This window comes from Brienomyrus brachyistius, chromosome 9 (genome assembly GCF_023856365.1).
Source record: "Brienomyrus brachyistius isolate T26 chromosome 9, BBRACH_0.4, whole genome shotgun sequence".
In the NCBI taxonomy this organism is placed as follows: domain Eukaryota; kingdom Metazoa; phylum Chordata; class Actinopteri; order Osteoglossiformes; family Mormyridae; genus Brienomyrus; species Brienomyrus brachyistius.
In genome coordinates this window covers 13,894,692-13,954,391 of record NC_064541.1, presented here as the reverse complement: position 1 = coordinate 13,954,391, position 59,700 = coordinate 13,894,692, and the positions used below count along the sequence as shown (strand labels likewise).

The 59,700-nt window shown below is 46.8% G+C and overlaps 4 protein-coding genes across 15 annotated transcripts; 2 read left to right on the top strand and 2 right to left on the bottom strand.

Annotated features, from left to right (window-relative positions):
* Positions 1-1,336: 1,336 nt before the first annotated feature.
* On the bottom strand, positions 1,337-7,668 carry si:dkeyp-97a10.3 (sialic acid-binding Ig-like lectin 13). 4 transcript variants are annotated; one of them, XM_049026641.1, is made up of 9 exons: positions 6,717-7,666; positions 6,444-6,489; positions 5,472-5,819; positions 5,115-5,381; positions 4,341-4,628; positions 4,141-4,245; positions 3,993-4,042; positions 2,240-3,691; positions 1,337-2,027 (listed from the first exon to the last, which is right to left on the bottom strand). In XM_049026641.1, exons 1-9 carry the CDS (start codon positions 6,726-6,728, stop codon positions 2,001-2,003), a joined length of 2,595 nt encoding a protein of 864 aa, XP_048882598.1. In that variant the 5' UTR covers positions 6,729-7,666; the 3' UTR covers positions 1,337-2,000. The 4 variants fall into 4 exon arrangements, with proteins under 4 accessions (XP_048882598.1, XP_048882597.1, XP_048882600.1 ...); XM_049026640.1 differs by having other exon boundaries at positions 5,472-5,823; positions 6,445-6,489; XM_049026643.1 differs by having other exon boundaries at positions 2,240-2,548; positions 5,472-5,823; positions 6,445-6,489; positions 6,717-7,663.
* Positions 7,669-11,145: 3,477 nt separating this feature from the next.
* On the top strand, positions 11,146-13,581 carry LOC125749400 (uncharacterized). 6 transcript variants are annotated; one of them, XR_007399871.1, is made up of 5 exons: positions 11,146-11,348; positions 11,674-12,300; positions 12,732-12,953; positions 13,033-13,120; positions 13,316-13,581. XR_007399871.1 is itself a non-coding variant. In XM_049026635.1 (5 exons), exons 1-4 carry the CDS (start codon positions 11,737-11,739, stop codon positions 13,116-13,118), a joined length of 696 nt encoding a protein of 231 aa, XP_048882592.1. In that variant the 5' UTR covers positions 11,157-11,736; the 3' UTR covers positions 13,119-13,120; positions 13,316-13,581. The 6 variants fall into 6 exon arrangements, 1 of the variants encoding a protein (XP_048882592.1); XR_007399872.1 differs by having other exon boundaries at positions 11,149-11,348; positions 11,830-12,300; XR_007399870.1 differs by having other exon boundaries at positions 11,150-11,348; positions 11,646-11,791; positions 11,968-12,300; positions 12,732-13,120.
* Positions 13,582-19,455: 5,874 nt separating this feature from the next.
* Positions 19,456-21,800, top strand: si:dkeyp-97a10.2 (T-lymphocyte surface antigen Ly-9). 3 transcript variants are annotated; one of them, XM_049026927.1, is made up of 5 exons: positions 19,456-19,825; positions 20,084-20,428; positions 20,523-20,753; positions 20,928-21,024; positions 21,281-21,800. In XM_049026927.1, the coding sequence occupies exons 1-5, from the start codon at positions 19,735-19,737 to the stop codon at positions 21,333-21,335; spliced, it is 819 nt and encodes a 272-aa protein (XP_048882884.1). In that variant the 5' UTR covers positions 19,456-19,734; the 3' UTR covers positions 21,336-21,800. The 3 variants fall into 3 exon arrangements, with proteins under 3 accessions (XP_048882884.1, XP_048882885.1, XP_048882883.1); XM_049026926.1 differs by having other exon boundaries at positions 19,468-19,825; positions 20,520-20,753; XM_049026928.1 differs by having other exon boundaries at positions 19,465-20,428; positions 20,520-20,753.
* An 11,693-nt stretch (positions 21,801-33,493) lies between these two features.
* On the bottom strand, positions 33,494-57,750 carry LOC125748245 (protein argonaute-3). 2 transcript variants are annotated; one of them, XM_049024158.1, is made up of 19 exons: positions 57,173-57,750; positions 48,054-48,225; positions 46,871-46,991; positions 46,267-46,475; positions 46,013-46,149; positions 44,571-44,705; positions 44,292-44,379; positions 43,605-43,752; positions 43,395-43,514; positions 40,899-41,042; positions 39,688-39,821; positions 38,735-38,919; positions 38,235-38,394; positions 37,952-38,042; positions 37,647-37,841; positions 37,230-37,364; positions 34,651-34,752; positions 34,029-34,228; positions 33,494-33,872 (listed from the first exon to the last, which is right to left on the bottom strand). In XM_049024158.1, the coding sequence occupies exons 1-19, from the start codon at positions 57,189-57,191 to the stop codon at positions 33,764-33,766; spliced, it is 2,604 nt and encodes an 867-aa protein (XP_048880115.1). In that variant the 5' UTR covers positions 57,192-57,750; the 3' UTR covers positions 33,494-33,763. The 2 variants fall into 2 exon arrangements, with proteins under 2 accessions (XP_048880115.1, XP_048880116.1); XM_049024159.1 differs by having other exon boundaries at positions 40,920-41,042.
* Positions 57,751-59,700: the final 1,950 nt, after the last annotated feature.

The following is a 59,700-nucleotide window of genomic DNA, read 5'->3' as shown; positions in this document are numbered from 1 at the left end:
ACTGTGGGGGGCCCCGAAATTGAAGTTATGTCTTGAGTTATAAGTTATATAATACAGATGTTTTAGGGGTCTGTACTTCTGTTACATCATCTGTTTTTGTGTTTCGCCTTAATAATAAATTAATAAAACATTAATAAAAAATCTTAATAAAATTATTAAAAAAAAAACCTCAGCTGCCAAAATCTACCAAAGGGGCTCAAGGTTTGTCAGATTACGTCCCTGGCAGTGAGATGATAGCTGGAAAGCCTGTACAATTCTGGGCTTAACTGGAACAGAACAGGGCAGGCAGTGACCCTCAGATGGGCGGAAACGGACACAAATGGAATCTAATAGACTATTCATAATGCAAACCACAATAAACAAAGGAAGGAAACCGCGAAGGAAACAAGGGTTCACCAGGGGTGGCTGTTATTCGAGTCGTAACAAAGAGCCCCCTCACATTTCTGCATAGAAAGACTTCAGATGCTCCTGCCATATATAAATGCAGTAGACAAGCCAGTGACGGACAGGCCGACGGGCCAATCGAAATGCAGGGAGAGTCCTCCCTTCTGAGAGGAAATCAACCAGAGCGCTTCCAGGCAAAGGCAGATTCACATGGTCAGAGGCTCCTGGGGTATTTGAGTTTCTACACTGGTGTAGTTGGGTTTGTGGGGGGGGGGGGTCCCAATGATAAGACTGGGAATCAGTCTGAATGCGAAAATAATCGTATTCTATTCCACCAATAGGAGGCAATCCCGTAAAATATGGGACAGATGGCAAGACCAGGTATAAACTTTTATAAACAGAGTTAGATGAGGCCCCTTTATATAGCAGAGGCCATACATACATACATACATGCACACATATATACATACACACATATATACATACATACATACATACATACACACATATATACATACATACATTTTATTTGTAAACACGTCCAATGTGCTACAGTTAAAAATAAAAAAATCTGTTAAAACGTTAGTAGGACTTAAATGGGCATGAGATTAAGATAAGATAAGATATTACATTCATATTTATTCTGGATACTGTGCTTCTCCCTGTCTCTAAGTAGAGACAATTAGTAACAAAGATACGCTTGACTATTCTAAGAAATCCTTTCACACTATTTTGTTAGTGCTCTTTTTTGTTATTATTATATGTGCCTTTTCACTCCAGACATGAGCTTCCTGGCCTTCATTTCTGTTTCATTTCTGTTCTTATGTGTTTTGGCAGGTTGCTACGATTTTTTTCTCAGTGTCAGCCAGCAGGGGGTGCTGTGTCCAGTTTAAGTTTAAGATATTTAAATGTCAGACCCACTGCCAAATGTCCAAGAATTAGCAAAAAGGCATTTTCACATAGCTTAACGCCTTTATTCCCAGCATAAAAAGCAGGCTTCACATCCAGGAATGAGAAAATATATGTATTTTTCCCTGAGAAATTTCACAGACTTGGAGTATAAATCCCAACGGAAACATTAATGGGAGATAGTGATACCACAAGGTTATAAACAGCCTATAAATACTCCTGAATACACACACAGTCAAACACAGGCCAGTAAAAGGCAGCAGTAACCATTCTGCTCGTCCACAAATCACTGTCCTTCAGCCTTCACAATCATATGATTTGTTGAGTCGTTAAATAGATCCAGCTAATTAATCTGTGCTCGTCATTCAGCCGGGCGAGCAACTCCCCGTGAAGACACTGAGCGGAGTCCTCTTAGCTGAGCAGAGGGCCCACCGGCAGATTCTGCCGAATTACTCTTGCCACGGAAATTGAGTCCCTCTACGGGCCCAGCACTCTTGGGAATTGCCTGGAGGAGTCAGGGTCCAGCAGCTGGATTACTTTAGCTGTACTTCTCTCCCGGCTGTTGTGGGTTTCTATGACGTCAGAAGGGCCAGTGTCATGGGGCCAGTCCATGCTTCCATGGTGAAGACACCAGTCTGAATGATGGCGTCGTTTGCTGACGGTAATGTGGGCCCATCAGCCAACCCCGGAGTCTCCTGTCACCTTGCCTAGTACCGCATCCTGCTGCGAAAGACCTGTGGAGGGGGGTTGGTTTGTTACGATCGTGTCACAAACATGCGCTGTGCGGCTCTGGGGTTGGGGGAGGGGCAGCACCCAGCCCAAGGCGCGTAATACATTTACCATCAGCATCGCAGACGTCATCTCTGACACAAGGAGGTAAACTAGGCTAATAAACACATTAGACACAGAACCCTAAGGCTTCCTACACAGACAGCGAGTCCCTCACCTGTTTTTGCATGTGAGAGTGGTGCTGGCTGAGTGTGTGGGCGGGGCCCTGCATGTGGGCGGGGCCCTGCATGTGGGCGGGGCCATGCACAGCATTCCAGTGAGGGCTGGGCTGGACGATACCTATGCTCCTCTTGGGTTGTGGTTTACGCTCGGGGCGTAGCTGCTGGACTGGCCGTTTCTCTGGGAGGTGCTGGCGAGGAAGGGCTTTGAACTGGGAGAGAGGCAAAACTGGTGGGGGCGTGGGGGGCCGCCGGGCCGGTGGTTGGGTCTTCTGTGCCTGAACAGTCTGCTTCGGCTGGTTCTGGGTCTGGAAGGGATCACGGGGCTTAGCAGTGTGTGCTGGCAGCGCGGCCTGTGTTTGTGTGACTGGGTTCTGCGTGGCTGCGTGGATCAGGGGAGTCGGAACCCATGTCATTTTGAAAACCTGTGGCTCTGGGTTGTTTGTCTGGGTGTTGACGCTAACTTGGGTCTGGCTGTGACTCCGAGGTACTGTTTGACTCTGAAGTCCTTGGACAGTGGGGGTGGTGTTGTTTTGGGGGCCATTTCCTAGCTGAACTGCCCTCGGCACCGTTTGACTCTGAGGTCCTCGGGCAGTGGGAGTGGTATCATTTTGGGGGGCGTTTCCTGACTGAGCTGCAATCGGCTCGGGGCTGGATTGGGTGCAGCTGGACAAGCTACTGTGATTGGCCACAACGTGATTTGGATAAGCGGGGGTGCTACGCAGCCAGTCCCAGGGCCGCCGGGGGTGACTGGGGAGCATAGCCTCAGACGAGTAGGTCTGCGTCCTGGCGTCCTGCTGTCCAGTTCTGCCAAAGTTAACGACATGTGTATAGTTCGTCTGGATGACAGCATCGCGGGTGGGGGCCTGGCTTTCCACACTACTAGTACTGATAAGAGGGGCATTATGTGCCCCCCCACTTTGCTGTACAGGAGGGGTCTGAGACAGGCCGCTTTCCGCAGTGTGACGGTTAGGCTGCTGAGGTGTGTTACCACCAATCGTGTTTAAGTGTAACGCGTCCCTGTTCTGAAGTGGGTCTGGCTGGACCGGATATGGGTAGGCGTTCAGGTTCACGTGGACGGCTTGCGGCTGGCTGTCGCTCCTGATGTGCTCTGTGGGCTGCATCGTGTTCAGGGTCAGATGGATCAGGGGGGGCACTGAACCTGGGGGAGCGTGTCCGGTCTGCGTCCGGTTCCGCAGGCTCTCTGGGGCATACGACTTTCCGGGTGGCAGCCCACCCCCATCCGGATGCCCATGGTTTGAGACGGGGCCTGAAGGGTTTCCTTGGAGCCCACATGTATCAGGGCCGTTTGGTTGGGGGGGCCGGGATGTATGGCCGTACTGCTGACGGGCATCAGGGAGCATGTTGGGAGAATGCAAGGGGGGATCTGAGTAACCGGCAGGCGCCCTGTTCCAGAACGAGCTCTGTGGGGCAGGCTGGAGTGGGTCGGTCTGGGTGAGAGAGATCATAAACCCCAAAGAGAGGTGAGATACCCCAGGCCGGAGAACACTGAGGAGACCAAAGAAAAGTCACACGGGAATAGACACACATCTCTGTCTCCGGGGGGCAGCCCTCGTTAGGCGTTAATTAGCAAACTTTACTTCAAAACAGCTGCAGAAAAAAAAATCCGCAATTAGCAAAACTAAGATTTGCTGTGTAAATTATCAAAGATTTCCTGGTGAGGGCTGGAAGGAAAAGGCAGACTGTCGAAGACCCAGAGGCTGCACAACGATAGAGAGCGAGTCATCTTACCGCAGGCGCTGAGCTCGGGTTTGGCTTGTCTCCCCTGAGCCTTGAGTCCCCTAAAGTACAGTGTAAACGTGGTGTAAACATGGTGTTAATACAATATAAACAGGCCGCAAAGACATGCAGACGTGAACTCGCAGATATACACACGCACTGTTCCTGCAGCACAGCAGCAGGATGATGCCGATGATGATGAAGATGACAGCCAGAGCACAGGCCACCACAATCCCAGCCACGGCACCGACACTAAGGCATGTTTCTGGAAGGGGGCGGCAGACAAATGTGGTAAAGAATGAGAGGCGGAGGTAAAGAGGAGAGAGCATAAGGGAGAGGAGCCGGCATGATGGAACTCACTGACGATGGTGATGCCAATGCTCTGCTTCGCTGTCTGCGTTGTCACTACGTTCCTGGCCATGCAGACGTATTGGCCACTCTGATTGGTGGTGATGGCCTGGAGGGTGAGGACGCCGCCGTTGACCTGATCTGCCGCCACAGATTGGCCGTTTTGTTGCCATGAGAACAAGGCAGGGGGCAACGAGACGGAAGTGCAGGCGAGTTGCAATGTCTGCCCCACCACTGCCTGCCCCCCTCCTACGCAGTTAGCCTGCGAATTCTGCTGCAGGACTGGGGCATCTGGGCCATCTGCAGAGAATGGGAAGAAAGTGAAAACAGACACTTTGTTGCCTGTCTTCATGAGTCAGTAAAAAAGACCTGTTGCAGAACAGTTTGCTGTAAATCACGGTAGATAGCTAGACTAGTTATAGAAAGTGTATACAGAGCAGACTTGCTGTGACTCACAGTAGACAGAGACTAGTTATAGAAAGTGTATACAGAGCAGACTTGCTGTGACTCACAGTAGACAGACTAGTTATAGAAAGTGTAAACAGAGCAGACTTGCTGTGACTCACAGTAGACAGAGACTAGTTATAGAAAGTGTATACAGAGCAGACTTGCTGTGACTCACAGTAGACAGACTAGTTATAGAAAGTGTATACAGAGCAGACTTGCTGTGACTCACAGTAGACAGACTAGTTATAGAAAGTGTATACAGAGCAGACTTGCTGTGACTCACAGTAGACAGATACTAGTTATAGAAAGTGTATACAGAGCAGACTTGCTGTGACTCACAGTAGACAGTGAGGCTGGCTGTGGCAGTTGTAGCACTGACAAGATTGTAGACCATACAGCTATAGCCCCCTGCGTCACTTCTGTTGCCTGGGTTGATAACCAGAGAATTGCCCGTAACCGTAATTCGGTAGTCAGGAGAGATGGTGGTCCCCCCCTTCGTCCAGCTCATGCTCGTCTCCGTTCCCATGGTCCAAGTGCAGGTGAGGGAGATGTTGCTGCCTTCAAGAGCAACAGGGGGGACGGACAGCTTCACCCCGGCAACCGCATCTGTCAACCGGAGAGGGAATTTCAAATAGTGAACTCTCAGATATTCATGTATGAGAAGTGAGGCAGTGTGCCACTGCTTTGTCGCCTCACCGAACACGTGTAGCAGCACGGAGCCTGAGCTTTTCCTCATGCCGACGATGCTGCCTGGGTCCACGATGACGGTGTAGTTTCCGGTGTCCGTCAGAAGGACGGGGCTGATCTGCAGCTGAGTGGCTGTGATGGTGATCCGGCCCGTGTACTGGACCGCGTTGTTCAGCACTGCCTGTCCCCCCACCCACAGTCCCAGCGTGATCCCCGACGGCGACACCCAGCTTATCGACAGGGCACTTGACACGGTGATCACGTCCAGCACTGCCGCAGCCCCGGTCCTCACCAGCACCGGAGATGTTTGGAACTGGATCGGGACCGGATTCTGGCACAGGGCGGCTGGCCAGGCTGCTGCCAGCAGGAATATCACAAGATCATTCCTTCATTTTACAAGCTTTGTGTGTCTAATAAACATTTCAGTCTGTTAACCTGCATATTGTAGCATATCAAGCAACAATGATCAGCATTAATCATCAGTCATAAGAAGACCATAGATACATAAAGAATGATCAAGATACACTGATAAATATCCCTTTTTGCCCTGGGGAGGGGTCAGTTTCACTAGCTGAACCTGGCTGAAACTTCGCTCTCTCTATCTTTCTCTCTGCTATTTGGTTTCTTGGAGCGACAGAAACCTCACTATTACTGACTTACCGACCGGCTCGCATTTTTTGCGTGCACATTCCTGACATGCTACATGTTTACACTCCCATGCGGTCGGGCTGACGGCTCCATGCACGCACCACTAAGCTCTGGTCAAACACACGATCCTGTCCCCAGCTATCACGTTTCAGAAGCCTGCTAGTAACCCCTCATGTGATTGGCGGGACTGGCTGACAACGAGTTAAGCAGACGAGGCGATTTGCAGGCGACAGCATTGGCTGCTGATGGGCAGAATTGTGGCAAAGTGGATAGATTTCCATTCAATCAGAAAGTACACAACAGGAAGCCTGGTCGCAGCAGGAGGTACCCTACCTGCCAGTAGACAAAGGACGACAGGGGCGTAGTGCATTTCCTCAGACTGGACAATACATTGGAAGGAAAACATATTAATTCAGGACACTTGATCCAAAATTCAGAACAGGTGTTGTATAAGTTCCCTGAAGTTCGATTGTACAGATAAATACTAAGCGGCATTTAAAAGCCAAGAAGGCAGAGAAGTTCTTCCGAGTGTATTCACCATTTTATTGTCGGTAATTGAAGATGAACAAACAGCACAGAAAACAAACACCAGGCACAATCACTCACCAGGGTCTTCATCCCCACTGTTCACATCTCCAGCCCACATACTGGTGAGATCATGTCTTCCTTCGAGACACCTTCACTGTTTCTATACTATGCCCGGAGACACTCAACCAGACAATCCAGTCTTCCCCCCAGGGCTGGGTGAAAGCCACGCCCCACCTTAACTTGTTTGACGTGAAGTATGCCATCATTCTTTTTGAGGAGTAACTAGTTAGTTAGCTGTCTCAGACCTAGAACATAAGAAATTTACAAACGAGAGGAAGCCATTTGGCCCATCAAGCTCGTTTTGGGAGAATTTAACTAATAGCTCAGAGTTGTTAAAATCTTATCCAGCTCTGATTTATAGGAACCCAGGGTTTTAGCTTGTGCTACACAAGCAGGAAGACTATTCCATACTCTAACTACACGCTGTGTAAAGAAGTGCTTCCTCAAATTCGTTTTTTAATGTTCTTCCGCTGATATCCACTTGTGGCCATGAGTTCTAGTATTTAAACTAAAATTGAAGGAGCCATTTGGCTGAACAGCATCCAGACCTGTTAGAATCTTATATACCTGGATCATGTCCCCCCTTAGTCTCCTTTGCTCGAGGCTAAACAGATTCAGCTCTCTCCTCATAAGACATTCCTCCAAGACCAGGAATCATTCTCATTGCACTACATTGCATCCTTTCCAAGACAGCAATGACTTTCTTAAGGTATGGTGACCAAAACTGGACACAATATTCTAGGTAGGGTCTTACCAAGGAATTATATAATCGTAGCATCACCTCCCTTGACTTAAACTCCACACACCTAGAGATGTAACCCAACATCCTATTGGCCTTTTTTATTGCTTCCTCACACTGGCAAGAGTCGGACATGGAAGCATTAACATACACACCGAGGTCTTTCTCATAATCAGCTACATTTATTTCAGTCAAGCCCATAAAATATCTGTACTTTATATTTCTGTTGCCTGCATGGATTACCTTACATTTATCTACGTTAAATTTCATCTGCCAGGTATCAGCCCAGTCGCTAATTAAATCCAGATCCCATAGTAGCCTCTCCGGTGCTACAATGGTATCTGCTACACCACCCACCTTGGTGTCATCTTCAAATTTAACCAGTTTACTGCATGTATTGGTGTCAATATTAATAATGTAAATCTATAATGGTCCTAAAATTGAACCCTGCAGTACCCCACTATGAACGCAGGTCCACTGTGACATTGTGCCTCTAATAACTACTCGCTGCATCCTGTCTGTTAACCAGTTTTCAATCCAAACTGCTACAGTTCCTAAAATCCTTGCTGCTTTCAGCTTAAACAAGAGCCATTTGTGGGGGACATCAAAGGCCTTCTTGAAATCTAAGTAGATCACATCGTAGGCCTTTTTGTAATAAATTTCTCTTGTAGCTTCCTCAAAGAACTCAAGTAGATTAGTTAAACAGGATCTACCTCTCCTAAATCCACGTTGGCTATCCCTCAGAATGTTATTTGAATCCAGGTAATCTACCATTTTCACTTGGATTATAGCTTCCATTACTTTTCCACTTATGCAGGTTAAACTGATTGGATTATAGTTGGCTGGATTACTTCTATTCTTTTTGAATATGGGTTTGAATATATTAGCATACATCCAATCAGAAGGTACCACATCAGCAGATAAGGATTTCTGCAGTAGTAAAGTTAAAGGTTGCCTAATAATATCCCTCATCTCTTTTAAAACTATAGGTAAGATGCCATCAGGGCCCTGTGATTTATTTATGTTGAACTTAGCTAGGCTTTGTTCTACATCAGCCTCAGTTATACAGTCTTGGCCGAAATTATCAGCACTATTGTAATTTTTCCAGAAAATGCACATTTCTCCCAGAAGATTGCTGCAATTAGAAATATTTTGGTTTATTTCCTTTATGTGCTTTGGATCAACACAAAAAACAGAGAAAAAAAGTTTGACAGCATTTCACACAGAATTCCAAAAATGGGCCGGACAAAATCATTTTATTTCAAGCATATGATGCTCCTTCAAACTCACCTGTGGCAAGAAACAGGTGGCTGGCGATATAGCAGTCACACTTGAAGCCAGTTAAAATGGAGAAAAGTTGACTCAACCTCTCTGTTGTGTGTCTGTGTGCCACACTAAGCATGGAGAACAGAAAGAAGAGCAGAGAATTGCCTGAGGACTTCAGAACAAAAATTGTGGGAAAATATTAACAATCTCAAGGCTACAAGTCCATCTCCAGAGATCTTCGTGTTCCCTTGTCCACTGTGCGCAACATAATCAAAAAGTTCACAACTCATGGCACTGTAGCTAATCCCCCTGGATGTGGATGGAAGAGAGAAATTGATAAAAGACTGCAACGAGGGATAGTCTGAATGGTGAATAAACAGCCCCAATCAACTTCTAAGCAAATTCAAGCTGTTCTGCAGACTCGGGGTGCAACTGTCAGCTTGGACTATCCGTCGGCATCTCAGCGAAATGAAACACTACGGCAGGAGACCCAGAGGGACCCACTGCTGACACAGAAACATAAAAAAGCCAGACTGGAGTCCAAAATGTACTTGAGGAAGCCAAAATTCTTCTGGGAGAACGTCTTGTGGACAGATGAGACCAAGGTAGAGCTTTTTGGTAAAGCTCATCATTCTACTGTTTACAGAAAACGGAATGAGGTCTACGCTCGTACGAAGAAAAGAACACAGTACCTACAGTCAAACATGGTGGAGGTTCTAAGATGTTTTGGGGATGTTCTGCTGCCTCTGGCGCTGGATGCCTTGACTGTGTGCAAGGCATCATGAAATCAGAAGGCTACCAAAGGATTTTGGGGCGCAATGTAGGGCTCAGTGTCAGAAAGCTTCCAAATATCTGGAAAGATTCCAGGGGTGCCAGCAATTTTGGCCATGATTGTACATATAATGGTCATAGATGAAGTTGTATTTGTACTAAATGCTGGTAAGTTACTAATGTTCTCTACTGTGAACACCCATGTAAAATAATCATTAAACTCATTTACTATATCAGTTTCATTTTCAGTTATAAGGCCCTTACTATCCTACAAATGAGTGATTTCAGCTTTTAGAGTGTAAAATATTGGAAGACACTGTTAATGTCATCTTTAGCCGTCAATGCAATCTTCCTTTCTACATTCCTCTTAGCGAGTCTAATGTTATTTTTTTAACTCAACTTAGACTTAGATACTCCTGCTTTATTTTGAAATCGTTTGTTGTTTTCCATTTGTGGAACAGAGCCCTTTTCCTCCTGACTTTATTCTTAATTTCCTCAGTAAACCACCCAGGTTGCAGTTTCCTAGATTTAGTTTCGCTGTAAACAGGTATGAAGTCCTCTTGCACTTGCAACTATGTGCTTTTAAACAACCCCATGCCTCTTCAACAGTTTTGCTGTTTAACTCCATCCAGTTTCTAGTTTCTAGTTTCAGTCTCATACCTTTGAAGTTTTCCTTCCTAACGCTGTATATTTTTGTTTGGGACCTTGCTCTTCGGACACTAAAATTAACCTCAAATTTAACCTTTAAATAATGGCAGGATGTACGTTCCCTCCAACCACTGAAAACAGCCAGACAACAGAAATGTATTTCCATCAAAAGCAGCAAGTACCATGTACACTCACGCATGCCACTGTCTATTTTCTTCATACACAAGATGGGTTGTTTTATGGAATCATTTACAAACATAATTGGACCAGTAAATAAGCCGTCAAATGATGATTTTCCAACTCTCTGCAAAAACATCTAACCAAGGTGACGTGCACCCAACCTCATTCATGTGTCAGACTCTTCTGCGTACATTTTTTTTGTAAAAACAGGAAATTCTCAGCCAGCAACTGTTTATGGAACAAACTGAGCCCTTCGGCTGTTCACCTGAGAGGGGGTGAACTGTAATGTTAATCTTTTCCAAAGAGCCACCCTAACGAACAAATATCATCCAGCGAAGCTAGAAAGCTGAGGTTTGCCAGGCAATGTGATATTGGTCACTAAGAAAATTACAGTCAAATCATGTTATGGGAGCAGCTTTTGAACCAGGTGACCTAAATCCTCCACATATCAGCTTGTATCACTTTCCGCAGAATTCATGTGGGCTGTGGAATTTACTGTATGATAGTCACCCAGCTTAAGGCATCGTTTTTGCATAATGGTTTTATGTTTAGGCTAATCATACCAGTTTATAAAGGTCATTCTAGCTGATTTAGCTCTCCATACCACTAAGACCAAATAGAACAATGAAAGATAAAAAAAAATAATCAAAAAGCAGCAAGGGATAGAACGTAAACATCTAAGACCATTTAAAACCCCATAGAACAGCAAACACCAGCTACCAGCATAAGCTGGTTCTTAGCGGGTTTTTTTTTTCACCAGGGAGGGGCGGCATAATGTAACACAGCTGGAGGCGCTAGAGTTCAAAGCCCTTCTGCCTTTCAGGTCCCAGTAGGGACAGCAGATGGATGTCATTGAATCATATAAATTCTACACGGGAAAAGACAATTACGCACTCTAAAAAAAACCGCAAAGTCGGCCCCCTTAGCCACTCCTCCACACGTCAGTGTTTTTGTTCTCTCTCTCTCCATGTTTATCGGTCTTTCGGTTTTATTATAGCTGCCCTCGGCTCACTGTGACTGCTTTGTAAAGACAGCGTAAGGCTGAGGTAAGACTAACTCCTCTTTAAACCTCGTTCACTTTTAGACTGTAGTTTCGCAGGGCTAGTGAGCAGTGACTGAATACAGGACGTTTTGGTAAATGTGACGTAAAGCCGAGCTGGTTTGCAACAAATGTGCCGCGAATGATCTTCTACAATTTAAAAATATGATACGAAGGGAAGCAGTCCTAACATCTATTAATTATGTTAAAAGCACGCTGTCTATATTTTATCGTTTAAAATACCTTTATATGCTCACACTGCACTGACCCGGAAAAATGTGGGGCTGATGTTTATGTCTCTCAGCCCCATGTGGCTCCCCTCTGTTCTCCAGGACGCGCGATATTTCTGTGACAGGACCCCAGCATCCTGACCATTAGTAGTGAAGCCTCATTGCATGATGGGAGTCCACCCAGTATATTTAGTGTTTATGATTAGTGTCACCTCGCTGGGTGAGTCCCACTCTCTTTCTCTCTCATTCCGCATTTAGGGTGCCTGCACTTTTGCGAATGATGTAAGATGGAACCTTGCTAATGGTTCAGATTCACTGGATGTTTGAACTTGGAGCTCTGATGTTCAGCCGGTTTCAGTGCATTTTGCAGTTATGACTTGCAGTGCTTCCTTCCAGTGCCAGGTCTGCACCACTGCATGTCTGTCCTCTTGCTAAATGGGGACCCCGTCCTTGTTGCCCTGGGTCAAACACTGGTTCTGGAAGCTCAAGTCAACAAAACCCCAGGACATGAGGTTTCAATGGTGACGTGGGAGAGGCAGAGAGGGAACCTTAGAGACAAGATAGCCGAATATCCCAAGAGGAACCTCAAGCCGCATGTGACCCTGGACCAGCAGGGAACGCTACTGAGAGTTACTGAACTGAACAAGGAAGGCTACGGAATCTATACTGTGACTGTGACTGACAAAAACGGGAAAGAATACATTGATAGACGGACCGTAAAAGAAGCTGGTGAGTTGGACAGATCACTCTGGTGGTTGCGTTTGATGAGCACATACCTAGTTAGTTAGCTCCTGCAATAATCATATTACTATGAGAAGTCACCTGACATGTGCATTTGGGGTCAATTTGACCCCAGGGTAGGCGTGAGAGTTAGTTAAGACCTTGTTTCTCTAATAACGACGTGCAACCTATGCTACGACTCTATGTTACAACAGCCATGCGCATAAATGTCAACAGAGCAGCATTTCAATTATAGCCCGTCGTGGCTCCTCCACCGTACCAACGGTTAGCTAATTAAACGATTAATTGAGGAGCGGTGAGTCATGTGTGTGAACAGTGGGTTACAGTGTCCCCCCTTCAGCCTAAGGCTGTAATGAGCTGGTAGGAGGCACCAAAGCAGGAGATCTGGTGCCCATCTCTCGTTTGCCTTCCCCTCTCAGTTACGCCACCAGAAGCGTCCATCTCGCTCTACTGCGACGTGCCCCTCACGCGGTGGGACATGCCTGGGTTCGTGTGGCTAGTGGACGGGGTGGACGTGTCCAACAACGCTAGTGTCCTCTCTGCGGACGGCAGGAGACTCTTTCTGTCCAGACAGAAAGGGTCAAACTACACCTGTATAGTGAACAGCAGCCAGGGTTCCAGTGTAACCCAGTACATCACAGGTGAGCCCCCAGATCCACCATCACCTGGATCGCAGGGCTTTGTTAATGATCTGATTTTACCATATCTACTGGAGCCTAGGTGTCATCTCAGCATCCTGTGACGGGCTTACCTGCAGCGGCTGGATCTGGGTCCTGGTGGCCCTGTCCTTTGCTATCTGCCTCTAGCGGTAAATATTTTTTTAATGATATCTATATACACTTCATCTCTTCTGTTGCTAATGTGGTACAACCATAGATCAAACTGCCAATCTCTTTTTAAATACCCTTCGTTGCATTATAGCCATACTTTTATTATGAAACAGATTACCACCACAGGAAACTCAGAATTGCAGATGTATTTATTTTTCTTTTCCAATTTGCAGGCTATTTAAATTGAGGCAACAGGGTGTCCCTCCCAGCCAATCATCTAGCTCTATTAATTGACACTCACAGGGTCATGTGCCAAATGATAGCGTCCATCAGCACAGTGCCATTGGGACCATGCAGACGATGACCACAACCTAACAACTGAGGTCTCTGTCACAGTAATGCAGAAACTGTTATCTTAATATTAATTGTGACATTTTTACTACCATGGTGTAATAAAGATGTATTTTGCCTGTGTTTATAAAAAATATTTTCATAATTACACGAGACATTTGTATCTATCTTTGTAGGTCCTGATTTTTCCAGTAATATAATCCAAAAACACTCTTTTTTTGTTCTGAAGTGTGTTTTTAATAGAGAAATTATTTTCATTTCAGTTCCTGAGAATATTCTTCTGGTTCTGTGAGTACAGCCCATATCACGGTTAGGCATGTGTGAAGGAAATCCTTAAAAAACACTGCAAAAACACTTGTACTTGCAGATTTCGCTTCCTGCCACCCGACAATGAAAACCCCCAGGTGCACCTAAAGCAAAAGTAAAAATGAGAATCGCATTTCATCGCTGACAGCTAGACTCTCTGCTCCTCTTTCTATCATGCCGTTACCTTGTTATGCCAAGACATCAGCCAATTAGGATGCAGCTTCGCATTTAGCTTTCCGAAGCACAATCAGTGAAAACTGAGAATCTCTCTAAAAGTCCCTGTACTCACAGTCGACTGGGACTTGTTTACCTAAATAAGGTTACTGGCTTCTGACTATCAAGAGGCAGAGGAGTGCGAGAGAATGATCTAGAATAAGGAGGGAGCAAAAATGTGGACTGCTGGTAAGGAACTGGGATGGAGTAAAAACATTGATGCTCTGGGGTATCCCCCCAAGACCAGGTTGAGAAACAGGTGTTGTATGCACAGATTTTTGCTGCCACACCCTAATTAGATTGCTAATCAAAGGACTGATTGGCTGAAGAATCCTCACATCTGGATTTGATCAGCTCAGCTAAAAGATCCCAAAAATCTGCATACACACTGGTCCTTCCTGAAGAAGACTGGCCACCCCTGGTCTAGAAGGTCGTCCTGGAAGGGCTCCACTTATTTCTAGGTGGATAATCTATCCTGAGCAACAGACCGTGCACAAAGTTTGAGCTAACAGGAACAGCATTATGCAGCAGAGAACCCCACAAGAAAGGGCTTTAAACTGAGCCTGCTTCCTGCACAAGATATTCTCATAACCCTAATCAGTCTTATCAGACAACTCCGACGGCACTGAGCTGTGTTACCGCCCCATTTTCGGAATGTGTGAGATCCGGGCAGATTCGTTGCGAGAGCGTGGCATGGTGCAGGCAGATAGGAAGGTGGACGACCCACTGGCAGTTGCACAGGACAACAAAGGTTTAACTGAAACAAAAACTGAAAACATTAAGAAACGAAAACAGACCTCAAGGGGTCAAAAAAAACTAAAAGGATAACAAGGTAGACAACAAAGGATCAGGGACCAGGAGCAGATTGGCAAAGAACTATATACAAGTAACATACAGACATCCAACAATCAACGAACCACTGGGGAACTGAACAGAGGCAGGGCCTTAAATACTAAGGGCTAACGAGACTAACACAGGACAGGTGAGACTAATTAACAAGGGTTGGGGAAAACAGGCCATAGATGAAACTAATAATTAATCAGAAACTAAACAGGGAAACTAGGAACTGAAAATGAAATAAGGAAAACAGAACCTAACACAGGGGAATAAGGAAGAGGAGGGAGGATTCGAACACATATAGTAACAGAGTGGTTAACAGGCAGTTGCATGTTCAGTTCATTGAGCCATGCAGCTGACGGGAAGCAGAGGAAATACTTCAGACTGACAACAGGGGAAGACAGGAACGACTGGGACACCCGGGTGCCGACCCTGACACGGACAGGATGAGCCTGTTGGCTGATTCCTACATGATGCATCAAGCCAGTTCGGTCTTGACCATTGGCTACTTGTCACTCGGTGGCTCGGTATCCACACCCATAGTAGCGTAGGTGTTGAAAATCCTCACCCTCAGCCACTAAGACTGAAAAGTCATCTGACTACATGTGAATTACCGAAACCCCGTTCAATATGCCCTCAACCCCCACACTATGCAAACACGTGCAGAGATCAACCTCTGTTTAGCGCACCCCCGCATACCACACGCTCTCTTTGACGTAAAGGTTCAGGCATGGCAGGCTGTTTGGGAAACATATCAAAACGAAACAAATCAAATTCAATTCCCAGGTGGGTGTCTCGCCAGCCCCAGCACATGCCCCTACTCTGTTTCCTCTCTCCCTCCCGATATGTCACAGGCCGTGTTCTTCCTAAATTACACTGAACAGTGACAGAAGATTTGTGTGAAGATCTGGTTACTGCAGGGCTGGGCGCCAAGTAAAGTGGACAGATTCATCTGCAGAGTGTCAGGTGGTCCAGCCTGTGACATGAAAAATGAGCGTCACGGCCCGGGGATCATTAGGGGCGGAGACAAAAAATAACTAACACCTGCCAGCATGCCTGTTAACCTCAGCTTCCTGAGTTTGCTTCTGCTTCGATATTAGCAGATTTCCTTCAGATGGTTGAGTTTGGCCCACAGTTACTGCACCCTGGGTGGTAGGTTGAGATCTGACTCTGTCCCATGTGTCTTGTACCCCGTTTGGCCAGCAGGTGTCACTGGCCAGCCCGTTTCCCTCCTCTCTTGTAGCCCTTAGTCCCTAGTGTGTTTTTCTGCACCCTGTGCTGCTGTGTAGTTTAATGAGCTAATTGAGTGGTTAGCCACTGTTTCAGACTCCCTTTTGTTATGGGTTCGAGGCTGGCCTGATGTCAACCTCAGCTAGTTGTTAACCAGTGGCATTTGGGTCAGAGCACCTTTCCCCGAATGTTCCACACCCTCTGCATCCTCATCAGACTGGCACTATTTCAATTTGAGTAATCAGAGATTTCCCCCCCCCCCCCATACTCTTATTGATCCCCCTGGGAAAGTTCTCTTGTCACCAGCCCCACTTTGCTCCCTCTCTGCAGGCGAGAGCAAAGCTTGGCAGCAAACGTCAGCTGCCTGAAGCAGCACCCAGGGAGCTGGGGGTTAAGAACCTTGCTCAAGGGCCCACAGGTGTGCCACGGCTGGGGCTCAAACCAGTGACCTTCGGATCCCAGCCACATGCTGCCCTCAGATGTAATAAGGGTCAGCTGTGCCTATCGCTTACAGTCACGAATATTGGCGCAACCTTCTTCATCTTGTCTTTTCCGACAATTTTCCGAGTCCTTCATCAACCACAGTCACATTTCTTCCTTGGAGATGAATGGGTGTGTCAGTGGCTGGATTACATTTCTCTGGTCTCTGCTATTGTGTTTCCATAACGCTAGAGTCGATTGATTTTCTTTTTCCAAAAGTCCTGCTTGTACACGACTAACTATGCGAATGACTTGCTGCACCTTATCTTGCAGAGATGCCACAGAAAATCTCCTTTGGGTGACTAGAAACACACAGCAGTGAGGGCAGATCAGTTACAGTAAGAAAGCACACAAATAGATTCCCATGAAAGGCTTTTGCATCAAAAATCATCAAACGAACAAAACACCAGTGTGAGGCTGGCATATTGATGGTTGTATAAGAGAAAACAGGGAGACTCGATGGAAAGGCTTCCGGTTATTTGAGAGCCAAGCTGGCTATTTTATATTTAAACATGGCGTTTTTGTGAGCAATGGCTTTCTCTCTCAGTATCTCTGGAGTGTCTCTGCTTAATAGTTTACATCCAGACTCTGCAACCTCTGCACGTGATTCTGGGTGGTAGCCTGGTGCCGATGGCCCAGATTTCCAAGAAGACTGGAGAGCAGATAAAAGTGATGTGGGAGTGAGATCCATAAAACCGGGCGGGTCTAGCGAAGGTCAGGTGGCGGAGTTCCCAGGTCAGAATGCAGACCCACGCATGAGCGTGACGTTGACCATGAAAGACGTCAGGGAGGAGGACTGTGGTGTTTACACCATCTCAGTGATGAACCAGACCAATAAGCTACACAACGCCAGCTGCCTCGTGAGAGAGTACAGTAAGCTAAATGTCAGTAGTGCTTAGACTACAAATATCAGGTCAGAGGAAATGATTCGCGAACACAAGAAGATCTGCTGCTTTACTGCATATATATGCTTAATCGGACAACCTTTTGCTGTGCAAAAATACACAAACGCTTTAAAGGGGCACTATTATGATTTTCCAATTCTCTTTTCTAGTGTGTTATATGGAATTTTGTGCATGTGGACAGTCTGCAGTCTTGCGACCCAAAGTACAACTCTTACCACAGACATCACTCTTCTCTAATATGTCTGAAACGCCTCACTGAAATTCTAGCCTCTACTTCCATGACATGGTGAGGTCATCCCGTAACACAATATTTATTGGCTGTCTACATGCAAGGATCTGTCTACAGACTGCAAGACAAGGGCAGAACGTGTAGGGCAAGCTGACCAATCAGAGTACAGTGGGCTCATTGGGGGTGGGGCTTAAAGCTCTAACAGAGCCTTTCAGACAGTGTTATAGAGAGCGAAGAGAGAAGTACAGTATGAGAAAAAGAATATGTTTTGGAACATTGAAGCATGTAAATCCACTCCCGTACACCCCCAAAATAAAATAAAGAACAGTAAAAATGATGATAATAGGGCCGCTTTAAAGCGTATCGCAATGCTCAAGATAATTCCGGGGTATTGCTGCCATCTGCTGGTAACAAAGGAAAACGATGCCTCGTCAGGGTCACCTAAATGACTGCATGTTTCTAATAGTGTCTTTTTATAAGATATTTTATAAGATAATTATTCGTGTAATGACTGTGGAATTATATTGTATGTATATGAAGTTATAAAATGTTATAAAATGCTTTTTCCCCTTAGAAAGGCAAACTGTTCTTTAATACTCTCGTCCACGAACCAAAGCTTTCCTTTGGCTGACACATTTTTTAAAGCACAGTGGCCTATTTGTTAAAAAGAAAAAAACCTGTATTCTTATAATACAAAAGCTTTTTTATGGAATAGCTTTGGCCCAGTACAAGTATGAAATGGAAATGAGGATTAGAGAGCTGCATGGGGATATCTATCTATATCCCCATCCGTCTCCATGAACATCTAAACCGTCCTCAACCCCATCCCCGCGTGCACGAAAAGCGCTCCCAACCCCATTCCCGCGTTCACCAACAGTACAGTGTACAACTGTGTACATGTCCACAGGCCTATTAGCCACTGAATATCTTAATCATCATATTACTCTCTTGGTACTTTTCCCCAGACATATTTATTTTGCATTATTCAGTTAGAACTCGCAACTATAACTATAACTAATCTTAAATAAATAAAATTATTGGGAAACTTTGCTATATAGGGGTCCATGCATGCATATATATTGCTTTCTTATTTGTGTAAATATATGCACATGTATATTTGTGCTACATGTATGAAGTGTGCCTGTCTTGAGACACAGCCTACGTAGAATTTTGGATTAGATTTACATTTCACTTTAAAGCAGTGGGGGCAGTAATTTTGTATATTTCACATCCAGTCCTCGACACTAATTAAAATTTCACATCCTATCCATCCACATTAATTACAACGAAATGCTCACACACATTACTTTTAGATTTATTTTGAATGCATTTTACGCGGTGGCTCTTCGAGTTAATTAGACATTGAATTTCCGTCTTTGCTATATTTCTTTTAAAGCGGCGCGAACAACAGCGCAAACTCGTCTTCTCGTTCTCAGCAGCCCGGTATAGGTCCTGCACATGTGCACGATCTTGTATCTATTTGTATATGCAAACTATTTGCACAATAAAATATTAAAATCTACAAATACAGATGATACAACGTCGTCATTTATTGCACACAATTTAGCCATGCAAAGTACCCTTTGATTATTTTGGTTATGAATCAAGTTTTCATTATTTATTTATTTATTTTAGCCAAATCGTATTTTTCACTTGTTTTAATCTGTTGTTTAGTCTATTATTTCGCGTTTATGCTTTTGACAAGGTGACAAATTAGTTGAATAGGCTATTTGTTACGAAGCTATCGGCACGGGTGGGGAATGTCAATTCTTATCTCTCAATATGAATAAAAACAAACAAAGCCCACTGAAAGGGCAGCACAGGAAAGGGAAAACGCGGTCCTTAAAAAACTATGCGGCGCGCCTATCATTCACTCAAGGAAGGAAGGGAAGCGGCACTTCTTTTTGTTAATCCTACAGAAGTACCTGGGCCACTTCAGCTCCTCCTCTTATTAACCATTTTCGGTGCAGCCTAAGATCGGAGAAAAAGTGAGTACGACAAAACTCTGGACGTGTGGAATCGCCCTCGGGAACGCGCAAAGGTGAGCACACTGAAAGTCCCACAAAGGGCGCGCCTAGTGATTTCCTTATACCGGACTCCGATGCAAGCGAAGTGTATACGATTTTCTCGCCGAGTTCCTGGGGTCATGGCGCTGAATCCGACGTGGACTGAAGTACTCCTTCTTGCGCTTTGTGAGTGTTGCTTTTCTGTCTTTTTCATTGCACATTGTAACTACTGTAGCCACTCGATTAATCGATTATGGGCTCTCTCAGGGGCGATTAGTTCGGAAACAAGCAGTATGTATTTCTTTAAGTTTTTTTTTTACTTTTATTATAGGACGGTCAGTCTAACTGCTTTGGTAGATGGAAAGGCTTCCGATTATTCGAGAGCCAAGCTGGGTGTTCCTTAATTGAACGTAGTATTTATGTGAGCAATGGCTTTCCTCTCAGTGTCTCCGCAGTGCCTCTGCTTAACAGTTTATATCCAGACTCGGCAACCTCTGCACGTGATTCCGGGTAGTAGCCTGGTGCTGAAGGCCCAGATTTCCAAGAAGACTGGAGAGCAGATCACCAAAGTGATGTGGGAGCGAGATGCAGAGAACCGGGCGGGTCTAGCGAAGGTCAGGGTGGCGGAGTTCCCAGGTCAGAATGCAGACCCACGCATGAGCGTGGATGACGGGGGGGCGACGTTGACCGTGAAAGACTTCAGGGAGGAGGACTGTGGTGTTTACACCATCTCAGTGATGAACCAGACCAATGAGCTACACAACGCCAGCTGCCTCGTGAGAGAGTACAGTAAGCTAAATGTCAGTAGTGCTTAGACTAGCAAATATCATAAGACTACAATCCTAAAATCCTTTTTCACCCCCTCCCACTCGCCCACCAGAAGCCGTGAGCCAGGTGTCCACGTCGATCAACATGTCCCACCCCTCCCTACACTGTGAGGCCTTGGGCACAGACCTCCATTTCGACTGGCTACATGAAGAGCAGACGGTCCCACACGAGTTGGGGTACCTGTCAGCTGACAATCGGGTGCTCTACCTGTCTTCTGGGCCATGTGGACACTTTACTTGTGTCGTCAGTAACAGTATTGGAAAGGACTCAGCCAGCTTTATGGCAGGTGGTGTACACCAGGCAATTTCTCTGCCAATCCTGTACAGAAGACACATTGTGTGTTTGCCGCATGATACGAATTGTACTTGTGTATGCATGTGTGTGTATATTTATGTGTATGTGACTGCCCCTGTGTGGCCGGACACTGAACTGCGGCCACCCATTTGCCCCCCTGTCTCAGAGTCCTGTAGGAGGCAAGGAAGCAGTACGCTTGCGGTCACCATCTCCCTCACTGTCCTTCTCATCTGTGTCGGCATCTTCACTTACTACATGTGGAGGTAGGGTACGTCTACAACACTCCCACCCAGAATTCCCCTAAAAACAACTGGAAATTTGCCTGAAAAATCAGTTTTGTTTCACGGGTTTGGTATTACAAAGTGGTTTTTATGGAAGTATTTAATAATAAATGAGTAGCTGCCTGTGGCCAGTGCTGGACTCCCTTTTCCCCCAGAAACAATGTAAAGGTGTGTTAATTTATCTGAGGTGTACGGTGGCCTTAATCCTGACAGTAAATCGGCACCTGTGCCCCGCCAGGCGACGCAGCAGACTCAGTAACAGAGCGGAGAGGCTGCATGAAGAGCATCTGTGAGGAGCCCCGAACGTTCCTGTCATTGGCAAACATCCTGGAACTCCAGGAAACTCATGGCTTTCTTTGGGAGTGTTTTTTTTCTCACTGGGCACTGACCTATACGCGGATTCATGAGGGGAAACCCCCCCAGCCTCCCCCCGCCACCCACCTAACGCAGTAGTATTTCTTTGTAATATGTCTGTGTTTTGTGCAGTGGCCCCATACAAAGTATAAATGCTGCCTTTCCTGCTTTAATATGTATTAAATCTTTCTGTTTCAATACCACATTGCTATAAAAATGCATCAGATTTAATGCATTTCTGAAACAGAAATTGAGTGGTGATGAATGAGCTGTGGATTGGGCTATGCAAGGGACCAATAGAAAGCGTCCTTATTACTCCAGTAAACTTGCTCCAGATTGGTTAGAATTTATTTTGAGTGGAGCCTTTATGTAAGATAATAAATACCTGAAGATGATAAGAAGCATTTCGTGTCCCTGGCTTTTGCTTACCTGTGGCTACGTGATAATTAAAGTAGTAACTCGTTTGCAGGTAATTTCTGGAAATAATATATGCTTCATATAATGAAGTATTTGTATAGCAGAGTTCTTAAACAGGTAAATATGTCACATCTGAGGAATGTTCTAGAAGCCAATCATCCATCCATCTTTCAACTGCTTACCCAACACAAGGGCTGGTGATTCTGCGTCCTACCCCAGGCAGCACAGCCCTGGACAGGATGCCCTTCATTTGCACGGCAGACAAATGCTTGCACACATATACAGCTTGATTTATACCATCCCACTTTGCTTAAAATTCCTTCACAGACTTTTAAAATAGTGCATCTTCGTACCAGCGGAGGGCACTGCAGTAAGGCTTCCTCCAGACGGCTATTCTCATTCTGACCCGCACAACTAATTACCTCAGTGCTCTGTACAGTCTCAGGATGCGTGGATTCTCCTCACTGAATGCAGCTGGACGTCCTGATGCTTGGAGGGCACCAGTGATGGGTTGTAGCAGGAACTAGGCTCCCAGAGCTGCTGGCTAGCTTCCAGGGAGCACTGCAGTGGAGGCAGTTAGGCCCGGTGCTGCTGCAGGAACTGCAGTATCTGCCTCAGACAGACACAGAGAAAACACCGAGGTTCTGCAGTTTCGAAAACACGCCTGTTCCCATGGGTTCCTCCATGACGCTGCAGGGCTTTTTCTGGGGTAATGGTCCACACATCCTCGGGTGTGGCCACATAGAGAGAAAGCTGGCTGTTTAGCAGGATTAGCTCCACTCACCAAGCCAGGAATAGGCTACCCAGCAGATCTGCAGTGCCGTCTTCCAGCTGGGCAGCCGTGTTTAGTGGCCTATATCCCCGACAGGCTTCAGTATCACACGAGGACCACGCGGAAGCGTGCTGATACATAGCTAATCTAATGCCAGCATATTCAGGCAGGGAGCTCAGTCCCAACCCAATGGTAACACAACCAACAGCACAGAGAAGCGTTCTTGTGCCTTGACCTGGTCTCACATGAATCATTTCCCCTGTAAGTCTCCGCGCTGCTGGATTTGCTGTACTGCATGAAACAAGTCCATCCTATGAAGTGCAGTTTGGATATCAGCTTCTAGGGGGTGTATGTTGCATGGGGTTTTGGTCCATAGAGTTAGAGTAGGCTGGACTCAGTCATCCTGAGTACTTGGATGCTGATACACATCCTACACGCTTGCACAGGTCTGAGGTTTGCAAGTAGAATTAAGGGAAAGGGACCACCCTCATCTCACCCTCTCCTTCATCTTATCAGCCTGCCGTCTGCTCATTCCTGCTGGATTATGAGTATTGTGTTCCACTTCCTCCAGAGAAGAACATGTTTGAATAGAGCCAGTTCAACCAGCGAGCGGAAATTCAAGCAGGAAGGTTGGAACGCGCGGAGAGTCACGTTGCGGAGATCTGGCATCTGGCCAAGCCTGTGGATCTCGGTGGGGTTGGATGTCCGGAGAGGATGGCAGGAAAAGGAGGAGAACGTGGAGAAAGGAAGGGCGGGAACGGTGGGGCAACTTTTGAAGTGTAATGAGGGGAAAAGGTGAGAAGAGAGCAATGGGATGCTGAGGAGATTCCAGGGCTTATTGCCTCAAATTGTCATGCAAGTGGGTGGGTCAGCTGGTAAAGAGCAGAAGTCAGTAGCACTAGTACTGGATCTGGGCCCGAGGGAGGGGGCAAGTAAGAACAGAAGAGTGATACTTTATTAATCCCCATGGGCAAAGTCTCTTTTCGCTGACAGGTGAAGACAAGCTTGGCTCACAGCACAGGGGGTTACAGGCCGGGAAAACAGACCATCATAGTAGCCATACTGATGAATTATTTAAATTTAAAATGAATCAAAAGGCATCATTAAACCATTATACAAGATGTGCATCATTTCTTAAAATAATAAAAATTGATTATGAAGGCCCCCAGTTTCCTTGTGTTTGACAACAATTCTGGAAACGACCCCAAAAAGGCTACGGGAGTCGGGGGCAGAGAGAATAAAACTCTGAAGAAACTGCGGGACGATGCTCATATACACAATAAATCCTTAAAGTAATGTACAATTAACACAAAGGGAAGTATACTGTATGACCAAAATATATATATCTTATCATGTCGATCGTTTATTGTCGATTACATGCAATGAAGCTGAATGATTTAAAAACATTTTATCTGCGCTGCTGTTCAAAAGTTTGGGGCCACTTAGACATTTCCTTGCTTTTGGAAAAAGCACGTTTTTTTGCCAGTTGAAATAACATCAGATTGATCATAAATACTGTGTAGACATTGTTAATGTTGTAAATGAGTATTATAGCTGGAGACGGCTGTTTTTAATGGAATGTCTACATAGGTGTACAGAGGCCCATTATCCGCAACAATTAGCCCTGTGTTCCAGTGGAATTTTGTATTTACTAGTGCAAGTTTATCATTTTAAAAGGTTAATTGATCACTAGGAAACCCTTTTGCAATTATGTTAGCACAGATGAAAATTGTCTCTGGACTAGTGAAGTGACTGGAGCATCAGCAGTTGTGGGTTTGATTACAAGCGCAAAATGGTCAGAAACAAAGAACTTTCTTCTGAGTCTCGTCAGTCTGTTCTTGTTCTGAGAAACGAAGGCTATTCCATGTGAGAAGATGCCAGGAAACTGAAGATCTCATTCAATGCTGTGTACTGCTCCCTTCACAGAGTGGTGCAAAATGGCTTTAACCGAAACAGAAAGAGGAGGGGGGTGGGAGACCCCAGTGCACAGCTGAGTGAGAGAATAAATATATTAGAGTGTGTAGTTTGAGAAACAGACGGTTCATAGGTCTTCAGCTGGCAGCTTCAATAAATATAACCCGCAAAAGACCAGTCTCAGCAGCAACAGTGAAGAGGCAACCCCAGGATGCTGGCCATCTAGGCAGAATAGCTAAGAAAAAGCCGTATCTCAGAGTGGCCAATAAAAAGAAAAGGCTGAGATGGGGAAATGAATACGGGCACTGGACAGAGGACGATTGGAAAAAAGTGCTATGGATAGATTAATCTAAGTCTGAGGTGTTCAGATTACAAAGAGGAACGTTTGTGAGGCTCAAGTCAAATGACAGGATGCTGGAGGAGTGTTTAATGACATCTGTCAAGCATGGTGGAGGCAGTGTCATGGTCTGGGGCTGCTTTGGTGGGAGATTTGTTCAAGGTAAAAGGAATCTTGAAGAAGGAAGGCTATCACTCCGTAACTCCGTGCCATACCCTGTGGACGGCACCTAATTGGAGCCAATTTCATCCTACGACAGGACAATGACCCAAACAGCTGCAAACTATGCAGGAACTATTTAGGGAGGAAGCTGTCAGCTGGTATTCTGGTGTATAATGGAGCGACCAGCACAGTCACCGGATCTCAGCTCTACTAAGCTGTTATGGAAGCAGCTGGACTGAATGGTACGTAAGAAGTGTCCGTCAAGCCAATCCAGCTTGTGGGAGAAGCTTCAGGAAGCGCGGGGTGAAATCCCATCCGATTAACTCAGCAAACTGACATCTAGAAATCCCAAGGTCTACAAGGCTGTGATTGCTGCAAACGGAGGACTCTGACAAAAGCAAAGATTGAAGAGCATAATTATTATCAAAAAATTACTATTTCCTATTTATTTAGCTATATTTCCTATTCAAACACAGCTCATGTGTGTTTTCCTGCAAAACCAGGAAATTTCTAAGCGAACGCTTGAATGGTAGTGTAGTTTTGTGCTATTAGATTTGTGGCTACCTATAAAATCATCCAGTCAGAGTAACAAATAACAAAAAGTTACGGTAATATGAATTGCTCTAGACACAGTCAGAAAAGAAGAGTACCAACTTGTACCTTTACTTGTCATTGGGGCTATACCCTTAGGTGAATGTACCTTTCAGTCTAATTTAAGGTATATAAATGGACTCTGAGGAACATACCCAAGGTACAAGCAACATTTATGTACCCCAATGGCACAAAAATATCTTAATAGGTACAGTTACCTACAGCTGTGGTTTCGATTACAGGAACAGAGTATTACTCGGAGGTACATACTTGCACAGCAAAGATTGGCAGTCATGAAACCACGAAGACGACATATTTACCCAGAATAACCCAGCAGAAAGTCGCAGTGTGACGGCTGAAAGGTACTTGAAATTCGAAGGTTGCAATTTTGAGTTCTAGAGTAACACATGTTTGGACCCTTAAAGTACTCCAGTAAAGTAACCTTTGGATAAAAGGATCAGCTTGGCGCCGTAAGTTAAACCAATTATATTGTCTGAAGCCAGTAAAGACCTCCAAGACTGGTTCCATTGATTCTGAGGAAAGATTCACTTTGCTAACAGCTGCTGGAGTTAGGCAACACCCAGTGGTAAAGGTGAAATGCTGGCTGACTTTACGGCTTTATAGCAATACAGTGGTTATTTGGGTCATTTATGGCACGTTTATTAGCCCCTCCCCGTGCCACTCCATTCTACATCACACGGGCCATGGCGTTCACGATTTTCTCCGTCGGTTACGGAGAAAACTCTGATGATACTCGGATGCTGTAGAGCGCTTTCCTTTCCATTCAGGTTGAATTGCTCCACCTGCTGGCACGAGATGGAGCTGCATGTCATGTTAGATTCTGCACTTGCCAGGCGCAAGACGGGACCGTCCTGCATAAGTGCCGTTGACGTGACGGCTTCTAATAGCAATATTATAATGCAATTTTTTTTTTTAAACGGACAAGGTAGAAGAGGATTCTCTAGCCATTGCCCTGGAGGTCAAGAGAAGCGTATCCCCTCTGTAATCGAAAGAAAAGAAAGAGCAGAATTTTCTATGATGTAGGCGTTATATAAGCTGGGTTGTGACCCGTTATTGTGACAGAATACCTTCTATGCTGATTATTTTTGGCTGCGACTGTGGGGCTTGGCCTTGGCCTACAAGGAGATCTCTGGTGAACTAACTAGGGGTGACAGGGTGGTATAATTGAGTCCCCCGTCTACCCACGGAGGTCAGCCACTGCGTCAAATGACACACAGGATGCCAGGACCCCACGAGGCATCTGTCTGGCACTCAGTGTCAGGGCAAAAATACTGGCAGTGTCGCCAGTCAGTCCCAGTCAGGGCTGCCTCACACAAATTTTAAAGGTGGACAGTAATTATATGCAGAGGAAGTTAAGTTGGCAATTGTATGATAATCATCGCTTATTTAGTCTATTTTTGCACAGTTTTACTCTGCTAAACTAGTTCCATTTCATTTGGAGGGTGAAGGCTGCAGTGTTTTTGCTTTGCTGATACACATGCATGCACCGGGTGGCCAGACCATCACACACATGCAGACTGACCACAGTTAACACTGACATTGCATTCGTGTTACAGTTGAATGTGGAGGGAGGAGGGCTAAAGTCTAAAATACCCAGAGGAAATCCAATTATTATTGCAGAGAAATTTTAGTCCCATTCCAGGCTTACACTCAATCCCCAGAAGCACAGTTAAAGCACAAAGTCCTAGATGCACCTGTGCAGGCCGGACAGTCTATGGGCAAAGCACCTCCTCTTTTCGCCCACTCAGCGTACTCTCTGCCCTGAAGGCTGTGCAAACCATCAGGTGTGTGTGGGTGTGTTTAGAAGCCTGTCGTCATAGACCACCTCTTTATATATGTTGACCCAATATTCTTTAAGACGTTTCCAAGTTCATATACTTAAGTGTGTTTGGCAAAATGAGGAAAAGTTTATCGGAACCATTTAAAAGTTTTGGGCCTTGCTCATGACCCGGCTGTTTAGTGCCAAGAAGTATCAACGATAGATTCATTGTGACAGTGAACATCCATTATAAAATAGCATTTAACACAAACACAAAGGAAAAAAAAAAAACATACCAAATGAATTAAAGCAAAGCTTTTTATTGCAAGTATTAGTGAAAGTTACACTTCAAACTGAAGCAAAGCAACACTAACGGCCATTAGCCTAAAATGATCAGAAAACAAAAGACGACATTTCAAAATAAAAGACCTGTTGGTACAACAGAGAACCTTTGCAAAAGTACAGAGAAAAGGTGGAGGGAGCTGGAGACATGCAGTCCCCCCAGGGCGCTCTGGGTACAAGGGAGTAAACTTTGGGAAGGGGGACAGGAAGGTCCCCTCTCTCTCAGAGGCAGTCTAAACCAGGTCAGACACATCCTAACCCTCCCCCTGCCCATGCTCCAAGGCATCATGAGAGATAGGGCTGGAACGGAGGTACGAGGAGTTTCTAAGGGAGGGACGCCAGGTGTGCTTTGCATCTATGGAGCAGGCGTCTACGGAACCAGGGAACAGGCAGTAGCTGTCAGCCCACAGGCGTGTCCCAGGATGGACAAGACCACCATGGCTGGTGGCACAGTACCAACCCATCCTAGGTTGCTCAATTCCCCCCCCCCCCCCATTTGCATGGGGTTGGTTCTTTCAGGCGTCACAGTTGCCCCCTACTAGCCAACACGGGAATGTCCCCGAGGCCAAAACGACCTGTACGCCTGTTCTTGCATTTTGTTGCTGGAATGCCGATGGCAAAATGGTAACAAATACGTTTTTTTTTTTGTTTGTTTGTTTTTTGTGGGGGGGGGGGGGGGGGGGGGCATGGTTTCAGCGAGTCCTGATGGGAACTCCATGTCTCCCATTTACAATCTCCCAGCAAAGAGAAAGTGAGAACCAACAGAAAGACTGGGAAACTGGACAGGGGCTCAAGACAATACTAGAGTTCATAATACAGGCACAGGTCTCCCTAATATAACTCAGAGCCATTGGACATCATGCATTTCACATCCATGGACTGGAACACGTATGACGCTTAGAAAGGGTTACAACTTCACACACCTGACTTCTAACTAGCTTGGTTAGTGGTTAAAGAAAGGAGAATAAAATACCAGTGGGGTTAATAGGTTTTTTTTTCTGTACCCAACTGAGGCTTTGAACGTCATAAATAAAAGCAAAACAATACGAATACATTAAGGCTGGGGCTAATTTTCCAGTGGAATGGGGTTTATATACTTCGTCTTTGCGCAGTAAAGGCTGTTGCAAATGGAAAACTAGAGTGGAGCGATACTTAGGTGTGACAAGGTCTTATGGCTGCATTTGTCCTTCTCCCCAGAGCAGACATACACCCCTCCCCCCCTCCACTGCGATCCCCACACTCCCAGCCCGTGCCCTTCAGCCCCTCCCACTGCCTCAGTGCTGCACCTCCCACCCTCCTGACCTCCACTGCAGCTCCTGCTTTCCAAGCCTAGGCCAGTTAACCTTTTGCTTACATTCAGCAGCTCTGGGTAGGGGGTGGGATAAAATGTCAGTTTCGCAATATTCAGTCAATGTGATTTGATAAATCCAAATGCGTTCGAGCCCAAATGCAGGCCCCTCCCCCCCCCCTTTTTTTTAGGAGAATAAAGAGGGTCAGTTCTTATATCTGTGAGGACAGGAGGCTGTAGTTGGGAGGGGGGGGATGCTGTCCTGAAGACAGAGGTGGGGAAACTCGGGGCTTAAAAATCAGAGACCCGCATGGGTAACACCACTGGGTCTGCCCTTGGCCCCCGGCCATCATTACGGCGTTACTGTGCCTGCATTCTGCGGGGCCCTGGGGGCTAGAGGCCCTGGCCCCAGACCTTTCACCCTCACCATGGAGCCACCTCACTCCTCCAAACTAGGTGCTGCCTTGATATCCAGAAACTCCAGCTGCACACATACATTCTCAATAAATACCATAAAATATTCTGTAAATATATATAGTTAAAATAGGACAAAGTTTAAATAGGACAACCAAATAAAAAGGCTCATTGTAGACCAAAATCCAAAGTCTGATGAGTGTTAAGACAAAAAAAAAAATAAAAATCGTATTGTAAAATAGCTTTTATGATTTCATAATCAGATGCATTACACTTATCAAAGCAATATTTACGCTCTCAATATTTATTTCAAATAGATGCAGCATACCAAGGTAACTGAGGTGCTGTGTTTCGAGATTTCTATGGTATCACGTCTTGGACCGACGGGCACTCACATGACATGATTTGGCCAATGAGATGCAAGCCAAAAGAGCTACTTTCTGGCAGGGTTGGGACCCCCTCAGACCCAACGCCTGGGGTAAACACACTGCAGGGCATCAAGCAGAGAGAACGGAGACAGGCTGTCATCAGGCCTTTGCACAGTAGGAACAACTCAGATTGGTGCAGCAAAGCCAGTCGCCGCTGCTGCCCCCCGTAAACAGGGGCGCACGTCACATGACAGCAAATAAATGCCTCCGTCGGAGCACAGCGAAGGCGGCCGCAGTACCGCTCCTTTGGGTCCAGATCGGGCCTCGTGACACTCAGTTCAGCAGCCCAGGGCCAGGCAGTGTCAGGTGAGTGTCCGCCCCTACCCCCCACCCCCTTCCTGTCGTTTGGTCCTGACTTCTATAAACTATGAAAGAGCTTAACCATACCGTTATGGCATTTCTGTAACCATATGCACATTCGTATGGATATTTATTTATGCAACGTCATTAAATCCTGCATCTCAGCCTTGTGACAGTTAGAAAATAAGACTTCTTTGATTCGTTTTTGTTTCGTGTTTCAGCACCAGCATCAGGAAAGGCACTTTCTGTGGACTTTGCTCATTCCCACCCCCCAAAAAAAACAACCGAAATATTTATCTGGGCTAAGGAACTGTCAAGCGGGTTCGTCCTGGGCGCCAACACACCATTCTGTCTAGCAGCGAGGTATGGAGTGACAATGGGGAAGCAGAACGATTTTTAAGGACCTACACAGCTTTGCCACTAGCCGGCGGTGATATCAGGTCAAAGCTACCTCACATCGCATCACCACAGTCCCATGTTCCCATGTCCAAATCCATACTTCCTCTCACCAGGGTCCCGGACCATCGCCTCCCAACCGGCAGCGGCTGGCATTCCTCGCCAAACCTGGTCACACTGCTGCGCTGCCCTCTCTGGGCGGCGTTCCTGCTGCACTCCAGCAAAAACTCATAACTACCAACAGACAGAAATCTACCGGCCCCATTCCACTTTATGAAGCAGCGGGTAACAACTCAGAGACACTGAGCATGGACGGGGGGGGGGGGGGGGGGGGGCGTAAAGTGAGGTTCTGCAGCGATGCGCAGGGTTTGTTGTCCGGAGGATCAGAAGTGCAAACAGAAATGTACACGTAAGCCAAATGGCAAGCTGCCCCCACCAAGGACAGACACGCCGCCGACTGCCCTGGGATTGACATGGGTACGAGTCTCAGCCCACGGAAACCAAAGAGCACAGCGTGGGACACGACAACTGTGCAGCAATTGTAGCAACAGCGCCTGTGATAACAGTCCACTTGCTGCTCAAAGCAGTCTTCTGATACCGAGCATACTTACGAGGAAATAAGTCAACAGTCTATTGCATTATCATTATTAAAATTCACTCAATTATTATAACCGTTCACTATTATACTTAATTTGTTAGCAAAAATAACTGGTGAGCATTACATAATTTAAAATATACAAATATACCCACTCTCTGGTTTAAAAATGCTCTTAAGTGTGAAACTGATGGGACCCCACCCACCTGGTGGGATGCTACAGCCACAGGCACTCAACCCCACCCCCACCCACCCCGCCCCCCCCCCCCCCAGAGTGCCACCAGAGGCCCTGCTCCCACATGCGGCAGCCCCTTCGAACCGAATGCCACGACTCATCCCATCTATCACCCTCACAGAGTGTCACGCCCCCACCCCCCCAAAACACGCACACAAAAATCACACGTGCACATAAACTCCTGATTTGAGTGTAACATGAAATCCCGTGTCCACTCTCCGGACTCCAAAAGTGACCACATGAGGTTCCTTATAATTACTTAAACAGGTGCGAGGGGGTGGTAGGCAGAACACCGCGCCCCCCACACATGAAACCACTCCCCAAATCCTCCAAGGTGGTGTGACACAGCAGCCACACCGCATAGCACCAGGCCTGTGTTCAGTCCGACACGTGCATCTTTTAGTGCAGAAATAGTCTCACACTCCGCCTATACACATATGATGAATAGCAGCTAGATCCACTCACCTGGTGTTTCCCGCGTACAGAGTGCAGCGGAAGGCAACACACAACAAAGAGAAAAGGGTCTGGAGGCTGGTGGTGTGCTGGGTGGCACGTGGGACACCGTGCCTAGGGCCTCCAAGAGGCCGAGGATACGGCTGACTGGGAAAACACAATGCCCGTCGCGGAGAAGAACACACACAAAATAAAACAACTACTGTTCTTGTTGCTTCTTCAGTGCAAATTATACACTCATACTATTTGGGAGAAGAAGAAAAATAAAGAGCTCGGCCAGTTGTACTGTTCAAATTCACATTCTGGATTAAACAAAACCGAAATGAGAAGAAAATAGTCTGAAATAGAGTCGCCTCTATCTGTGCCCCTCTGATCTTGCTTGACCAGGTGTGTGTGTGTGTTCACTCACTCAAAAAAAGAATAAAAGCAAACATATGCCACACTTCCCTTCTAAATAAAATAAAATGACCAGGCACTTGATCTCAGGCTACTGCCCAACCAAGAACCCTATCCGAGGGACCAGGAGCCCAAGGCACACCACCCCCCTCAGCGAAGAACACAACGGACTCGCACTTTAACATACAGCAGCCCACCGCACTGCAGACAAACCTCATGGTTCCTTTTAAAGCAAGCAGTCACCTGACTCGACTCCCACGCTGGGAGGGCGCAACTCACTCTTTTTTAGGCCCGGGGTAGCCAATGAGAGCTGCCCCCACTTGATCCCGGGCCATCACCTGCGCAAAACACGGATTATTGCACTAAAGGATAGCGGCAATGTGATGTGCGACCTTCAGAGTGTTCTAGAGAGGGCACACTATTCCAAGCAGAGGGACAGAAATAATGCTGCGCTGAGAATCGACATCAAATAATTACGCTTCGCTACACTAATAAATACTGGGGAGGGAGATACTGGGAAGTATCAAATGCGAACCGAAAGGAAATTGGGATTACAACGCGATCAGACAGAAGGGGGAGCCAGGCACCAGCGCCCCCACCCCCCCCACTTGATATTATTATTAGATTATAATGTGCATCACTCTGTTAGCAGGAAACATCACTAGTCAGCATGAAAATCAAAACATCGCTTAACTTGCTTTCCCCCAAGCAAATGAAGGCTTCAGTGGCTGTTCTGAGGACACTTACACCTTGTTGCCTGAGGGTGGCACTGTGCTCATAATTACAAATCCAGAATCTAAACACCCACCCTCCCACCCCCCCCACCCTGCTTGATTGGTTTTTGTCCGGAATTAGTTCAGTGCTCCAAATTGACACACACACGTTGTTAAGTCACCATTGGCTAAAACAAAGGAAGTGGGAAAGGGGGGGGGGGGCGTGTGAGGACACACAGGGGCCGAGTGGGGGCCAGTCAGCTATGTGGGCGGGGCTTCCCGGTTCCCCCCAGCCCGACCCCACCTCAAAAACGCGCTGCTCCCGCTCTTTTTCCCACTCCTTTTCTCCCCAACAAGAAAACAGACCAAAACGAATAAAAACGAAGAAAGGAAAAGAGACGGAGAGTGCTGCTTCACACCTCTGAGGTAAAGGCATGACGAGGAGATCAGAGGGGGTGCAGAAACAAACACGCCGAGTGTGCGTGCCCCCCCCCCGCCGTGGCCGACCAAGAGGGGGCACACAGAGGTGGCAGGGAGGCCTAAAAGCAGTTGGCTGGTTTCATATTGCATAATAGTGCTCTGTCCCTTTGTCATTTTTAATTTTTTTTTTTTTTTTTTTTTTTAATTCTTCGTCATTTTGTGTCAAAGCAGCTTTACAGGGGAAGGGGGTGTACACCCCCTGCCCCCCCTTCTGCACAGTGTCAGGTGCGGATTGACTGGCAAGGTGAGGCCGCCCCGCTGCGGAGACGGACCCTCCCAGGCAGACTGGGCATGTAGCTTGGGTCTCGGCTTGGGGGTTGTGTGGGATGGGGGAGGCGGGTGATGAGGGGCCTCTCAGGCGAAGTACATGGTCCGCAGGGTGTCGTGGTGGATCTGAACGGCCTTGGCCAGCGCCTGGGGGTCCCGGCCGTTGCTCTGCCCGGAGACGTGGCTGCCTTCAGCACTGAGCAGAGGAGGAAAGAGCCGGGACACTCATTTAAAAAGGGCCTCCCCTAACCCACCCCATACCCCTTCCTGAAGAGCATTCTAGGGAGAAAGAAAAACCCCACACACACCAGCTGACAGGACAGGCTGCTGGTATAAGCTTCCCCACACTCACCTGTCGTGCTCTTTGTCCACCAGGTGGTAACGGGCTCGAAACGCCACCAAGTGGGCGTAGTAGGCAGGTGCGGGGATGGAGACGGAGCGCGTGCAGCGCACGTAAGTGTGGCACAGCTGGTAGGTGAGCAGCTGGAACTCGTCGGCCGTGAAGCAGTTGTCATCCCAAAGGACGTGGTAATGTGAGGGGCGGCTGGTGCCCTGGAGATTAAAGGGAAGAGGAGGAGGAGGAGGAGGAAGATCAGTTAGCATCAGGAGGGAATAACACGGCGGATGCGAGAGAGCAGGGTGCTGTTGGACGTGTACGGACCCAACACTAAGTGATACGCTGCCCTGCAGGGCAGAAACCGTGCGTCAGCATGTCTCTTTCAATTACATTTGGGAATCCAGTGTCATTTTCATCATGGCATCAAGTTTTCTGCAGAAAATCTGTGCTTGAGAAACCGCATTTTTCGCCAGCAGGAGCGATCTGCACCGTGCTGCTAATGGAAGTGTACAGTGCGGCGAGCATGAGAACGTTTAGCGTCGTGGAAGTGCTTGCCCGGACCTCGCAAAAAAACCACCGCCCAGCAGGATCCAGGCTGTAGGGGCACAAGCGAGAGAAAGCTTGCGAAAGAACACACCTGTATTCCAGCATGGCTGCAGAGGTAAAAGTCAAACTCGTAGGGATGGGTGATATCCGTGTCCACGGTTGTGCCGGCAGGAATGTTTCCGCTACGTCCGACCTGGTGGGGGGGAAGGAGGAATTGTGGACCGTGAGTCGGACACACCTAAGTACGGTGCAAACGGCGCAGAAAAGCCGAGACTAACTGAAGCGAGGAGGTAAAATCTCATGACTTAAACTATGAATTAAAGCCTGATTAAGGGGAAACTGAATCAGTCTGATTTTAGGCACAGCCACTCACACCTTTTGCTGCGGGCTGACAGAGGTAGGACTCACGTGGCAGTTAATGCCACCTCTAGCAGGCCCTTGGCTGCTTGCTGCACTCGATGCTGCCTCCAGCAATAATAACGGTGTAATTACAGCTAATCAAAGCTGCATGAGGCTACACCAGGACCTACGGTGAGCACTGCCATTAGCCAACTCGCACAAGGACAGGAAAACTAGTAATATTTCCAAGCTACAATTATGTCGTGAATACTGCTTTATCGTCGTCTGTGTCGTACTTCAAAAGGCAGCTTTAGGCAGAGATCAGACTTCAGTCACTTTCGGCCAAGTGTAACAGTATTGTCCGGAGAGACTCAGACTTGGGGTGGGCGATAAGTCCATATTTTTGACATATCACGATTCTTTTTCATGTTGGTTTTTACGACTATTTTGCTAGTTACTGAACATCCATCCATCCATTATCCAAACAGCTTATCCTACTGGGTTAAGAAAAAATAGCCCTATAAGGTAACTAAACAGATCACACTTCTTTTGAGCTGGTTACTCATCCACTTCTAGTTGAGAATATGCTGAGTACATTTGGCTGCCACTTCTAACTGGCTTGTCTTTGAGGCCATAATCTACAACTTGCTCCACAATAATGCCTGCCGATCATTCTTTGCTACCTGTTAAAGCAGTTTATATACTGTGTGGTAGAACTCGCACACTAACTGTTACGTCTGGACGGTGCAACTCACAATCTGTGCTAGTCATTTGGAATTGCCCGACACCTGCGTTATATCCACCGCTCGGAAGGAGGACCACCGGTTATTAACTATGGCGTGATTGCGTCGATCCCGCTTAAATGACATCTGATCGTGTGCCGGTGCAAAATCTATTCAAGGGGAAAACCATGATTATCTTGCTCTGCTGCCTAGACTGTCTGCATCTTCCTCCCCTGGCCGTTTCAACTAAAGTCTTGCACTTCTGAACGCCGTTCCCATAACCAACAAGGCTTCTCAATAACCTCATTACCTAGAAGAAAGTAGACATTTTTTTTCTTAGCAACAACCTAGGAATTATTTACATTTAGACCTTATCCACATGTACATGGGTGTTTTTTTTGTTAAATGTCACTTTTTCTGTGTGTTATGGCCTTTCCTCCAGACACTAAACGGTGTTTCACGTCACTAAAAACGGAGCTTTTGTAAAACCCCCGTCCAGGGTGAAGATTTTTAGGAACACCATTTTCAGTCTCAGCGTGTAGACAGGGAACACAGAGTTTTTGGTCAGATTATGCACTGCTGTCCACTTTGTTTGACAGAGTGCGCGGAATTCGCGGTTTACATTGGCCGTTCTTAGCCTAGCAGAACTAGCAATAAGGCTACTAACTGGCCTACATGGCTGCAACAAAACATTAAATATGCCAAACTTTATGCTTCAGAACAGAGTTAACCGAAATAACGTGGCACTGAATAGCACTATTTTCACTATTTTATTTGATGAAAATATAAACTAATATTTTACACATGGGATATTTAGGTAATAGTGGTGATCTGAAAACTGGAAACAGACGACCGGAGTGACCAATTAAACTGACAAGCATATAAAACTGATTTCTATCCCACTCCCCCCCCCCATCAGCAAAATCATTAACAACACCTGTTCTCGCTAAACAAATCAAGTGACACTGTAGTGTGCTGTAAATATGGTTTGCCATAAAATGGTAGGATGAACGGATTGGGCCATTGGTGAAAAGGTGACACGGTGTACGAATGCTCGAGAAAGCTGCGCATGCACAGACGTATGAGGTGCAGATTGGGCAGGTGGTACGGATCAGGTAATGACACCCAGTCGTCCACATAATATCGCCCTAGAATGCGATTTGCGACACAATGATACCGACCATAGAGCACAACATGAAGCAAGATGTGTTTTTAAATCGCACAACCCTGCCAGACTGTCACTTCTGCAGCATACTTAGAAGAGCGTTGTTTATTACAGCAAGGCTACTGGTCTCAGAAGAGACTTCTGAGCATCTTCAAAACCACAGTTGGGGAAGCATGCTGGCCTACTTAAGTTTTTAATGTAGAATTACAGTCTAAAAGTTAACTTTGCACCGACTAGCTACATAGTGCTTCAGTAAGCCAGGTTCCGATTACAACAGCCACGAATCGTCACACTGCCTCGAATAAAAGGCTTTTAAAAATCATTCCAAACCAATCAAGATTTTTTTTTTTATTAATATGCATTCGGTCATATTAAATAGACCCGGAAAGCGCAGGCTGAAGATTAAGCACTGCCCTTTAAAAGAGCTGGAGTTTCCACACTCACCCTCTCGTTGCGGTCGGCGCAGAAGAGCCGCGTGTGGTGGCGTTTCTGCACCACGATGTAGGTGATGCCTGGCTGGTACTCCTTCTCCAAACTTATGCAGGCCTCCCGGATGGCCAGCAGCTCGTAATAGAGCACCTGAGTCGGGTGGGGGGGGGGGGCATGGGCTCAGCGAAAAGGGTACATGCTCTCTGTCGGACTCTGCAGGGCTGATCTTCCTGCTCACCTTCCTGAACTACTACTGCAGCCATTCATGCTCAGAGCAGGTCCACTTACAGGCGCCGTACAAAATGGAGGCAAGGCAGAAAGACGCACGTATCCCAGAATCATCCCAGAGGGAAGAACATTCCTCTGGAAAAGGCTTTGATACAGGGCTGACCGTGGCACCGTGGGAACTGGCAAAGCTGGCGTGGCACGCACCTGTCGGAACTGGCCCTCTGACACGCCGTCCCTGTAGAAGATGATGCGCGTGGGCTTGTAGCGGGTCGACTTGTAAAACTGGATCAGCAGCTCCCGCACCATGGAAGCCAGGTCCTGGATCACCTCCTGCCGGGGCCTCTGGACCCGCACCGTGGCGCAGTAGCGGCTGGGGTGGGCATCCATACTGCCCACCACCTGGGGCAGGGGCGAATAGACTGGCTTTCTCAGAGTGCCTCAGGAGAGTACACAGTATGACCAGCAGGGCGGTGCTAAGCATACAGAAAGATAATATGGTCTATACTTACAGCAGCAATGGAGGGTTTCTTCCCATCTCCTGCAGGGGGGTGAGTCACATCAGCCCCCAGGAAAATGACTGGCTGTTGGAACACTGAGGGTCTGGTGGAGGAAAATAATGTAAAAACAAAAAAAACAGGATGACGAGTCAGACAAGACCTACTCCAGTGTAATGTAGACAAATGGGATTGTTTGCTTGCTGTGTTGCCCACAACTGTTCTGGACTTCTGAGGGAGTGGGGGATAACCATGCATTGTGGGTAGATACACAATATCAAAAGTCACATGATCTTACCGCTGATGTGGCACCAGGATGTTGTTGATGCCACCCAGCTTGACGTTGATCTTGAGGCAGAGGTTGGACAGGGTCTGGGGGGACGTCTTGACTACGTTCTTCACCTGGACGCACTGGGTGGCCATTCCCAGAAGGGTGTCTCCTACCCGCTTCACCTCCGCTGTGGCCAGAAACAAACAAAAGGCGTACAGTACGATAAGCTACCATTACTGCCTGCATCAAGCAGAACCACTCTGACACACTGTAGATAAAGTCCTGTTCCTTAGGTATTTGCGTGCGATTCAATTACATACCACAGATGCTTCTGAATTCATTACAAAGCACATGCCAAAAATGATTTTGGAATTTGCAATCAGTTCTTTGAAGTTCATGAACACAAACCACAGAAGCTTTGCAGTTAGCATTAGCCTACCCTATACGACTTTCTGAGCATAGCAATAGCACACACCACACAGGTCTTTGTATCCGGCTTCGTATACTGATTCAGAACTGGCACGTACCATAGACGGGTGTCTTTCCGGGCAGGATGACAATGATGAGCTGCAGCCCAGAGTAGGTGTTCTTCAGGTGCCTGAACATGGGCTCCACGCTGTCCGCACCCTGCGCGTACTTGCAGAAACACGGCTGACCCTGAATGGGCATCCCCGCGTCCTTGGAGATCTTCCGCAGTTGGTCCGTGAAACCCCTGCCGACAGAGGACGCAATGCCAAACATTACTGCTGAAGCTGAAGCGGATCCACGCACCAGTCCACAGCAGCCATTAAAGTCCATGGTGAAGAGGAAGCCATCTTGGCAAGGAACAGGGGCCCACCTTAGGTTGGGCACTCAGTGCTACTCCGAAACATTACAAAAAAAAAAAAAAAAAACTCTAAAGAGACATATAATAAGGTTATATAACCAATCCTTACACGACTACAGCAGATGCTCCGGTTCAAACCCAGCTGTTCCTTGGATAAGAGTCTGCTCTACTGGTGAAGCTGCCTTATTATCACAAATTACACAGTCCTTAAGCCAACTCCTCTCCAAAGCAATTTATAGATTTTATCCATTTATACATGGGAATTTTACTGAAGTTTGGGGGGAGTCCTACCCGCCGGATAGCTATCTGAAGAAGTTCTTAAAGAATGCTATACCTGTAGAGAGACTGTGCTTCTTTGGACTCAAAAGGTCCCAAAAACTCTCTCAGAAATGTGACCATTATTGCTATTATGGCAGACGGTCATTAAAAGATGTAATTATATCCACTTGTGCAGCTGAATGCTAATTTTTTTCAGCGAGATCCAAGTGTCTCAGAAAGTCCCTGAGAGTTTTAATTTTTAAAGAGCATCTGTTGAACAGAAAAACAACTATAAGTGGTGGTGATGGGGGGCGGGGGGGGGGTCTGCGAAAAGCAGAAACAGCAGAGAGGACTGGTGGCTGGCATGGGGCTGCGATGGGTACAGGTAGGTCTTACTTGAGGATTTCTTCACGACACTGCCTCTGTGTGGCGAAGCAAGCGATGGCCCACATCTTGATCTCCACCCCTGTGTGGAACTGCTTGCCCCTCATGTCCCACACGCCGTGACTGGGCGTGGCCACTGTCCGGTTCTGCAATGACAGCAGACGGTACATCTGCTATGCGGGGTGTCGGTAAGGAGCCTGAAATCCCGGCATGCCGTCTAAAAATGATGTGCTGCTCGTATCAGAAGAGCCCCAACTACACACATTGGTCTTTCAGATATACATGAAATTTGCAAGCATTTCCTTCAATGGTTAAGCTAGCAGCATGTTTAAACCCTACAGGGGAGTAAGGAATCAAAACAGTACATGGGGGGAAGAGGACACAGAAGTGAGAGGATGAGGTATTTGACCTCGTTAAACTTTTACTTCTTGGCCTTCCCTTCGTTAATTAATGAAAAATAAAAAAAACACGCAAACATTCTGAGAATCAAACTTTAGAGAAATGTTTTAGCACCATGCTCTCAGAAATGGCACTGCTCTGTGGAGGGGGTGGTGGGGGAGGCAGCCAAACAAATCTGTCTTGAGTGAAGCAAATTAATGACCAATGTTTCTCCTGCGAGTGCCGGCGGGCAGAAGTGCTTGGGGGACCTTGGCCCCAGAGGACTGCTGAGAGTACAGCCCTGTGAGAGGGCGGCACGGGCAGTCCTCATGCACTGCAAAACAGACTATAAATACACACACTTTGCCTTCGAGTGGGGCTGTGATGCAACTTCAAGTGCAAACACCCGCATTACATATTGGGAAAAACAAGACAGAATCACATTCACAAACATCCCCAAGTCCACATGAGTGGCAGTTCTGTGGAGCACAGGCCATCTTATGCATCTTAACCCAACTCAAGAAACTCAAACATGAAGTGCTATAAAGTAGACATTTATTTAATCTATTTGTGAATAAGTTTACATGCTAGTGTCAGCTAGTAGGTACTGGGGCAAAGCACTACACGCATATCACACTGAGATGTAATGATTATCACAACAGGAGAAAAATTATCGTGTGAATAGACAGAGTGAAAATTGTAATTTACCACAGTTTAAAAGTGGGCTTTAAAATGTGAAACTTGTGTAAGTGATGCCCTGACCTCACGCAGCAATGCCTTGGCAAGGCAGTGGTTAGTGTCGGACAGACAGACACACAGAATGGGCGTGGTGTACAGGAAGGTACCATGAAGGTCTCTGTGCTCACCCTGCCCCCGTACTGCAGCATAGGCGCGGGCAGCACGCGGCCTGTCACATGAGCCATCTCGTCCCGCACTTTGAACTGGAACTCCTGCACGAATGGGTCGGCCTCATAGTTGGCACTGCGCACCTATAATGGGCAGGGAACAGAGATGCCACTGCTTACCTGGAGTTTATGTGCCCACTACTTAACGCTCTAAGAACCCATATAACCATACATAATAAGCATGATAATAACCACAGTCATTCATAAACAATGTCATTTGCCTTTAAAAATGAGTAAGGAAAAAGAGGAAACAAGACATCAGAAGAAGACTGATTAGATTAAGACAGATTAGATGAAGGCCCTGTTCATACCTGGTACTAACATGCACGCGATCCGATCACAGCGGCAGAGATAAACACAGTTGTGACCGCACCCAAAACGTACTGAAGACGCAGCGAGATCCAATCTCTTCAAACCACATTCGGAGGTCGTTTGGGACAGACGGCCACGTTCTTACAGCAGTGTGAACGCCAATGTGTCACGGACTGCACTGAAGGACCGCCAACTCGGCTGACGTCCTCCCGCGAGCGGATCTGAGGTACGTGCGCGCACGCGAGACGCGCCAGCCGCATTTCACATACGATTTATGTGAGAAAACCTGTCAGCGAAACGTGGGCCACGGTAGCAAAATGCACCGTGAAGAACAAAGCATCTTTCTACCACACCAAAATATAAACTGGCTTAATATCGGACTACTGTCACAACCCATTCGCATGGAAACACTCTCAGAAGTGCGCATGCAAATTCGGGAAAAATCAATTGTATTAGTTATTTGTATTAGTAAATTGTTCTGGAATTTGCACAGATCATATATTTAATGTGAAGCTTCCTTATTCGTGTCAAAGCTGCTCCACGCCTTAATATTGGTGAACCATGCAGGTAAAAATGACATCAAGGTAAAATTAAAAGCGTGTAGGTAAGAATGTGCGTTCAATAGCCTAGATAACGGACATATTAATAAAAGCATACAACAACAGTGTAATTGTTTGTATAATTTTATAATGAGCTGTCCAGGGGCTTGAACTGCCTGACAGAAATTCAGTCCGACTCCAGTCGTGACTACTCTGCTCTTAACGTCACTGGCTCCAAGTCAGACATACAATACAGTGTATCAGACAAAACAATGAACCTCATAGCTGAAATTTTTGCAAAGGTTCGAGCTTTATTAGTTACGATTAAAAGCCAAAATATCATACGGCAACCAAAATAATGCATTACAGACTGAACCCTTTGCCCTTGAATGGAAAAGTATTAGCCTGCCCGAGGAATTTAGTACCAAAAGACATTAATATTGATGTGGTATTAAAACGCATCTCTAAAACTTAGAAAGTTGAACTTTACGGCGAAATACATTTAGATTTAAGCAATCACATTCGAACTATGTGAAAAAATTTCACAATAATTGTCTAATGAAAATCACAACGTTATGAAATTGATGCTTCCGTGTCCCACCCTTGTCAGTGTAGGGAAGCAATAAAAAAGGCCAATAGGATGCTGGGTTAAACTCCACACACCTAGAGATGCAAGTCAAAGGAGGTGATGCTACGATTATATACTTCCTTGGTAAGACCCCACCTAGAATATTGCGTGCAGGTTTGGTCACCACACCTTAAGAAGGACATTGCTGCCTTGGAAAGGATGCAATGTAGGGCAACGAGAATGATTCCTGGTCTTAGAGGAATAGAGGTTAGCCGGGCTGAATTTAGGCTCGAGCAAAGGAGACTAAGGGGGGACATGATCCAGGTATATAAGATTCTAACAGGTCTGGATGCTGTTCAGCCAAATGGCTATTTCAATATTAGCTTAAATACTAGAACTCGTGGCCATAAGTGGAAATTAGTGGGAGAACATTTTAAAATGAATTTGAGGAAGCACTTCTTTACACAGCGTGTAGTTAGAGTATGGAATAGTCTTCCTGCTCGTGTAGCGCAAGCTAAAACCCTGGGTTTCTCTCAGAGCTAGATAAGATTTTAACTCTGTTGGGCCAAACGGCCTCCTCTTGTATGTAAATTTCTTATGTTCTTATGAAATACAGTTTAAAGATTATTCGTAGAATACAAACATTATGAAATATAATACCTTTAGAGAATTACTTAAAAATAAAAAGGACACACTAATAACCAAATAATTTAATCATTTATTTATTTTTATTTACTTCATTTTGAGTATTATGGCATTCCATACAAACATTTTAGGCGGTTTGGTTACCCTGAAATGCACAAATAGCTTTTGCTTTCTTCTTCCCCTACTTTTAATGTTCGGTAGATTCTACATACAGAAGTGATTTACATATGCTAATTTAAATAAGTTGCGAGAAAATGAGATCCGACTACGAGCGGTCAGTCGAGATGCATGCGGAGGCATGTTAATACCTGGTGTGAACAGGGCCTTAGACAAGATAGAGGCCTCCAGCCAGCAGATGGCAGCACTACTCACCAGCCTGCTTATCTCCTCCTGTCTGTCAGGTGCAGAGCGCGCCGTGGCTTTGATCATGGTGGAGGTCTGATTATCTGTCAGTTTCTTGATGCAGCGCTGCCCCGCCACAATGTTACACACCTGGAGGGACGGGAGCCAGTCAGACTACGCCGACGTGGGCCAGCAGCCATACTGGGAAATCAGCCAGTGAGCCGCCCCAGCAAGCCTTACCTCCAGGGGCAGGTAGGTGTGCTTCTGCTCTTGGCCCACCTGCAGGCAGGGCAGGTGGGGGTACTTGAGCTGTAAGCTGTATTTCTCCCGGAAATACTGGGCCACAGTGCGCTCAACTGTCTGCCCGTTCTCCAGCTGCAATGGGAACCTGCAGAGAAGAGAGGGACAAGGATGGATGTAGACATCCTGCCCTTCTGCCCCTAGTGATTGGAGGACTAAGTGGAGATTCACTGCAGGTAGGAGCGCTAAAAAAAAAAAAAAAGATAAGCAGAGGGTGCAGCCGGAAACTCTGCATTCCAGCAGGCTGGCTTAGACAGACGGACAGCAGTGACTTTCCGCCTCTCTCCTCCAACTCCATCTGTTCTCACAGATGCACTCCAAACATGCATTGCTACATAAAAATCTGCCACATCACTAATTTGGCTTAATCTTCAAAAAGAATGTGTACAATATAAAGTCAAAAAGTAGAAACTGTAGGTTTTTGCGCAAGGGCCCTATGAAGGGGAACAGTGACTAACGGGGGGAGGGTCCTACGGCAGAAGCACATGGGAGGTGAGAGCGGGGAAACCCCGAGGCTCAGCCAGTTTCCTCAGCTGCCCGTCACTGTGACTACGGTGACATCACAGAGATCGTCATGACAACCCCCGACACCCCCAGCAAATGCTACAGCCGCGCAGTCACACTCACGTCTGGTGGCTGGCTGGCCGCCGCGTCACATTGCATACGCGGTACTTCCTCCGCATGGTTCCACAGTGCGTCACCTCCACCTTGAGGCCTGGGGGAGAGAGAGGCAGCCGCATGGTTAGCCCACACGCCTCGAAACACCCCCGAATGACTTCAGCTCCCCTCCCACCCCACTCCACATGCTCACAGGTATATAAGCCCGTACATTTATGGACAGGCTAGGGATGCGGCAAGGTGGAGGACAGCAGGAACTGTACAGACTAATGCAGTGACTAGTCTTACCTTTAATCTCTTTGGTGAATTTGACCCGATGGGAGTCAGTGAGTGGGCGTGGCTGCTCGTCGATGTTGTGGATGTCCAGAACCTCACACATGAACTGGATTACGGGCTGTGCTTTGTAGAAGGCCGTGGCAGATACTGGAGACGGGAAAAAAAAAAAGGCGAAGGAGAAGGGGGTTATCAGAAGTGGCAGAAGACTGGGACCAACAGGAATGCCGGAAAGGAATGTTCTGGCATTCTGTGTTAAACTTGGACAAAACTTATTCTCATTTCACTTCTCTGCAGAAAGACACCGAGACTATCCGTGAGCTTAGAAGTGCCTGTTTCTTGCTTCAGAATGCTAAGCTTTAGAATAAGGGCAAATAAGGGCATATTTAATCACCGGAAAAAGAAGAGAGTCAGTGTAAATCGAGCTTATGCCACGGCTCCCAAAAAGGATCAGTTTTACAAAAACGTTAGAAGTGATCTGCACGAGCAGGGGCCCCAAACACCACCTGTGTGTTTGAACAAGCATTTCACCGTTTCGCTGCAGCTCAGCCAGCAAGCAGGAAAGTACCTGCCTTGTTACCAGAGGCCCTGCTCTGAGCCGCTCTTTCGTGGGAACACAAAAGCCAACACAAAGGCTCCAGATATGCTCCGATAATGGGTCCGGCAGCAGGTGCAGGGCCATGGGGGCCATGCGAAGCCAGAGGAAAAGATGCATGGCTGACTCATGCCAAGGTGTGCAGCTCTCTCGGGCAATATCCAACGGACACATGGAGAGCTGAGCGGCTGTAGATTTGGACTCTGATCAAATTATTTTTTAGCGTGGAGATGACAGTGTTTCCTCTACCTCAGGGGTGGCCAATCATATCCAAAAAGGACTGCTGTGTATGCGAGTTTTCACTGCTAATTATATTACTAATTAGAGGACTGATTGACTGAAGAGTCACCTGGCTTTGACCAGCTGACCGAAAGGTTATCCCAAAAACCTGCACACACGCTGGCCCTTTGCGGATAAGACTGCCAGACGTGCTGTATCCACCAGGCACAGAGGACACACTGGAAAGGGACTGCTAATGTTATGAGGTCACATTAGATTGTGTATTTGATCTCGACAGCAGCGTAGCCTCTGAGCACCTTCTAACGCCGTGCTCCTCCCATGATGCCACGAATAAAGGCTGTGACAGCCAGGCCACCCAGCTTCTGCAAGCAATGCTGGCGTGCAGTAAGGGCAGCTGGCTAAACGCTGTCACCTCTGGAGAGCCAGGCCAACGCCGCCGACAGGAACCAGGAGAACAGAGCCAATCCTCTGATGTAGTTTGCCCTTTGGTGCAATAGACCAAGCTTTTTTTTTTGGGGGGGGGGGGGGGGTGGCGGGACAGGCTTTTACATGAATTTAGATGCACCCCCCATGTCAATTAAAAGTGGCTTCATCCTTATGACAGCAACCCTTGAATCCTCACCGTCGATGTTGAGCATCATCTTCCACATGGCGGGCCGCACGGACTGGTGGAACCCGAACCACACCTCCCTCCCACCTCCCAGGGGGTGGTCGTAACCCTCTGGTGCAGAGAAAAATGACCGGCCCACTGGGGTGTACCTAGAGACAAGGACGAACGTCAGACTGGCTGCTCAGGATACAGAAAATCTGATTTGAGATCAGCTTACACAGGGCTGCACAGGCACTGATCGGATATGCCCACATGCATCAACATACTTCATGGAAGGCAGGTGGCGCAGGACCACGTCCACAGCATGCACCGGGTTGGTGCTGATGGGCTTGTCCAGCTCCAGGGGTTCTGGCATCCCACGACCTGTCAGGACCTCATGAAGCAGGTGCCAGCTGACCAGCGACACAAACTTGATGCTGACCTTGAAGGGCCGGTCCTTCCCTCCCTCTCCTGGCAGAGTGACATCCAGGTCGACCTATGGGAGCAGTGGCAGAACCTCTAGGCCTCAAATGGGAACGCTTAGGAGGAACCAGTAATGAGTGAATGGCAATTCGGAAAACGACTCACCCGAATGTTGCATTTTCTAATTTCTACTACGATTCAGTGTATTTTGAAAAGCCTTACTGATGTTCGATGTTAACAGCAGTTTCCAGTTTTCAAGGCATTTTAATGCAAGCTGTGGTTTGCAGAAGCATTGCTTCCAGCAGACCTTAACAGCACATGCCAGCGCTGCAGCAGACTCCCACCGCAGGTAAATGGCCACAGTGTCCTACAGCCGCCTCATTCCATCATCTTTTAGCTCAAAGAGAGCCTGAATGCCTAACCACTACCTTAATGGGACTGTTCAAGAGGTAAAATGGTGCTTCTTACCCCTGTGGGGGCCACTGGCAGTGGGTTGGCTGTGTAGAGGCTCTTTTTGCCATCATAGACTGGCCTGCGGTCCCCAAAAATGGTCACCTTAAAGTGCTGCACCATGGAATCCACCACTTCCCTGGAAGACAGCAGACATACGGTCAGAGCGGACAGGAATGTTCAATGACACGGAGAATGTCATACTTATACGGTTACGTCTCACTGAATTTCATTTATTACTTTCTCATTTGCACTGTCCTACAAGAATGTTATTTCATGCATCATATTGGTATATCAACTGACAATAAAAGACACTTGGACCTTTTCCACTTGAATTTTAAGGACAAGATCCAGGGCTACACAATAACATATCGCGGTGATTTGAAATATATGCACTCTTTAATCTATAGAACAGAGATGAAATTTACCCAAAAATAAACTGCCAAACAGAACTTATTATCCACCAATAGAGTATATCAAATAAATTGGTGCTGCTGCCGTGAGTCAAAAACAGACATAAATCACTGTCGACAAATGTGATGTGATTACAGGGTTTTAGATGACGGGTGCAAAAATTTTTCCAGATGGCGGCTTTTCGGTACTATACGGGCGTACATGGGTACTTACGCCCATAGTTTGATAAGGTGATTAGTAGTAAGTCTAAAACATTAATGAGATGCATATTGTGATGCCCATAATCTATAAATCTGCTGTATCCTTATGTTTAATATCCCCTCGTAAAGGATATTGTGGCTGCTGAGCTGTCCCTTTCTTCACCGCCACTTCAGTGCTTCTCGCTTCCACAATACAACAAAAAGAGTAGCATGTGCTGTGCTCCTCTAACCGAATTTAATGAGCATAAGGATACGTCAAATTTATACAGATTACTAACATTTTTAAAATCGACTAATTTTAGGCATACTGCTAATATGCTTATCAAATTGCAGACGCAAGTAAATGCCAGTACAGTAGCAAAAAGCAGGCGGCCGGATAAACGTTTACGCCTGTCATCTAATGCCCTGGCGATTATTGCGACTGCGCACACATCCTGATTATATCAAAAACAGTAGAAGTGCAGCCTACACCAAAAGACAACTATATCTGGGATTATAACAACGCAACACAGAAAGCACTACTTTCACATGCAGTTGCCTGTAAAAAGGAACTCCTAGCTATGACTGCCAGGCAGCGTCTACAGTACCTGTTGACTCGGCGTGGGCACTTCTCAGGCTTGATGTCCACCTCATAGAGGTAGACGTCCATCTTGGGGATCTCCACCTGGAAGCAGTTGGCCAGCAACTTGATGGGCTTCCCCATCGTGCCATAGCCAGGGCGTCGTGGCACGGAGAACAGGGGCTGGGCCCCAACGGCTCCTGGGTGACAAGAGATGGGGAGGGAGGTCATCTTCTATGAGTAAAAATGTCGTTTTTCAAGGCAGTCCCCCACAATCAGAAGGCTGCAGATAAGTGGACCCAATTAAAAAACAAAAAAAGCCCACAACCCAAGCAAACAAAAATCGCAGCAATGACAATATTAGAACAGAAGGTGACACTTGTGTGCACAAGCTGCCAACATACTTCGGGAAATTAAATGGGGAAGTCACCTATAAGCGTGTTTGTGTTTGCCCATTAGACAAAGCGCGGCGGAAACTCCCTTTTAAAATCGGAACACATGGCAAGACACTCCTACGTGAAGGACCAGCACTAGTGGGCCTATACTTCCTGCGTTAATGAGAATGCTGCTCTCACACGATTCATTTTAATGGGGCGGCAGAAGCGATCGGCGTCGAGTACGAGCACACTTGGCGGCCCACGTCGATGCGCATGGGACTGGGGAGCCCGCGAGGTCACGCCCAGGTAGCTGAGCAGACAACACTGTGGCTTCTGTTCCCGCAGCATACTGGAAACCACGCGGTTTCCTCTCATATGAAGTCTGTACTGTTTGCAAAACCTCCTGAAATGTGTCACTAACAAATGTCTGGTAATAAGTGAGTCACACTTGCATATTAGTCACATGTGTCCCAAATGTTGTGAGGTGGCCTCTCTGGGGAGCCTACTGCAATACCGAGGCAAGCAGAATCACCCGTCCAGGGTTCTGGCAGCTACTCCAGCTTGTTGCAGTCTGTGGACCTCTGCACTCTCCTCCACTCTCCTGGCCTAGTCCATTCCACGACACTCTGCCTTTTGGCGGCATGAGCCCTGGAATTCCTGCCACAGATCCTCATATGCTGCCCATTATCATGGAAATCGCGAAGGGGCCTCCATCGGGCTAGCTGAACTTGGCATAAAGGTTCCCTCCCACTAACCTCCTACCTCCCCCACCAGCGCAGATACAGAAGCCTTCGCTGATACAGTTGTCTCCTCGAAGGAGGCGAAGGTGGGGGCTGGCCCGGGCCGGGGAGGTGTTTACAGCTTTCATCCTCCTCGAAAGCAGCCCAACACGACATACTTCACATTACACCGAGCCAATGCCAAACCGTTTTGGAGGGAAAGAGAAACAAGGACGAGCCTGGCGATCCGGGATCCCCCTCACCTCGCCCACCCCCACCCTTGTGCAGGGAGGGAACGACAGAATGGCGTGGGAAGGACACGGCCCAGACGGGAGCAAAGACCGGTCCACAAGAAACGCGCCGCGTTTTCCCTAAACCTCTCAGCTTCCTGTTTGTCACAGCTGCAGGTGCGTCATATTTCCAAGCGGCATTTAGGCTAAAACATGAAGGGGGCCACTGCAGAGCAGTCCCTCGTAATGGCACATATAGTGGGATCAGTCTGTTCTTTAACACTTAGTATGAGAGAGCAGCAGCGACTGATCATTGGCTGCCTACGCAGGTCGTCACAGGACGGGCCGGAGCACACCTCTACGAACACAGGCACTCGGCCGGCGGTACAGCTCTCCTTGGCATCACACCAGAGCTGCCTGTCCTCAGGTCACCCGCGGGGGGGGACACCCATACATGGCAAACACTTCCAGCACTGCGAAGCAGGGTGGGTCGTCGATACACTGCACATCTGACCCAGTGCAGATTCATGTGTAGCTGAAATGCACAGACCCATGAGGCTGTCACTCAGGTTAGGCTTTATAACAGGAATACAACTGCACGACATGAAGTAGGGAAACACAAAACCTCAGTGTCAAAGGCAGATTAAGAGGTGGAGACGTAGAAAACGACCCAAAGTAGCCGGGATACTGGCACATTATTTGTATCAGTGCCCCAGGAGCCCTCATTGTAAACACACTAACATCACTACATTGAATTGTTGGTATGCTTTCTATATTTAAGCAATGATCGGGTGCATCCAAGCAACGATTGAGAGCCCAGAAAAGACTAAATAAAAGGCTTGATCTTCAGTAGCAAAGAAAACAGCTCTGATGAAAATCCTTAGGATTCTGATAACCACTTTTAAAACTACACCCTTCCAGAATCTTAAAGTTTCAAAATAGGCCCAAATGTTCAGTGATAAGCATTAGGTTTTGTATCTGAAGTACTTTCAGGAGAGATTTAAATCACCAATATGTAGTTCCAGGGACTGGCCAGCTGCAAAGCAATGGTTTTAAACCTGTGAATATACTAAGTGCTGAATCAAGGATGACGGCTTAATTATGATACAGCATAAATATTCGGGACTGATCAATCCTCCATGTAGCCACTGCAGAAAGGCACGTTTAGCAAAAGCACAAAGCAGTGAAATGAAACACTTAAGCAAACACACATTTAAGCTAAACGAGCAAACACTCACTGTATCTGACGCTATGAAAACTGACTGGATGGAAGCCACTGACTTGCCATTTACCAAACCAGACAATAGTACAGGTGAAATTCATCATCATTTAATCTATCCATCTTCCAACCAGGCAGCATAGGTCACAAGGCTGTTGAAACCCTGGACAAAATGCCAATCCACTGCAATGCATGCATACATACTAAGGATAGTCAAATTCACCAATTTGCATCAGTACACTGGCATAAAGGTTCACAAAGTGATTACCTCAACAACAAAAAAAGATGCACTGAATACAATTTGGGAATAGCTCAAGATGTAAAGATAGGATTTTATTCAGATGCATCGATTCTATTTGTTAATATATATGAGGCCATAAGGCTTTATTATTTATAAATGTGACCAATAATTTTTGACCAGTAATTTTATATTTAGATTGACTGTCCCTCTCTAAACTGTTTCTGTACCATATTGAATTGCATAGTATCATATTCTTTTGCTATGTGTCGAATCACGCTGCATTGCAATAGGGGTGAATCATATCACATTAGCCGTTGCTTCATATGTATCTTTAATGTGACCTATGCAAACACACGCACAGGTGTGAGGCAGAAGTTGTTCCTGTGGAGCCGAACCATCAAGTAAGCCGCATTTGCGAACGTGCATCTGCATCGATATTAAGGCGTGCAATGCAAAAAACTGCAAATACAAAAAGGTGTTCACCACCAAACTGTTGCCAACAGCATACACGATAGCAGCTGCTAGATATTCCGTTAAGCATCTGGAATGAATTGCTCAAATTATTGCCCGGCATTTGACAATATGAAAGGTTACTGGGTAGCAACAAGTATTAATGTCTGGCTGTTTGTTATGATTTATTTCGTCCACAGACAGATATTCTTAGCATCAAAATAAAGTAAGTTGTCAGTTACTAGTAGCAAGCCTGTTATTTATGTGTGTTGCTTACAACACCTATGACCCTCACAAGCAAGAGGATAATTTTGAGTTTTTACTAACCATCAGGGATCGTTAACCTCTCCGTACATAAACAGATGCGTCGGGGGGTGGGGGGGGGGGGGGGGGGGGGAGCAGAAACATGGACTGTCTGTGGGTTGGGCAACACTGTTGTACAGCATCTAAACTCAAAGACAGAGATCCAATTCACGATATTCAAGACCCTGAATTCCACACGTATCACTTTGCTAAAATTTAGTTATGCATTAAATAAGAGTCCAAAAAAAACAAACATTCTAATCTCGATTTTTGGACCAGGTTATCCAAGTATGCATGCTATAAGCAACCATATTGTGGTAATTTAATAAAAAGAAAAAAACTCATATCCATTCCAGGCAGAAAAGTGTGCAAGCAGAAGTCAGCAATGTCAATGTAAAAAGCAAAATGTGAAACGGGGAGCGAAACATTGCGAGTTCAGAGATCACTAGGAAGACTGAGACGGAAGGCTGGAGCAGTCACTATGGCACTAACACTTTAAGTGACATTAAAACCATTTTTGGCACACAAGGAGCTGCATATCCCGAGAAAACTAACATTTCCATTGCCATCCGTGTTAGAACAATTTACATTTTACAACATACTTGGCAAATAAAACCGGCAAGTATTCCGAGAATCAAGTAGCCATGCATAACAAAAACCCAATTTCGATTCTAATTTTATTACAAGGGTGAATTAAAGAAGCAGTAAACACAGCGAACACCATGTCAAATTCCCCTTTAAAAAACCCAAATGAACCATATGACCTTCACCCAAAATAAACCACATCAGTCATATACAAAATCTGAAGTCTGGAAACAGCTGGAAGTCATCTTTTGGTGCTTTAAGTAAGTGTACCCTATTGAAGGGATGCCTTAATGAGTATCTTCACTGCTTAATCAGAACAATCAAAAAGCCAACAGTACAAGACGCTGAGCTACACTAAGTTAAAGCTACCCCCATTTCGGTGACCACACACCAATCAAGGCAGAGTAGAGAATCCTTGGGTGTTAAAACCCACAGGCTTCAATTGACCCTTGCTACAGGGTTGGCAAGCAGACCAATGGCAATCCCAAATGCTCCCAAAATGCTGTACAGTAGGCCTATGTGCAGTGTTCCCCAGCACCTCCAGGTCAGCCTCAAGCTACCATACACGACTCTCTCTCTCTCTCTCTCACACGCACACACACACACACACACAGCAGCTGTATTTTGTGTAAGTGCTATGCTATGACAGGATAGGGCTGATGAAGACAAAGGCATCAGTCAGAACAGGCTGGTCCCAGACGCAAGGGGTGACAGCAGCACAGGGTGGAGGGGTAGGGGGTGGTGGTGGTGTGCAGGACCACAAGAATAATTGTTCCACTGTGCCAATTTCCATGTACCACTCCCAACCTCGAATGTCTTCTCCGTCACCCCTCTAGCCTGCCACCCAACAGGGAACCACAACCACTGCCACAGAGGACAGGAGGTGGCAGCTGAGTGCAAGGGCGAAATCCTCAGGGGACAGAAGAAAGCTTGGGAAAATGTCCCCCGTGACACTCTGGAACACTCTTCTAAGTACCAAGGGGGGGGACTGAATCAGCTTCTGCTGTCACCTCAGGGAACGGAGCACGGCTTATTGCCAGCAAAGCAGTCAGTCAGGGTGGCAAGGGCTCATAGACCAGAGCAAGCGTGTACACACACACACACACACACACACACACACACACACACCCAGAATGGGCTCCCTCTTCCCGGGCAGCTGAATGACCACTCTGTTACAGGCTCTAACCTCAGAGGGAGAGGTGGGGGAGCACAGTAACACACAGTTAACAGCCTGAGGACACCAATGCCCTCAAACAAATGGTACGATGACTGGCAGGCCTTGGAGAGGCCATTAATAAAACCACGAGCCAATCATAGGCTCAGAAAAGCACAGAAGCAGACTCAGTGCAAAGTAGAGAAAGAGTCAAAAAAAAAAAAAAAAAAAAAAAAAAAAAAAAAAAAAAAAAGTATGTCTGCCGTCTGCTTCCAATGGCACGTCTCCCCTCCCCCAACGCGCCACACATATCCTTAAATCGCCCACATTCTCCCAGCCATAGAGCCCGAAACTCCAGACGCCTCAAAGAGGAAACATGCAACATCTCTCCCCCCACCCACCCCACTGGGCCCCACAGTCTTCACGGGGGATGGAAGGGAAAAAGGGGGGGAATAACCCACACACAAGAGGGACAAAACTGTCCAGTAAAACGGCATCACCCACTCAGCCCGATGCCTTTGAAACTGCTCCCTGTCTGACAGACAACGTAACCCCTTACTCTCGAACACAAACCCCTGACACCCACTGCACGTTCCTAGAGGCCAGTGTAGGTTCTTGGACAAGGGTTCATGTGCTCCTCCTGGTCTTCCGCATAAACACAGCTCAAAGAATGTGCCTACTTGAACTTAGCCTGTCCGAAACTACTCAACTTCTGCCCCAGAGTGCAGTCTCAATATGGCAACAGGGAACAGACACGGGTTCTCAAATGCCCCAAAGGGCATTTTGGGCTGGCAAAAAGAAACTAACCTCTTACAATCTCCCAATCAACTGACAACACGACGCTAAACTATAGCATCTATGGTCACACTGGCCCGAGACTGGGCTTGCCGAGAGATGATGGGAGGGCCCAAAGTGAATGAGTCCCCTTTCCCTCATAAATAAAGAAGTGGCACCATCCAGGCCAACAAAGGCCCAAGCTGAGCAGGCTGCACTCTCCATAGAAACCCTCGACAATCCGCCACCTCCATGAGGGGGACGGGGGGGGACGGGCTCATTGTTGAGGCCTTGCCGAGCAAGCTGAGAAACAGGGGATTGCTGTCCAACTCCTACCGCCTGTCTTTTCCTTCACCCATGGTGGCCAGGAGCATGAGAAAGAGAGAGAGAGAGACTGTGTGTGTGTGTGTGTGTGTGTGTGTGTGTGTGTGTGTGTGTGTGTGCGCGTGCGCACATAGAATGCTAGGTGGGGGACAGGTTGGGCAATGCAGAAAGAGCGGGAGAAGTGAAATGAGGACAAAAGGGAGACAAAGACGGAGGGAGAATGACAGGTCGCGCGTGTTAGGAGAGCAGCGCAAAACCACGAGCCAGATTTCTACCTCTGACCCACCAAATTTCACTCACTACATCAGGATTGTAGGGCTGCATCTGCCTGCTCACATGCCATGACCCGAAAATAAATCCCAACAGTCTTAACCCAGGACCCCAAGCATTGATCCATTTCTGAATCGGAGAGCTAATCATGAGGCGTGCCCTTTTGATTCTGATAGTTCCACCATGCCAAAAAAAATAAAAAATACAAACAAAAATTTCATAGCATGCTACTAACTGTTCTAATCTACTGTGATAACTGGATTCAGGTGAACTACACATATATTATAATACCAGGCTGCTTTACTGACAGCCTCTGACACCCTTCAGGAAGCAGCAGCCTTGACAGCACTCCAAGCATTTAGGAGTTAGGACTTGTCTCTGTTGTGCACTCTCGTTTTTAGGAATAGGAAGATCAAGCATCTCTCATTAAATGATTGTCATTTACCCCCATCCAAAGGTACAGCCTGCTTGTCTTGGAAACGGCATGGTATGACCACATCCTCCAAGTGACTTGCGAACACTCAAAAAAATGACCCTTGGCGGTTAGTTACTGAGAGGCCTCACTTCAAGGGAAATACAGACCTCCCCATATCACATGTCACTGGGCTTAGGGTCCGTTTTGTTTCAGTAGTAAAGGGCTTCTGTTTCATTTCTAGCAGAAATTGCATCCAGAAGTATGCCCCCGCCACCCCCATAAACCCCTTTGAGTGACTCAATCTGCCTCTGACTCACAGCACGCGACTCCAACAAACCCCTCCACCAAACAGCCTCAGTTCCAGAAGCTCACCACATACGTTATCCCAAGAAAGGGCCCAAATCTCCCTGTGGCAGAGTCACCACTGATTACTGTACCAAGGTGATCATTGCGTCAGCAGAACCCCAGGAGAAAGACCAATGGCAGAAGTGGCAGAAGGTGCATCGTCGCCATGATGCCAAAACTACAACATTTGCAATATACCGCTTCCACTGCTAACATATCAGATGCATGTATATGGTGTGAAAATGCTACTGAAATTCAGATGCTGACACTCAATCCCTTCTATTAGCCAACTACCAAAAAAATTTAAAACCCACATTATTCTTCTCCCATGTAAACATCAGCAGGACTAAAATAAACCTACACATCAACACCAAAGGTTGAGACAGTGCAATCCCAGCTTCCTTCGTTACAGTAACTGCAAATCCATTTGGTCAACTAGACACTGCTCTGAATTAACACATCTGGTCAACAGTTATTTTTTTTCCCAGTGCCTTTCAGTGTAAAGTAAACGCAGTTTGAAAACAGACATCGTACATCTATCCATGTGCCTGGTTTGTGTGAATTAGTTCAAAGTAAGAGGGTTACGAATTTGTCTGTCCAACTCAGTTTCATAAATTTATACAGCTGGTAGTTTACTGAAGTGGTTCAGGGTTAGTACAACAAGGGTTCAGTGTACAGTTAAGTTCAGAGTTCAGTGGCACAGCAGAAATGTTCCTCATGAGAGTGATACACACAACCTGAATTTACACCCTGGAAATCTAAAGCTTGAAGAGGATTTATACATGAGCTGGTTTCACCTGGGATTTTCCCTCGTCTTCCATCAGCATAACCGGCTTTATGGCTCCCCAGGTGCATCTGAACCAGGGTGTCACACAGCAGTGTGTATTTCCCTGGTCACTCACAAGGTGGCCAGGTTTCTGTCGCTACTTGCGCACAGACCCGGATTAGGTCTCAACCCCCCCTTAATTTGTAGTTCCTAGATTTAAATGGAGGGATTTGGGCCTAAGCATTCAGTCTGACTATTTATGGACGCACATCGTTTGATACATAAATTATACAAAATGTAATGATGGAAAACAGTCGCTTAAAGCTGTGTGTGTGTGTGTGTGTGTGTGTGTGTGTGGGGGGGGGGGGGGGGGGGTGGGGGGGTGATGGAGTTGAACTCCCCCACCCCACACACACACCACAAGAGCAGCTAGCCAATATCCCACTCCTGGCCGTGACTCATTAACAATGCGGTCCAGCTGGCCCTAACGCCGGCCCAGCTCCGCTCCACTTCGGGTGGCGGCGGCTCCTGTCAGACACACCTGAGGGGGGAGGGGATCCGTCACCACCTGTCCGCTACAGCCTAGGCCCAATGACGTCGACAAACAGTCACTTTCCCCTCTCATTAACGACCACACGACACCCCGGCTACCCTGCCCGCTCCCGGGGCCGCTTCCCCACCACGGAACCGGCTCGTACATGTCGGTGTCGCCGTGCTAGCGACTAGCCAGCTAGCGCGTTAGCCAGCCAGTAGCGAATCCCAGGCGAGCAGGAGTCGCCTGCTGGCTCTATCCTCCACTCGCGCACAGACAGCTAGCCGGCTAAAGTAGCTCGTTAGCAAGCCGGCTAATTAGGGAAGAACAGGCTTCTACACCCCCGCCCCGGTCGATAATGTGGCAGCCACCGAGCCGCGCCGTCGCCAAGGTACAGGACATTATTCGGGCTCTTTCCGGGGGTCACGGAGGACTGGACGATACCTGTAGTTCCGATTTCCATTCATGAGGTCTCTATCCGGTTCCTCCCCGGCTCTCAAACGTCAAATCCCAGCAGCTGAGCTCTCAGGGGTTGGCTCCGTCCGGTTCACCCAGTCCAAAGCCCTTTATTTACCCAGGCGAGGACGGTTTTTTCCACTGCCCGGTTCCGTCGCCGCCGAACGGGCCCCTTTCTTCACCCGGGGGTCCGGCTGGCCGGTTCTCCTCCGCGGCCCCGTGTCTGACCCCTCCGCTGGAGACCCTCTCTCTAGTCTCGGATTCTGTTTAATTTTTCTTGTCCGTCGCCGGTAAAAAGTCGTTAAGAAGCCGCCCCTTCCGCTGGACTCAGGGGCTCTTCAGCAGTATTCGCCTTAGCTTTACGTGTCGTCGGTCTGTCGCGGCCCGGTTGTCTTCTCGACACCGGCGGGAGCGCTGTCCCGTCCACTAGCGTTATCCCGCTGACGAGCCGGAAACCCAGCGGTGTACTGCTGATCTTACGGCCGGCCCCAGCGACCCTCCGTCGGGGAAGTCCTCGCACAGCGACGCACTCGGCTCTCTGACGGCGCCCAGCGGAGGCCTCGCGCTTTCATTGGCCGCCACGGCACGTCACCGTGACGCGCGGCGCTCGTACAGTCCCCCGCAAACCCCCCTCTGAAACAACGTCCCATTTTTGGACGATCGGTGAGCAGTGAAGACGGACTGATAGGCAGGGGGGCACTATCTTGTCATGGCCAGATTAATACTTAGAAGACATAAAAGATGTAGCAAATAGTGCGTGTCTCTCTAGAGACATATCTGATATAAAGACATTCTCTTTTAATGTGGACCTATTAATAAACTTAATAAAACCGTATCGTATACATCTTCAAGGTATTCTCATCTTAAGCTTTTTACAGTTCCAGAACAGAAAACGATTTTCATCATGTTTTAGTGCATGTTCCTCTGTATCGGTGTGCGGCAGCTCAAATCACACACTTGAATCAACCGGAAGCATAATAATTTTCATCAGCAGTCTTTATTTTATGCTGGACCGTAAAGAATCTAACCTTACTGGTTACAATACGTTGCTGTCATCTCCTTCGGTTTCTATTGCATGATTCTATTTACTTCAAATTAAAAGTTTACATAGTTTTGTGACAGATGTGGCAGAGAGAGAGAGGAAATAAACTTATCTTATTTGCAAAAACTGTAAAAATGTAAAAAAAAAAAAAAAAAACGAGATGCTTTATATATAAATCCGTAGGCCCTATAGAAACGCAACACATGGTACGAGAATATGTACCACAGACCACTATAGTCAACACTCAACTTTTATTTTCTTCACAAATTTAATCAGTGAGAAAGCAATTCAACAATGTGTGATATCTACAGTAGACTATACCACCTTTGTCAAACCCATTGTAATTGTCTAAAAAAAAAACCATAGAATGAAGGGTACAGTTTGTAAACACCTATTTATTTTATGGTTGTAAACTCAATGCGACACCATAGAGTACAGTTTCAGAACTGACGACAAAATAGTCTGGATTTTTCAAAACCAGTAAACAGACCATGCCTTATTTTTAACAGCTTGCCCACAATATACCAGTCAAATGAATCGACAGTATCATAAGTAAGCCAGTGAACACATAACTTTGGGTGATTCCCAGTCGTCAGGCAGGGACTGAACAGATCAATTCCAATGTGATGCCCCCTTCAAAATAAATAGTTACTAACAATGATGCCCACAAAGCAAGTTACTCAATCTGCTTACATTATGCTGCCTCTCGTTTACGGGAAAACAAAGTCATTGGTGTTTATCTCTGTGGTGCTTTCACTGGTCTGCCAGACGTGAACCTTTAAGCAGGTTGGACACAGAACAGTAATTTAATTATAGTGGTGAGTCACCCATCACACCCACTATTATCATAATTCTAAGACCCCCTCTGACATAAGAAGTAGAAAATTTATTTGCCTTTACCGGAAAATAATCCTACACACACAGCAAAAAGTCACACGGTCACTTCAAAGACGACTTATCTCCAAGGATACCTGTAGATACATTTTAATTTTGCACAGTGTCATTTGTCATCTTAATAGGGAGTCACGATAGTTGCATAAATATTAGATACCAGGTTTGGAAGTGAGACGCTGACAATGAATACCAGTAAAACAGAATTACTGGATGTGGACAGACATGTGACAAAAAATGATGTTTTTGAATCTGCGGTGGGTGGGATTATGAGACACTTGGCTGTCTGCTTTAAACCGTTTACCCATTGGCTGCTGGCTAGAAATGATCGCACTGCTGTTCCATCTATTTCAAGCTTAGAAGCCTCATTTTCATGTCTGTTTTAAAAGGTGGTTTCTGATGTAAAACTGGATTTTGACTAGAATCTTACATGAAAACCTAGACTGTGGCATTTTCCTCTGACATTTGTCAATCCAATACAAGGTGGGAGTTTACCAAACACTAGATGACAGTGGAGCCTATGACTGCTGGCATTCAGCATAACCAGTCCAGCTGGGCTGTCCCCCTTAGTTCCTCAACATTC

Coding starts and splice junctions, on each gene's coding strand:
- si:dkeyp-97a10.3 (XM_049026640.1), bottom strand. Junction 4,246..4,340: donor CATTGGCATCACCATCGTCA/GTGAGTTCCATC, acceptor GCCCCCTTCCAG/AAACATGCCTTAGTGTCGGT. Junction 2,028..2,239: donor ACTCTCACATGCAAAAACAG/GTGAGGGACTCG, acceptor CCCCCTCCACAG/GTCTTTCGCAGCAGGATGCG.
- si:dkeyp-97a10.2 (XM_049026926.1), top strand. CDS start 19,735: ATGCAAGCGAAGTGTATACGATTTTCTCGCCGAGTTCCTGGGGTCATG. Junction 20,429..20,519: donor CTGCCTCGTGAGAGAGTACA/GTAAGCTAAATG, acceptor CTCGCCCACCAG/AAGCCGTGAGCCAGGTGTCC. Junction 20,754..20,927: donor CTCAGCCAGCTTTATGGCAG/GTGGTGTACACC, acceptor CCCCTGTCTCAG/AGTCCTGTAGGAGGCAAGGA.
- LOC125749400 (XM_049026635.1), top strand. CDS start 11,737: ATGATGGGAGTCCACCCAGTATATTTAGTGTTTATGATTAGTGTCACC. Junction 12,301..12,731: donor ACGGACCGTAAAAGAAGCTG/GTGAGTTGGACA, acceptor TTCCCCTCTCAG/TTACGCCACCAGAAGCGTCC. Junction 12,954..13,032: donor TGTAACCCAGTACATCACAG/GTGAGCCCCCAG, acceptor ACTGGAGCCTAG/GTGTCATCTCAGCATCCTGT.
- LOC125748245 (XM_049024158.1), bottom strand. Junction 41,043..43,394: donor AGGAGGAGATAAGCAGGCTG/GTGAGTAGTGCT, acceptor TGCCCATTATAG/GTGCGCAGTGCCAACTATGA. Junction 34,229..34,650: donor GCAGCCATGCTGGAATACAG/GTGTGTTCTTTC, acceptor TTTAATCTCCAG/GGCACCAGCCGCCCCTCACA.